This window comes from Benincasa hispida, chromosome 3 (assembly GCF_027475165.1).
Source record: "Benincasa hispida cultivar pf3 chromosome 3, pf3_genome.v1.1, whole genome shotgun sequence".
Lineage (NCBI taxonomy): Eukaryota > Viridiplantae > Streptophyta > Magnoliopsida > Cucurbitales > Cucurbitaceae > Benincasa > Benincasa hispida.
Window position 1 is genome coordinate 62,428,258 of NC_143480.1, and position 72,089 is coordinate 62,500,346.

Below are 72,089 nucleotides of genomic sequence, written 5' to 3' on the forward strand. Positions count from 1 at the left end.
CAGTGCAAAGTGTATATCAAGTGTCTGTATGAGTTGTTCTGTGAGTTGAGTGTTGTTACCTATGAAAATGACATCGTCAACATGGACAAGGAGGTATATGATAGAGCCTTTCGTGCGATAGATGAATAGAGAGGTATCGGATCTTGACTGATAGAATCCCCATTTTGTGAGAACTGAGCTGAGGGCTGTATTTCAGGCACGTGGTGCTTGTTTCAGACCATAGATTGCTTTTTCCAACTTAAAAACATGATTTGGGTAATAAGTACTAACATACCCTGGTGGTTGACTCATATACAATTCCTCAGTTAATCTTCCATTTAAGAATGCATTGTTGAAGTCAAACTACCTCAGCATCCATCCGTGTGACATAGTAACACTGATGACTACTCGGATTGTTGAGGACTTCACTACTGGGCTGAAGGTTTCAAAGAAGTCGACTCCATGATGCTGATGAAAGCCTTTTGCTACTAGTCGGGCCTTATACCGCTATATGGTGCCATCCATGTTTCGCTTAAGTTGAAATATCCATTTGTTCCCAACGATATTTTGAGATGGAGATGGAGGAACTAGTGTCCAGGTCTTATTTCTCATTAGCGTCGTGTATTCTTCATCCATCACCTTTTTCAATTGAGGGGTTGCAAGTGCTGCTGTAATTCTGGTGGGTTCTATTTGAGACCAATCTATGGCTTTGCTCGTTATCCAGGCTTTTGGTTTAAAAATGCCAGCTTTTGCTCGGGTGATCATTGGATGAGTCGGAGCAGGTGGGGGGCAGGTGGGGATGGTGGGTTGTGGTGGGCTGGTAGAGGTTGAGGTAGTAGTAGGATGTTATATGTGTGGCAGAATTGGACTGGTATGTCCTTCTTATGTGGTTTGAGGTAGGGTCTCTGATAGGCTTTGGTGAGATGCATATCGGTGTGAGGTTGTTTGGTTTGTGGAGTTTAAGGTATGGTCTGGATGGTAGGCTGGATTTGCTTGAGGGAGGGATGATGACTGAGGCAGGGTATTGAGTATTGGTTGAAGGCTCGGGATTAATGACTCATTGAGGGGAGTAGGTATGGGAGGGGTTGTCGCCTGGACGATCGTGTTGGACGATAGAATGTCCACAATCGATGGACTCACTGCGATTGTTTTGTCTTTGGCCTTCGCAATCGGTCTACACGATGAAGACTGGGCGATCACTTTGTCTTTTATCTGTGCAATTTTTCTATATGATGGGTGTTGAAAGATCGTGTTGTCTATCGGCTGGACGATCATTCTAAACGACCACATTGTCTGTCGTCTAGGCGATCGTTCTGAACGATGGACGCTGAACGATCGTATTGTCTGTCGTTTGGGCGATCGTTCTGAACGATGGACGCTGAACGATCGTATTGTCTATCATCTGGGCAATCGTTCTAAGTGATCGTGTTGCCTCAGTGATCGTGGTGTCTTTTGTATGGCCTGTCGTCTGGGCGATCGTGCTAACCGATGGTTGTTTAGCGATCGTTTGACCTGTCGTCTGGGCGATCGTGGTGCACGACTGTGTTGCAAATGGAAATTCCCTTTCATTAAACTTAACATGTCTGCTTGTATAAATCTAGCCTGATGGAATGAGGCATCTGTACCCTTTGTAATACGAGCTAGGACCAATATACACACATTTCTCCGAGTGTAATTGGAATTTTTTACTGTGATATGGCCGTATGTATGGGTAGCAGGCACACCCGAATGTCCTAAGATTAAAAAAATCAAGGTTAGAACAAAACATTAAGGTGACAGGTGATTTACCTTGCAATACTGTGGTAGGCATGCCATTAATAAGATAGGCAGCTGTTGAAAATGCCTCCCACCAAAAGGACAGGGGCATGGATGCCTGTGCAAGGAGTGTGAGCCCAATTTCTACGATGTGTCGATACTTGCACTCAGCTCTGCTGTTTTGTGCAGAGGTATAGGGACAAGACTTTCTGATTAAAATGCCTTTGGACTCACAGAGATAGTGTATTTTGTCATACTCTCTCCCATTATCTGATTGTAATATCTTTATTCCAGAATTTAAATTGAGTTTGTATTAGTTGAATGAAATGATGGAATGCTACCAGTGTCTCACTTTTCTGTTTCAGATGGTATAGCCACACATATCTACTGTGATCATCCAAGAATGATATGTAATATCGGTATCCATCAGTAGATTTAATAGGGGTTAGTCTCTACACATCAGTATGTATTAATTTAAACTTATTAGAAGCCAGAGATTGAGAGTTAGGAAATGGTAAGGCACAGGATTTTCCCAATTGACATGAATGACAAAATTCATTTCCTTCATTTGATTTAACTGGCAATTTACATTCTCTAATAATATAATCTAGAGTTTTTACTGATGGATGTCCTAGTCTCCTATGCCAAACAGCTCTTGATTCAATTATATTGATCCTAACTCCTGATAAAATTAAGGCAGTCGACTTGTGATTTTTGTACAGAGCAGATCCTCGGCTCTTGATATTTTCTTGTAGCACTTCAGCCCCTTGTAGTCGGTATAACCCTCTGTCAAGCTCCTCTTTCAGTAGTGTTCTGCTCGTATCCTTGTCCTTAATGACACAACAATTAGTGTGAAATTCAACAACCACAACATTATCATGAGCTAACTTTGATATACTAATCAGATTCTTTGCTATGTTAGGTACACACAGAACATCATTCAATATAAATTCATTCCTTCCATTAGATAAGCAAGATTGACCAGTGTGAGATATGTGTAATTGTTCACCATTATCTACAATGACCAGTTCATTACCTCCATACTCGGTTGGATTGTTGATGTTGTTATAATATGGAGTGACATGGTTGATAGCCCCACCATCAATGTACTAGTTCGGATCTATTAATGTCTTTGGTATGGCTATGAAGGGGTTGGAGGGCTGAGCTGACGTGAACAGGGCAGTAGTATTGCTGTTGAAGCCGACTAACCCATGATTTCCTCTGCCTTGTCCAGCATTTTGGGAGTATTCCTTGTCAAATCGATGATAGCATACCAGGGCTGAATGACCATATTTTCCACAAACTTGACATGTTGGTTTGTTTGAGTTGTTATTTTGACCTCTTCCTCGACCATGACCACATCCTTGTCCATTAAATGGATTATGATTAGTGTTGCTGCCTTTGGAGTTGTTCCCTTGCTGCCGATTTCCATTGAATGAAGGATTGAAGTGTGGCTTCCCTCCATTTGTATTCCTATTAAATACTACATTGACAAATGGTTGTTGTGCAAAGGAACTATGTATTTTGATAGAATTTTGGTGCTCCAACCATTTTTCATAGGACAAAAATTCAGATTGCATATCTAACCAAGAAATACCTGGTTTACCTTGGATGCCTACGACAACAGGGTTGTATTCTTCATCAAGACCAAGGAGAACTTGTGAGATTAGAGCTCTTGTCGACATAGGGCTGCCTGCCTGTGCAAGGTTGTCGGAGTGCATCTTCATCAATTTGAGGTACTCACTCATTTTCTGGCCACCTTTTCGTGTTTGTTGGAGTAGCTATCGTATGCAGTCTTCTTCAACTCGTGACTGAACACCGAATAATTCCTGAATATCTTGCCACAGTTCCTTGGCATTCTCATATCCCATAAGTTGAACCGCTACATCTGGGGTCATGGAATTGTATAGCCATCCCAACAAAAGTTGATCGACAGCAAGCCAAGCCTCATATTGCGGATTGAGTGATCGTTGAACAGATGAACTAACTCGGTCATCGCTTGCCACTTAAGAGCTAGACGTTGCTTCAGAGGTCATTGGGATGAACATCGGCGGGCAGGGTATCTGACCTAAAAGGTGTCCTTCGAGCTTGTAGCTTTAGAGGATTGGCAGTGCAAGAGTCTTCCATAGCATAAAATTCCCGCGTTCGAGTTTCATGGTGGTGAGTTGATTCAAGAGCTGGTTGAGAGGTGGTTTGGTGAATTTTACCAGGCGGAGGAGCTATTTCCGAGGAATGTGGCATCATCCATGAGCTCTGATACCAAGTTGAAGATAAAGAGGTTCTAGGAATTTTCTTCAGTCCTTTGGACTTCATTTTTCTTGTTTTGTATTGTGTATTGAATTGATGAAAGAATACCTACAACCATATTTCCTTTATACAAAGCTTGCCCTAGTTTGATACAATAATAATAATACAAGGAATAAAAATATCACACATGGCACCACATGATAGTTGGAGAGCAACTAATTCTTAACGGAATGGTGACTCACCTCCTTCTTCTTCCACCTTTGCTTTCCCTTTTTCATTTCTAATTTATGCTCTAACAATTAATTTAACTTAATTATATATGATATAATTAATAAAATGTATTTGACATATTATAATATAAAGTTCATTTCAGAGGAAATAAATATTTGAATATGATTAAAATATTAATGATGTGACTTGAATTCATATAATTAAATTAGTAGAAATGAGATTTATATTAGATACCATGCATTAATGAGAGAACTAAAATTATAGGTTATATTGTATTTATTACAATATAAAACTATAGGTTATGTGTTATATATGATATAATATATAGTTATTATATATATATTAATTTAAATTAAAATTAATTAAATTTAAATTTAAATTTATTAAAGGGAGGTAAATAATTTTCCTCCCCTTAATTCTTTCTTGGTTGATCGTGAAGAGTGGGGAAGTTTTTTTGGGAGATATTCGTTTTCACAGAAGAATGGTGAAAGAAAACTGTCATTCTAAGATTTCTTCGATCTCTGTGTAATTTCCCAAAGACTTCTCTTTTCCCTCTAAAAAAATCTTTTCCTCTTCCAAAAATCATAGAGCCCACACCTTTGATGATTCTCAACCCCTACAGAGAATACAGAGGTCTCACTTGTGGTGGTGCCCTTCTTGAATTACTGTAATTTTTGGAAGTTTATTTGTTCGTGACCGGAGACGAGGAAATTTGTGAAGGCTGTGAGTTTTTCAAGGGTAAGCTAACCAATCTGGATTATCCAACTTAAATCGTAACAATTGGATTGAGTTAGATTTTTTATTGGGTTGGGTTGGGGTGGATTGAAATATTTAAAAAATTGTATTTTGGGTCGGTTCTCAGATTCAGAAAAAGTATGACATGTTTGACCTGACCCGACATTTTTTTATCACTTCTCATTCAATTTCGAGATCACTTCTCATGCAATTTCACGTCGTCCACCTCTTTCACCCTCACACTCATAATCACCTGCTTCACTCAATCTCTCACTTTCAATCGGTCTCTCAATCGTCCACGGCTATGACCGTCTTCCTCTCAATCTCTTAGACTCGATGTAGCTTCTTTTCTCTATCAATATTTCCATATCACTTTCATTTCTTCCGCAAAACCCCAATCATCGATCTCTTTTTCTTCCTTTCCTCAACTCTCTCTCTTTAATTCTTTGTTTCCCTTTCCCTTTCAGCACTGAGTAGCCTTCTCCTGTAATATTTGTGAGTGAATTTGATCTTAGATTGAAATTAGCTTTCAATTTGTTTAACTGTTGATTTAGGGGTTTTGGAATAAAATTATCAGTGAGGTTTGAGTTGACTTGGGAGAAATTGATGAATTTGACGATTTGAGTCCCTGTTAAGGTAGAAGGTTATTGGAGGCGAATGAGAGGGAAAGAAGGAAAGAAAAAGCATAACCCGATGACTCAACCCGACCCAACCTAAAAATATTGGGTTGGATTGGGTTGGATTAACTTTTTAAAATAGAACCGATAGGGTTGAATTAAAGTCAACCTGAAATTCGGGTTGGTCCATGAAAAGTTCCCAACCCAATCTAACCTGACCTATCCTAGAAATCAGGGGTTTGATATAATCAATATTATTATATATATGACCCTAGCCAACTATTTTGTGTTATTTATTTCATGAGTACATGCCTAAATAAACAAAACATGTATTGAAATGTTTGCGATATTTTTTCTTTACAAAATATATAAAGTAGGTGAATCGAACTTTGAATTAATTTCTTCATATTTAGAACGTTTCATATATCTAAAGGTTCGTGATCTTTTAGGTATATTTTATTTAGTTTTGATATTTTGCAATTTTCAATTTTACTCTTGATATATTACAACTTCTCGGTTAAATTGAATAGAAAACTATTAAATGGCTTTAACAAAAATTTGACCTTGTTAAATAATAATAATAATAATAATAATAATAATAATAATAATAATAATAAAGAGCAAAACACGGAACAAAAAATTGACGTTAAGTTCAATCTTGCAATTTCAATAAAATTCAGAATTTTGTTTTTTTTTTCCTTTCAATAAATCTTAAATATAATCCTTCAAAATTAGTTGAACAATCTATTTAAAAAATGGTTGATTTATAATATTTGTTTAAGGAAAAAAATCACGTGAATATATTTTTAAATAATTTATAAATGGAACATTAACAAAGATTTTTTATGGAAAAAAAAATAATAATATATTGATTTTAGAGATTAAATTTAAGAAAAAACATAAATTAAGAGAAATATTTTAAAGTACAAAAGTTGAAAACAAAATTAAAAAACGCCTTAGACAAAGCTAATATTTAAGTTCATTAATATGTAAAATCCATAGTATTAAATTTTCGTCAACATCTCGATATTTTCATAGATCTTTTTACATTTTCATAGATTTACATTGACATAAAGAATGAATCAATATTTTTATTATATCGTTAAAAAATCCATAAAACACAAAAAAAAAAAAAAAAAAGTATCAAAATACCATTAATATAAATATAATGTAAATAGTAGATGTGTTAATATATATGAAAATCATAAAATGTTTACTTACTCATTCAGATTAATTTTTTGATTTTTTTTTTAAAACTACATATTAAAATCGATAACTTATCAATATTTTTATTAAAATTTTCATAAAATTAAGACTTTAAAATTTCCGACATCAATATTTTAAATCCTTGGTAACACCTCAACTCTTTAGGATAAAAAGAGAGAGAAAAAATGTAAATGAAATAATTAAAAAAAGAGAAAAAAGAGAAAAAAAAAAAAACTCAGTAGATTGATTGACAGCACATCTTTCCCACTGACTGTCTTATGATTTTTGAAGAAGTAGATTTGACGTTTCACTTGTCTTTTCATTCAGTCATTCATTCATTCACTCTTCTTTTTTCCTTTTGATTTATTGCTTGAATTCTTTTTTGTACTCATCTACTTTTCATATCATCCTTCCACTTTTGATTTCTTATGCTTTTGATTAAGCTACTAAATTTTTGCTAACATCTCTACATTTCTATTATTCATAAACTTCATATTGATAATCTTGTCATTAATAATAAAATGATGGAAAAATTACCCTTTTCATCTTTCAAATTAAAAAAATATCCGCATTACGTTTTGAAAACGCATGGACCAAACACATCTTGTTAGAGATTTGTTGATTGACTCTATATAAGGCAACTTCTGATTGTGTTTGTTGTCACAAATGTAGTTTTAACATTGGTTACAGACAATATTAATTTGTGCAGTATATTTTTTTCTTATCTAAAAATTTTCTGTAGATTTATTTTTCTTGAATTTTCCTTATTTGAGGTATTGTTTATTATTTTTGATTGCGAAGTTTGTTTCCTTTCATGACCTCAGTTTTAAAAGGAGAATAATGGTGTTATTTTTAGGGTTACCACATTTGTTTATGGTCTAAAAATGTTTTTGTTCTTGGTAGTTGATTTGTGCAACATTGAAGTTTTTTATCCATACTCGTTGTATTCGTCCATTGTGCGATTGCATTGATTGAAAATTGCAGTACCTTGAAGATAATTTCTGTCTTAGGACACTACTACAAAAACGGTATTTCTTGACTTTTTTAAATGTCAAGAATGACTTTTCATAACGTTTTTAAAAACGTCGGGAAGGCCAATATCAAGAATGTCAATTTTCTTGACGTTTTAAAAAGTCAAGAAACACAGACACTTGACATGTTTGAAATGTCAAGAATATGAACATTCTTGACAAGGAAACAAACGTCAAGAAATTTTGTTAGCTTGACATTTAAAAAAGGTCAAGAAACACATACACTTGATATGTTTGAAATGTCAAGAATATGGGTATTCTTGACACGGAAAAAAGGTCAAGAAATTTGCTAGTATTTGTTTTTAAAAAAAATCTATAATGTTGACTTTTTACCTATAATTGTTCTTATATTTTGATCCAACAACCACATTTGGTATATATATAACATACATTCATCAATCAAATAAACAATATACAAGCATTAACAAACTTATATATCCAACAAAAAACCACCAATATTTCTTTATAAAAACATAACTTAACATTGTCAATAGTACAACCTAAGGAATATAATTCTAACCGTCAACCCATATGAACACTTCCAAAATAATATAAAGAACATAATTCTAACAATCAACCCAATATGAACAGTTTCAAAAAATACATTTCCAAAACTTCTATCAAAACCATCCATCTACCCACATAATTCCCCCCCCCCCCAACCCAATCCAAAACCATCACACCTATATGAATATGAAGTAAATCCAGAAATTGATCAGCCAGAACAAACACATCCAAAATGATCAACCACGATCACATGTAGCAACCCAAAAGTTCAGCCAATATTATCTGCACCTCGTTTAACTCGATTTGTGAGTACGGGTTCCTTGTATCAATCTATAAACATAAAAGCCAAATATTATAATAGATTATATTTTTCTCTATGCTATTTGAAATGTTGAAATAACTATAACATACCAAATCTCAGATGACAATGCTTCTTTTAGTCACAATATCCCTTAAATACCTCATGACGTAGTATCCACATTCAGTGCCCCCAACTTGTAGAGAACACTACAGGGAAAAAACTAGTAAATAAGAATGAAGTAATCCCTTATGCACTAGATGTCTACTTAATATGATGAATAAGTAGTAATTGTTAAATTATACTTGCCTTTATTGTTCTCCATAAAGTTTGCTTTCGGCTTTTTTTAATATTCTTTTGAGATTAAAACATCGCAATTGCCCTATTTGTCAAGAAATAACCACAAATTCTAAAATAAAGTACACTTTAAAACAAACACTACAAATGAAAAAGGATCTTACTTGTCAGTTATGTATCTTATATCTACCTGTGATGTTGTCCTTATTGAGTCTAGGTAGTACACAATATCATTGTATGCATTTATCGCAAGTAGTGTCCGATGACCACTAGTTAATAAAATATACTTAGTATTTTATTGCTAATGGAAAGTGATAATAAAAAAACATATTTTAACTCACCCAAGATTAAAAGGAGCAAAAACTATTTGGTTTGCTTCTGAGACGATCAGTCTACTACACAAGTTTCGAGTTTTAACTTCCTGAGAGTTATGTCTAGAGGAAATGAGAGATGGATCTACAAAAGTGTATTATGAACTTTCCTTTGATTCAATAAAAGATGAGTGCAAGTACCTACAAAAGATTTATAACATAAATATAGACGACTAAAACTGGAAAAAAACGTCAGAACTAAAGTTTACAAAAATAATAACATTACTTACGCCATGTAGGCTACCAAAGTCATTGTCTTGACTTCATCCACGTCACAAAAGTTAATTATATCCTCTAATAGGACACAACTCTTTCAACTGATGCCAAAAAGTCCAACTCAAAGTTGTAAAGAAATACTAGACTCTTTGGCCATCACCTTTTCAGCATATCTAAGAATGGATTTCAAAGATATCGGAAGAACCGATATTGAGTCACAACTTCTTTTTCCTTAGTCATTTCCATTGAAGATTTCTCCTAATGCAGCAAAATCATAGCCACAAAAGTAAATAAAGCAAAAAATAAATAAATAAATAAATAAACATTTATTAGTGTCACTTACCTTAAAGATTTTCAGAACTTCTGTGTTGCAATTTACATTCACCTTTATCTTGTCTCTTCGTTTCTCTGGGGAATTAATCTCCCCCACCTTAATCTTCTCTTTTTGTTTCTTTTCATATGTAGTCTTCATCTTGTCTTTTTGTTTATCTTGAGATTCGATCTCATCTGCAAAAAATTACATGGAGTAACTTCCATGTTCAGAAAATGCTGTAAAAAATGACATTTGAAGATGGGCTTCTAATTCTCTAACACGTTGACGAAGTGCTTCATTCTCATTTACAATTTCCTTGTTTTCATCCTTCCCATGTTTTGGTTTTCATTTCACTGTATGAAAGTAAGTCGTTAGAGTAACAAAACCACCAACCCCACACACACGCCCGTGCCTTTCTTCAGTACCAAAATCTTGCGTTAAGATATCATTGTGAGAGTGATGTTTGTGGCACAATGGATCTATGTTATTATTTGAGATCTCATCCTAAAAAGAAATGAAATTTAATATAATTAAACTATATGTCATATACTTCGTGTAAATTTAATAATTGTCTTACTATTCGATTGACGACTTCTTGAACATCTTCATTATGGTATTCTCCTTTCTAATTTACTCGAGCCTTTCTTCCACAGGTTAGCTCGGTCAAAATCAATTTCATTTGGAGATACTTTCTTCTACATTCAAATGAAGAAAAAAATTAAATACTGTGATAAATTTAGGAATCATGAGAACATATACTAAATCCTTACCATCTCCTCAACAAGGTTAGCATAACATTTCCTTGAAATTCGATGATTGTACTTATTCTTAGATCGACATTCTTGTTGCAAGTGCCTTTTTTCCTATACAAATGTAATGATTATTAGTAAGAATGACATACAAATATAAAATTAAATTAATAATCTATTTGAAACTTTACACACAATCTCGATCTTAGAAACTCTTCCCAATGACTTTGATCAATAAATGAATACTTTTCTTGTGGATTTATTAAAAGTTGAGGTTCATCTTTAAATGACATAATGTATTTTGTTGTTAACCAATTCTTAAATTGAAGAAAAGCTATGCCTGCAGTTTTTTTAATGTTCTTCCTAGATCTTGTATCAATTACAAAGGTGGCCTAAACATTGAAAAGTTAGTGAAAATATTACATATACATCTACAATATTATCAAGATAAAAAGTTGAATATATATACCTTAACTGTACTATATATCTTATCTTTCAACTCAGTTGGTACACGTTTCCAGGATGTATATGTAATATATACACGAAAATGCATAGAGGACCCAATAAAAGACTTTAACTTAGCTCCAATTTCACCAATGGGTACGCCATCTTCATTGTATTCTACAATCTTCTCTTCTCCCACACTCCTAATACGTGTTAAATCAAACATAATAATAGCTCCCCGTTCTCTTTTCTTTTGATTGGTGGTTTCATTTGAGCTAACAACTACTATTTCTTTGTCACCAAGCTCTAAATCTTCATCCCCCACTGTACTATGCTCCATGTGATGTATAAATAAAAAATTGGTCATCAAATTTAAGAAACAATTAGCATTGTATACATATTAAGCAAACAAAAAATCAAATGTGATTGATAAAATTTTTAAATTAAAAAAAATTATCGTATTACACAATATAGAACCTAACCATAAAATGTTATGTAGGTATCCATGTGCCTTCACAATTCGATCGTACATATGTTGACAGTTCTCATCCAAGTCATTATGTACATCAACATTCGACATATCATTGGGTATTCCTTGATAGTGTAATATTGTATCTCCAAGTTCGTCGTCATTATATCTATCTTCAAAGTCTCTTTGCGGTGGGGTAAGCATAATTGACCATCTAACATCACTTGGATCCTCAACATAAAATACTTGTCTTGCTTGGGTTGCTAGTATAAAAGAATCAGACTTGTGACATATTTTATTTAAATCAACTAAGATAAAACCGAGCTCATCAATTTTGATACCACTTGTATTCAACCCATCACATCTAAACACAGCAACATTAAACATATGATAATTTAGTTCCCATATCTCTTGTATCACTCTATAAAAAGACATATCTCCAATGATGGGATTTTTATCTGTTGAACTAGAAACTTGCATCATTTCTGCAACTAAACTAACTCTACTATTTTGTACAGTTCGATCCTTATCACAAGATTTTGTGTGATAGTGATATCCATTAATTACATAACAGCCATGCATAATCACAAAAGGATGAAGACCATAAACAATCCACCTGAAGTTATCTGAAACTTCAGTATTTCCCATTTCAAGCTCAGTTGTAACCTACCATGAGAATTTCCATTCCAAATCAAGAATTAAAAAGTGTATGTAAAATAATAGGTTGAAAATTTTACCTCTTCTTATAGCCAAGATATAAAAGTCCGATTATGTTCCTCTTGAATCCATTTCTAATTTTTGGACATATTTCGATTTGCAATTACAAAGCCATCATATGTTTTCTTTGAAGTGAACATTGAAACATTGCATAGTTAGATTCATATCATAAAACTAAATGAAAAAATAAAACCAAAACCATTGAAAAAACTTAGATTCATATCATAAAACTAAATGAAAAAATAAAACCAAAATCATTGAAAAAACTTACTCTGAATATGGTTGCACATCAATTGTATTTTCCAAAACATACCAATGAGCTTGATATAAAAGTTCTTGTTCAGGTTTGAAAGAAACTCCTTTGGACAATGATCTACCAATATTTGAATTTCTAAATAGTCTTGTGAATTATGAATGTCAATCCCAATATGATCTACTCCAGATAGGAAATCAGACCAAAATTCAATGGTTTCTTCTACTATATAACTTTCAGCAATATAACCTTCTGAACAATATCTATTTCTCACCGAGTTTTTAATGACTTTCATGAATCTTTCAAAGGGATACATCCATTGTAGATATGTAGGCCCCCAAAGTTTGACTTACCTAACTATGTGTACTGTGAGATGCACCATAATTGTGAATAATGAAGGAGGAAAATACTTCTCTAATAAACATAGTATAAACACAATATCTTCTTCCAACTTTTCTAATTGTTGCACATCTAAGACCCTTGTTGCATACCGAATTGAAAAATATACACAACCGAGTTATGGCATACCGAACATGTTTTGGTAGCACTGATCTATCGCAATAGGAAATAATTGTAAGAGCACATGACAATCGTGAGATTTTAAACTATTAAGCTTTAAATCTATCATCGACACAAGGTTTTTAACATTGGAAGAGTAAGCTTCAGGAACCTTTATTCATGACAATGTCTTTAAAACACAACGTTTTTCTTCCTTTGTAGGAGTATAACACGTAGGAGGACTGGAGATTTTTTTGTCACCGCTAACAGGTGCAAGCACTGGAATTTTTAAATGAACTAAATCATGTCTAGCATTTAATCTATCCTTACTTTTCCCTAGAATATCAAGAAGTGTACCTAAGATATTCATGCAAACATTTTTTTCCATGTGCAACACATCTAAACAATGTCTGATATGAAGAACTTTCCAGTATGGCAACTGAAAAAAAGAAGACAACCTGTTCCAACAAATCTTTGAACTTCTTTTTGTGGTTTGTTTTTTTATTGTTCTTCTTTCTTTTAGGAAATTCAAGATCTTTGATTTTTAAATATATAGCCTCCCCAGATAGTGGTTCTGGAATTGTAACTTAATGACTTTTTTTTTGTACTGGTACGGATGATTTCGTGCTAGAAATCTTCAATGTCCAAGGTATGCCATTTTTTCCCCATATTTCAATCTTATAGAATACGTATTGTCTCCACAAATTGGACATACCTTATACCCTTTCACACAACATCCACTTAGGTTACCATATGCAGGAAAATCATTGATTGTCCACAACAAAACTGACCATAAGCTGAATAGTTCTTCTCGATAAGCATCATAACATTCAACACCACTTTCCCATAAAATTTTTAAATCTTCAATTAGTGGTGCTAAGTATGTGCTAGTGTCGTCCCCTGGTTGTTTTGGACTCGAAATCAACATTAATAGCATCATGTACTTTCTTTTCATACATAACCATGGTGGAAGATTATAAATAACCATCATTACAGACCAACAACTATATTTAGCACTCATTTCACCATGTAGATTTACTCCATCAGCTGACAATGCTAAATGAATATTTCTAGGTTCAAAACCGAAGTCTGACCATTTAGAGTCTACTAATTTTCAAGCTAGAGAGTCTGTTGGATGTCATAACTTACCATTTACAATTCTTTCATCAACGTGTCAAGTCAAGTTTTTAGCATAATCAATACTTCTAAAAAGCCTTTTGAATCGTGGAATTGGTAGAAAGTACCATATCACTTTTGAAGGTATTTGTTTTTTTCCCTTCATTTGTATCCTTCTCGTTTTTCCACCTTGATTCACCACATTTACGATATTTAATTGCATCTGCATATTCTTTTCTATACAAACAACAATCATTAGGGCGTGCATGAATCTTCTCATATTCCATTTCTAATACACCTAAAGTTTTCTTTTCTTCATACATTGAATTTGGGAGCTCATTGCTACAAAATTTCCTTTAAGGTTTTGAGTGAAGGATCACGTTTACAAGAGATCCATGAGCGGAAGCGTATCGTCCAAATTACATTTCGATTGAAAACACAAATTTACAACAAACATACAGATTATGCATCTTAATAAAAATCACAGCATGCTTTTGAACTAAAAAAAAGTTCAAGTGATTATATCTTTGAAGAACACTTCTTCATGTAAATCCCTCGAACTGTCAAAAACTCCTCGAACAATCATGAACTCCTCAAACAGCAACAAGACTTGAACCAAAAGGGAAGACACTACCACTTGGTATCCTCTGTATTCTTAGGGAGTGAACCTAGGAGTGGTGGACTCTGACTATTTTGGTTAGGAGGGAGTTTGTGAGTTTGGAGGAGGAAGACGATTGAAGAAGAACACACTCTATCGTATAGCCAAGTTCTTCAAATCGTGTAGTCTTAAAGTCTATCATATAGGCTTTGTGTGTTTGTTGTGCAGATTCTTCAGGAAAAAAATAAAATTTTATTTTATTTATCGCATTAGCACAAAAACCACTTAACCACCCACTAAGGTGGTTAGAGAAAAAAAGATTAATTATCCAACATAATTAATAATATAAATAAATATGATAAACTAACTTATCAATATTTTATTTATAATCTATAGTTTTAATATTGTATTATATACAATATAAACTATAGTTCTTTTTCTCTATTTTATGGCATTTAATATAAATCATGTTTATATTAAATTTACGAATCGTGAGGTACGAGCATTTTTCATTTCCCGTCAAAATACGTAGCGTTGCAATGCTACTTTTTAACGTTGTAACGCTGCCCTGTATATTCTACAATTCTTGAAGTTTTTAAAACGTCAAGAATACATTAATTGAACTTGACATTTTTGAAACGTGAAGTACTGTATTTTCCTGGAAAAATGCACAACTCCCGCTTTTGAAAATCAATTCTTGATGTTTTTTTTTCTTTAAAATCACCTATTTATTGACATTTTTTTTCATAAAAAAGTCAAGTATTTAAAATTATAAATGTCAAGAAAGGTGATTTTTCTTGTAGTGAGAAGAGCTTATGGAGAGTTTGAATCCCAGCAAAAGTGAGTGATCGCTTTGCTTTGGTTATTTTAAAATAAAATATACATCAATACGTAGTAAGTTAAGCATGAAATTAGATGAAAGAAGAAAAATACTTTTGAAGAACACTCCTTCAAATCTTTTCCTGGTATTCATTCTTCTCTACATCCGTTCTCTCACAAACAGTGATACCTCCAAAATGTCTTTTCTGCAAATCTCTTGACATGGACCAGTTTGTGGGAACCTCCTTTCAAAAAAGAAAAAGAAAATTTTGTGTCGTGGAGAAGAAATTTATCAAGAAAACCTTTTTCTCTCTTGAAGCTTGAGAGAGAGATCAATTTGATGCATTAGTTTTTTCTACAAAAACTAACTTGTCAATAGGAAAACTTCCCACCTTCTTTTAATGAGAAGTATGATGGATTTTTCAGAAAAAAATAAAACCACCTACTCCATTTAAAAATAAATTTAATTCAATTTAATTAATTATTAATTATAATAATCAATAACTAATTTAAATTAATTAAATAATTAATTAATTTAGAAAATTAAACATCTAGTACTTAATTAAATATTTGAATCTTATTAAAATATATCTCAAGCTCTCTCATAGCCTATAGTTTTTAATATAAATCTTATTCATATTGATTATTATTTTAATCTCATTCAAATACAAAAAATCTTCTTTTATGACATATAGTTTAATTTTGAATCTTAATAAAAATTAACTTTATATCATAATGCATCTATATACATTATATTAATTGTATCATATATACAATTAATATTATTCACTTAATAAAATCGAAGAATTCAAATTCTTTCAAAACTATTGGTCATTATTTACTGGTTTGAACTAGTAGGGGGATCTAATAAACCTATAGATTAGAAGCTTCAACGATCCGACGTTAATTAATTAAACTCTTTAATTAAATTAACCAACATTCATTAACTATGGGTCACTCCACTAAAAACTCATAGTTGCACTATTCGCATTGTAGAATATGTTTCATCCATGGATTTAACCATTACTAGTAAGTTGAACATTCACGAGCAGTTAATAATGACAGCTAGGTCAAATTATCGTTTTATCCCTATAATTACTTCTAACTTCTTAAGTACCATTAATCCCTCTAATGAACAATTTGTTTAAGGTCCTACCTAAACTAAGTCTCTCTTAGGCCAATGAAAGGGTGGGTACCCTTTATTCAAGACCCGAAATCAGCACTTAAGAGAACTACTCCTCTACTTACCCTAAGGAGGAATTCAATCTTGTATAGCAATGTTCCTAGCACTACTTTGTACCATCAAAATCAAAAGACTGCCCTCATAAACAGGAGTCCTTAACTCACTTAGAATTGAGATTGAGTTATATGATTATCCTATGAAATATTAATCTCTTCAATTAATGACATTACAATGAGATATTAAGAGCCTATTTTGGCCCAAGAGTGGAGTGGGCTGGAATGGGCTAGCCCACTCCATGTTTGCAGCTCTAACTATTTTTAGTTGGAGCTGCAATATTATCTTCAAAATTAACCCCAGGGAACATTGTTCCCAGTGCCACAATTTCTGTCATTTCATTATTTGCATCATCTCCTCTCTTCTCCATCGTTTCTTCTGTCTCATTTCTTGTTCGATCGAACGAAATGCTCAAATCAATGATGTTCTTCCTTCTCTCTTTACATCTCCGTCTTTAGATCTATTTTCTTGTTTCTTCATCTTCGTCAGTTTCATCACCATCGAAACCAAATCTGGATCCTTAGATCTATAGATCTACATTTATGGTGGTACTCTTTTTGCATATTTTTCTCTAGACCCTTCAAAGATCCATAGATCTACAAATTTGGATTTGTATCTCTTCCCCTTGCTGCTCCAAATGATCTCTCTCTCTCGTGCTCCAAATCTTTGATTCCCTTTTCTGCTTTATTCAATCTTCTCACTCTGTCGAAACAAGCCCTAATTTGTTTGGTTGAGGGACGATTGTGCTTGGTGGGGTTGGAGGTTATCATTTGGAGAGTGGTAGGGTGTGAAGGACGAGTTCTAGAGCTTGGTAGGGAGAAGGTCGAGGGTAATCTTCTTTTTCCCTTTCCTAGTCGATGATGAGGTCTTTTTTTTTTTTTTTTTTTTTCAATTTTAGCTCAAAATTTTGTAAATTATACTCTATGTTTGTCCACTGTTGTCCATTATTTCGTTTCATGTTCATTATTTTGCTTTGAAATTATGCTCTGAATTCCGTTTCATGTTCATTGTTTTGCTATTACCGTCTCTATTTGTTCATTATTTATCCATTTTTTAAATTATAAAAAATGGAGAAATATGTGTTTTGGGCTACTGGGTATACTTGGGTTGATTTATAGGGTATTTGATTGATTTTGGTAATTTTAATTAGGTTATTTGATGAATTTGATGAATTTGATTAGGTTATTTTCCATGTATTTTCTATAGTGTATTTGATGAGTTTTGATTATTTGATTAGGTTATTTTCATTATAATGAAGAAGGAAGGATTTTCTTTGTGTAGTTCCATTGTTTGTCCATTTTGGTTACTATCCGTCAATTGTTTGTTACTTTTTGCCTCTGTTTGTCCATTGATTGGCCATTTCCATAAATTTTGGTATCTGTTTGTCCATTGTTTATTCATTTCAATCTCTATTTGTCCATTGCTTGTCCATTTTATAATTTTTGGCCACTATTTGACCATTGTTTGTTGTATATTAATTGATAGTGGTTGTTAGGTATTATTTACGGTATTCATCATTAACATATCCCCTATTTTTAGGATGGTTTATTGTATATTGATTGGCAGTAGTTTTTAGGTAATGTTTATTGTATTCACCATTGTCATATCCCATTTTTTAGGATGATTTATTGTATATTTATTGATAGTGATTGTTAGTTACTGTTTATTGGATAGGTTTTTGTCAAAATCATTGATGTTCATTTATATATGAATCTCACTTAAAAAATTTCATGAGCCAATAGTTCACACAACTATATATATGTGTCTCACTTCACTTCAACTTTAGGCCAAACACATTTCATCTACTTGTATAATGCAATTGGTATGTCATTTCTCTTTTTTTCAAATATTTTCTTATCATGTGTTTTATTTCAAAATACCATGAACTTCTTTGCATATTTTGGTTTCTATTGTCTATATTGTTCTTCTCTAATTTTCAGTTCTTCTTCCTTGAATGAAATAATTTACCATTAGTTGTCTATGATTTAAGATCAATTGTTGGTCGTTCTATCTGCATTGTTGATTTCTCATTTACCATTATTCATGATACTATTTGAAATTCAAGTTTCAATGAATGAATTTTATAACTCTGAGACTGAATCCTATTCTTTTTTTTCTTTTTTTTTTTTTGCACTTTATAACTATGGTCTCACTTGCCTTCAACTATAAGAACAAACAAATTCTATCTACTTCATAAATGCAAATGGTATGTCTTCTCCCTCTTTATCCAACATTTTTTTTTTTATCATGAGTGTTGACTAGTGCCTCCCTGTTATAACTTCTTTCGTCTAGTACTAATGTTCTTTATTGTAAATTGTTTTAGGATTGGTCTTGTTAGGAATCAGCCGCATCAAACACTGTTTACCAACTTTCTCTTGCTAAGGAGATAACTATTTGTCATTATTATGGTTTATGTAATTCTTTTCGTGGTTTAGATTACATATTTTTCTTTATCTTACTTATATTTGTTGCTAATCATTACTTTTTGTGTGCTATTTTCATGGTGGACTATTAGCATACTCGAGCATTGTGTGAGGTTTGTTAACATGAATCTATAGTAATTTGGATGAATATTTATATATTCTTAATTATAGTCATTTGTATTATGAAAATAGTAATATATGTTTATTTCGTATTTATAACTATTTGGAGAAATTTATAGCTGCTTGAATGAATTTATAGTTGGATGACTATTTGATAAATCTTGTTTATGTTAAGATAAATAACATTACTTATACTTGTTGCTATGTTTGGATGATTGACAATAATAATATTTTTTTCAAAAAAGTAAATATAAAAAATCAAATTGTTGTATTATTTACTAAAAAGGATAACATGAAAAAAAGAAGATTAAAAAAATATTAATATGAAAAAAAAAGAAAAAAAATTTCTAAGGACAAAAATAAGTTTTTTAAGTAAAAAAAAAAACACTGTTGTTAACATGAAAAAAAAAAGAGAAAAATAGGATAACTAATGTTGTTTAATTCACTTGTAGAATAACATGAAAAAAAGAAGATAAAAAACAATTTTTCTTAAAAAAAAAGAGTCCCAATCAGTGTAAAAAAGCAGTTTACTATGGACAAAAATCAGTTTTTTAAGTCTAAAAAAAAACAATATTGTTAACATGAAAAAAAAAAGATTAAGATGAAGAAAAGATAAAAAAAACTACCAATATTGTTTAATTCGCTTATAGAACAACATAAAAAATAGAAGATAAAAAAAAAACTTTTTTAAGAAAATAGTCCCAATCAATAGTGTAAAAAAAAAAAAAAAAAAGCATGCTATGGACAAAAAACAAACTTAAAAATCAGTTTTTTAAGTATAAAAAAAAACTTGAAAAATAATTGGCTGGACTCAAAGAGAACATAAAAACAGAGACTTGAAAAACAATTTGTTTCATATGGCATTAAAAAAGAACATAAAAAAAAATTCTTTAAGAAAAGAGTCCTAATCAATAATAGTGTATCAAAAAAAAAAAGTTTTCTATGGAATAAAAGAAACATGAAAAATTAGTTTTTCAAGTCTATAAAAAAAAATCAAAAAATCAGTTTGCTAAACTCAAAAGAATATAAAAACATGCCTTTTAAAACACAATGTTGTTTAATATGGCATTAAAAAAGAATATAAAAAAAATCAGTTTTTTAAGAAGAGAGTCCCGATCAATAGTGTAATAAAAAAAATAGTTTGATGTGGAATTAAAAAAAAAAACTTAAAAAGTCAATTTTGTAAATCTCATTTGTTTACTATGGAATAGAAAAATAATTAAAAAATTAGTTTGATGGACTTAAATTAGAACATAAAAACTGAGACTTAAAAAAACAATATTGTTTAATATGACATTAAAAAAGAATACAAAAAGTCAATTCGCTGGATTTGTTTTACAAAATATAGTACCAATTGATCGTGTATTTATTTTTAAAATAACGTTAAAAAAGAACATAAAAATAGATTTTGTAATTATTTTGATGATTAAAATTTTTCATTCAGAACCAGTTCCAACTTTTTGAGTACATAATGAACCTAACAGAATTAGTTACGATAATAATAACATTCACAACTTCACAATGGCAATTACTTTTAATACTAGAGTTACTACTAAATGACCATAGGAGGATAGAAAACACATCACACGACAATAGACATCGTATTATACAATTAGCATCCTTTCCACTCATTCATCAGTCTGACTTATGTTGTCATCAAAGTATAAGAATGGATAGAAGATGTTTGCCACTCTATGTTATTTACTTAAGACAACTGGCGGATTAATTAGAACTGAAGTTATAGATATAGAGGAGATAATTGCCATGTTCTTACATATCTTAGCCTACGACGTTAAGAATCGAATAGTTCAAAGAGAATTTGTACGGTCTGGCGAGACTATTTCTAGGCATTTCAACCCCGTTTTATTAGCGGCGTTACGATTACACAATCTATTGTAATAAAAACCTTTGCCGATCACAAACTCGTGTACAGATCAGAGATGAAAATGGTTTAAAATACATTTCAACTACACCAACATTAGTTCGACGTGACTTATTTGTTAGGTGAGCACATGCGCATGAATATTTTTTATTTTTGTTCCACCACAGAATTGTTTGGGTGCGTTAGATGGCACGTACATCAAGGTAAATGTCAGTACAATTGATTGTCCAAGGTATAGGACAAGGAAGGGTGAAATTGCAACAAATGTACTACGTGTTGCAGTATAAATGGCAATTTCCATATTCGTCTTATCAGGTGAGAAGAATTTGCAGCTGATTCTTGAGTCCTTAGAGATGCAATTATTGGGTTTGATTCCCTAAATCTCTTAGGGACCTATAATTTGTAAATGTTATGTACAAACTCATTGTTTATTTAATAAGATATATGATATTTTATTCCAATTGTTGTTGCATTAATCACAAACCAATAAACTAAGTTCCATGGTTATCTCATAACTTAAACATGTATGTAGAGACATACAGAAGAATCATATTTTAAGTGATAATCTAAATGGTCTGTAGTAGATGGATAAGACTAGATACCTTATTCTGGGGACAATATGAGTATGACCTACTTTGTAGATGTTACAATTATTGTAAAGTGATATAAGTGATCTGATCCTGATCATTCATGTTGAGACGTGTGAGCGGAGATATTTTATACAAAGGAGTTTGTATAAGACTTGATCACAAAATGATTAGTCTCATTATATAACACCATTCTTAATAGAGACTTTCATTTCATTAGGATGACCATAGGTAACACGACCTGAATCCTGTGTGAGTTGTGAACTCCTACCTATGAAGGTGATCCTTTGATTTGTATGGGTGAGAGTGGTCAGATCGCCGACTCAATATGTCTACCGTTTTGGAGATTCGTCTGATTGAGGAGTTGGGAACACAGCTACACAAGACAGGTTGGGGAAAGTAGATAAATTACTCTTTTAAAGGTTGATTTTAGGGCTTGAACACAATGGCGCTCCTAGTCTGAGAGGGTTAGTTATAGTGAGACTATGATTTATTGTTCATTAGAGAAATCAGTGGTACTTAGAAGTTAGATATAACTACAGGGACAAAATGGTAAATTGGTTCAGCTGTACTTACGAGCAATTTGTCATGGTTCGTCGTACTGTGGATTGATTATATCCAATGGCCAAAAAAATATATTTGTAGTACGAAGAGTGCAGTTATCGATCTTTAGTTGAGTGTCTGACAATTAACGGATGGTGAATAATTTAATTAAAGAGTTTAATTAATTATTCACGAACCGTTGGAACTTCAAGCTACAGATCTATGAGAACCCCTCGGTAGATCATCAGATTTTATGAGAATCAATTTTTGGATTAATTTGAATTGTTCAAATTAATTGAGGGAATTAATTATATATGATATAATTAAGTTTATGTAATTGTATATGATATAATTACTATAATATATTTGATATATTATAATATAAAAGATTTATGAGAGGAATTAAATGTTTGAATATGATTCAAATGTTAATTATATGAATTAGATTCATAAAATTAAAATTTAATGTAAATATGATTTATATTAAATACCATAAGAGAAAGAAAAGAAACTATAAGTTATATATTGTATATGATACAATATTAAATTATATGTTATATGTTATATATGATATAATATATGATTGCATAATACATAATAGATTGGTTATTATATATATTTGTTATAATTTTAATTGTGAATTAAAATTATTTATTAATTATTTTATTATTAAATAAAATTTAAATTATTTAAATTTAAATTAATTAAGGAGAGGGAGTGACAACTCCCTCCCAATCTTTTTCTTTCCACCACTCACGTAAGAAGTGGGTGGAGGTCTCTCTTTCTTAAACCTGTTAAAGAAAGTAAAAACGATAGAAAGAAAGTTGCTCTTTGTAAGTTTTTTTTTTTTTTTTTTAGTTCTTTGCTTTCCCATGGTTTTTCTCTCAAATCCCTCATTCTCCCTCAATTTCAAAACACTCTAGAGCCCATACCTCCTAGATTCTCACTAGAGAATACTGAGGACTCCGTCTTGGTAGTGTTCGAGGGATTCGTTTGAAGAATGTCTTCAAGGGTAAGTTTTCCTAAACCTTTTTGGTTTATTTTTTTGGCATGTTGTATGATTTATATTTTTCCAAATGCATGTCTTGTAAATTGTTTTCTTTTAAAAAAGGATTAGAAATTGAGATGATTTGTTTTTGCTACGGTCCCCTTCATAGGGGTTCCTTCAGTAATATCACGACCTAACAGATTGAAGGTTCCGAAGGGTAACTAGTTACACATACTATCTGTCCCTACTCACTGGATTTCTAATATAAGATTTGAAACGATTGGACGTTTAACATGATATTATTATCTATATGATGTCGGGTACCCAAATGTAGAGGTTTATTTTTTTGGCTCCATATATAAGTGAAAGATATCATCTTTCAGAGTGGCGTGGAGGAGGTAATGCACCAACAACTCCATGAGAATTTGAGAGAACGTTTGGGTTGTTGAAAGGTAGATGAGAAATCTTGATAGGAAAATCACAAATCCAATGTTGAACCATCAGGACGTGGAGCCTTTTGCATAATCCCAACAATAGGGAGATGACTAACAATGAACTGACCTAGGATTTGGATGAGGTGGATTCAAACTTTGCTACAACTGGGGAGGGGAAATGAGATCAATTACATTGAGATTTTAAATGAATGGAAATAATAGAGGGATAAAATGGCACAAAGATGTTTACCGAATGGGAGTTGCGTAATGTGTAGTGCCTTTATGCTTCTTTAATCAATTAAAACACTTATTTTCTTTGTTCTGTGTTGTGAAATGACTTCATTCAGATGTCTCTTAATATCATTATGTTTACTATATTTTGTACTTCACTTTACCCATTAATTATGTTCCATATTTTTGTTTATTATTTAATTGTATTAAAATGTGTACGTGTATACACTTGAATGTCAAGTTCCTCAAGAGCCTTAAAACACACTTGGACTAAAGAGGAAGAAGCGAAGCTGGTCGAGTGCTTGGTGGCGTTGGTCACATTTGGTGGATGGAGATCAGACAATGGGACATTTCGACCTGGGTACTTGGCAGAGTACAACGTATGATAGCTGAAAAGTTGTCCGACTGTAATATCTAAGGATCATTGACTATAGATTATCGAGTCAAATCCCTAAAGAAAACTTACCAAGCGATCGCAAAAACGAGAGGACTGACTTGTAGTGGATTTGGCTGGAATAATGAATTTCAATGTATCACTACAGAGTGGGAGTTATTCGATGGATGGATGAATGTGCAATTTTATCTAAATTGATTTATGAATATTGATAACCTCGTCATAACATCGAATTTACCCTTCATGTAGAGTTATCCTACAGCAAAAGGGCTTCTACATAAGTCGTTCCCATACTATGATGATATGGCCTACGTCTTCAGAAAGGATCGAGCTATAAGAGGATTGTCAAAGCCCTTTGCGGAGGTTGGGTTTTAATGTGCCAAACCATATGAATGATGGTGTTCCTATTCATGAATCACAGGATTCAAACATCCCCACGATGTTTAGTCGGGGAATGGACATGTCATAGGATGACATGCATGGAACATGCACTGGTCGAAGCACTGAAGGGGAAATGCTTCGAGAGGAAGTAAGAGGAAGAAAAGTGGGAATCAATCTGAAACGGCAGAGATTGTTAGAAATGTGATGGAGTTCGCACATGACCAATTGAAAGTGATTGCAAAATGGCCGAAAAAGAAGCGTACAACTGAGGTTGAACTGTGTGCAGAAGTCGTAAACCAACTCCAAGATATTCCAGAATTGTATAACCAACAGAGGGTGAAGCTTATGCAAATTATATTCCATAGTGTGCAAGATATAGAGAGCTTCTTATCCGTTTCCAAAACCCTGAAGTTGGACTATTGTAACCTCATCCTTCAAGAGAATGTTTGATCAACCCGTGTTTTAGGTTGCTTTTCGATAGAGAACAATGATTACTTTGTTTCAATTATGCATTTAAGTTTATAGTAGATTTGGTATAAAATCTTCCTGGTCATCTTTTAATCATGCAATCATGAGTTAGTTATTTTGTTTTACATTTTTTATACCTCCAGAAAAGAGAGCTTTATATATGAAACACATGAATTGCATCCGAATGTAATGTATTTTTTTTTTTTGCCATGTTAACCAAGGTACCTTCCAAAATGACAAAAAAATGGCGGTTAGCTTTTAACATAAATTAAAATCAAATTAATTTTGTATAAATTGGTGGAACATATATTTTTAATTATATTTTCAAAATATGATATTTCATATGCATAATTATATAAAAGACGATAGTAGAAAAAGTTACACACGGTCTAAAATAATCTACATTCAAATTACAAAATGTTATAATTTAGACTATAATAACATGTACTCCAAACACAGACTATTATAACACAGACTACAATACTTTGCACCCTAAACACTAACTATTATAAACCAGACTATAATAGTCGGCACCCTAAACACAGTTTATTATAACCCTAGACTATAATAACTTACTCTGCGCTACAAATACCTCCTAAGTATTCACGGCTCAGTCTTATACAAACTCATTGTATAGAATACCACCACTCGCATGTCTTTATATGAACGATTTTGATCAAACCGTTTGTAATACTTACAATATTTGTAACAATTACAAAGTAAGTTGTATCCATAATGTTACCAAGATAAGACATCCAATCTTAATCCATATAATATAAACCTTTTAGGTTATTACTTGAAAAATGATCCAACTGCATGTCCACTACATACTGTTCAAGTCTCATGAAATAATGTTAGATTTTCGTATAATGAATAACTAACTATTGCATATATAAAATAATTAATTTATATCAAATAACTAATTAACTACAAGGCTTTAGGATATAAATCCCAACAATCTCTCAATTTCACTAAAGTCGATAAGCCAGCGAGTGAGACATGTATCCTAAGGCATACTCTATACCCAACATGTTCTCCCACTTGTCCTAGTGCATAAGTGACATGTCTCGTAGGTCCTAGACATACACTTTAGCCTAGAAAGTTTTTATTTATTTATTTATATATCAAAATATATATCATAAAACCATATTGGTCACTACCATATGCTTTCTCTCAAATTGCCTTTACCCTTAGTGTTTCCTAATATTATCTCATAAAGTGTGATAGACTAATTCATATCTGAAACAACTTTCATATTTTTAAGGATATGCTATGGCTATGCAAATTATTGCTTCACAAGGAAAATAATTGCCTAGTATACCATACTAGACCAACAAGGATAAATCTTAACATGGATTTCTTTAAATCCCTGTAATCTCCGGTGTGTACACAAATATCTCATTATCCATAGATATTTTGAGAAATTTTAATTTTTATACTCAATGGTCATACCATTAATTTTACCAATATAACTAAACAATTGTATTTTAATGTTAATTTAGTCTCATTTATTAACTGTCTCCAACATAAAGAAGATAATTGATCATATATCATCAACACTTGAGGTGTCTGAAGAACCTTTTCCTCAGATTTTATCAACTTCACTTTAGGACGATACACTATCATTCTATTTGAAGTTATTGCATCGAACATTCACAGACAATTTTTATAAATGTAAGATATTTGAGACAAGTTTAACATTATGTCCTTAAAAAATCTATTTGAACATCTAATATACAATACCATTTCAAATCATTCATTTGAAATTGGTTAGGTAGCCAAACTTTTATAGTGAAATTTTACTTCATTCATAATGAATAATAAGACATCAATATAGCCCACCTAGCATTTAACAATAACTTCCTTGTCAGTTCAAGAACATTATTATTTATTCAAAGTCATGGATTATAATACTTTTATCAAACCCTTTATATCCAAGGATTCTAATTGTGTAATTCATTTCTGAAATGAATATGTACAATTCGCAAATCTTTTACAATTCATTCTTTGAAATTTTTTCTGAATTATGTAGAAGCAAAGAACTTCTTTTCATAAAAAGGAATTAATTCATTTTTACATATCTCATATGCAACAATGAATCAAATAATTCATAAGGACTCTATTAAAGCAACAAGTGAGAAAATTGATTTAAAGTCTAATTTCTCTCACGATGGTTTTCACCATTTTCCAAGAATCTTACTTTGAAGATATGTATCTTCATATTCTACACTTTTAAGTCTACTTTGTAGATCAATTCATATCATATGAATTTTACCCTCATCAAGAAAATCCACAAATCCACATTGAGATGAAGTACATAGATTTTATCTCATGATTCATGACTTTGACATATTACCTTCTTGTCAATACTCTTCAATTCTATCTAATATGACAACTTTGACTTCCATTAAGTCATTGTAAAGGTTGAGTTATTTCATAACTCTCCCACTACTTTTAAGGTAAATAAGTCTTCATCTTGTCATATAACATGACAATATTTACTTCAAGTAAGTTTTTGTAAAGGTTGATGAAGGAACGATGAAGTTCCGTAGCGGAAGCGGGATCGTTCTTAATTTTCATTTTTCACAAAATCCCAATTTATAGAATAGAAAATTATGCATTATACAATAAAATACAATATGCTTAAAAGGAAGGAATTATAGAAAAGAGCAACTTACTCTTGAAGTCAAAAGGTCTTCATGTAATTCCTTCTCTTGTCATCAACTCTTCGAAACTCGTACAAAAATAAAGCAATTCAAATGACCACCACCATAAGAGAACCTCCTGTATTCTCTGTTACGGTTTGAGAATTCGTAGGAGATGTGGGCTATACTATGTTATTTGGGAGGAGGGAAAAGATTTTGAGAGGGGAGAAAAAGAAAATTTTTCTTATGTGTTTTCTTTTTCAAAAACCCAAAGGGAATCACCTAGACACTCAGAGTTAAGGGGAAGAAGATGAGTGATTCGATAACTGAACAACCCTTTCTCCTACACGTTTGATTGAGAGAGAGGATTAAGGGGAGGGACTTTAAGTCCCTCTCTTTAATTTTAAAATTAAATTAAATTAAAATAAAATCAATTTAATTAGTAGTATATATATATATATACTAACTAACTTATTATATGTATATATAACTATATGTTATATCAAATATAACACATAATCTATAGTTTTCATATTGTATCAAATACAATATAACCTATAGTTTTATTTCTCTCAATCATTTGTGGTATTTAATATAAATCACATTTATACTAAATTTAATTATATGAATCTCATTCATATAATTAGTATTTGAATCACATTCAAATACTTAATTCCTCTTAAAATAAACTTTATATTATAATGTATCAAATACAATATATTAATTATATCACATATAATTAATTTCCTCAATTAATGTGAACAATTCAAATTAATCCAAAATTAATTATCAATAATCTCTGTTGAGCTAAAAAGGGGACCTTATGAACTTGTAGATTGAAGCTCCAATATTACTTGGATAATTAATTAAACTATTTAATTAAATTACTCAACATCCATTAACTATCGGTCACTCCATTAAAGGTCGACAGTTGCACTCATCGCACTACAGATACATTTATGTGTTATTGAATATAACCAGTTAACAATACGATGACCTTTCACAAATTGCTTGAAAGTACAACTGGGTTAAAATTACCATTTTGTCCCTGTAGTTACATCTAACTCCTTAACTACCACTGATTCTTTTAATGAACAATAAGTCATAGTCAACCTATGATCAAAATCCCTCTCGGGCCAAGAGAGGATGTGACCACATTGTTCAAGCCCCAAAATCAACCCTTAAAGGAGCAATTTATCTACTTACCCCGACATTAGGGAAAGTGTGAATTTCGTCTTGTGTTGCTCTATTCCCAGCTCCCTAATTAGACGAATCCCCGAATGGTAGGTATATTGAATCGATAATCTGGTCATCCTCACCCATATAAATCAAAGGACCACCTTCATAGGCAAAAGTTCACAACTCACTCAGGATTCAGATCATGTCACCTATGGTCATCCTAGTGAAATGTAAGTCTCTATTATTAACGGTGTTATATAATGAGACTAATCATTTCTTGCTCCGGTCTATTACAAACTCTTTGTATAGGATACCCCACTCACATGTCTACACATAAATGATCAGGATCATATCATTTGTAGCACTTTACTATAGTTGTAACATCTACATAGCGAGCCGTATCCGTAGTGTCACAAGGATAAGGTACCCAACCTTATCCATCTACTACAGACCGTTTAGATTATCATTTAAACATGATCCACCTGTATGTCTCTACATACATTTTTAAATTACATAAAATAACCTAGAATATTTGTTTATTGGATTGAGTGTATACTCATAAAATAACAATTATTTTATTAATAAAAATTTGTTTATACAAAGTTTACAAACTACGAGAATATAAGAGAGATTTACGACACCAATCCCAACAGTTGAGTCATCTCATAACTCTCTCACTATAACGGAGACTTATCTGGTTGACAATTAGAATTCGTTTGACTCCCAAATGTAATTAAATGGTTAATAACACTTGTTAATAATCATGTGGTTTTACTTAGAATCAATTCATCAACACTATTTAACAACTTTATAGATTTTGTAGCCTTTTGTTAATCATTTTAATAAAACAGTTTTTTTGTCACACAAATACATTACTTTATTAGAAACTGAGTAAAAGACCATTTTATAAATCCTGAATGACAACTTACATTTAGGCATATCTTTGAATATTTATGTACATATTGGGTTTGTCAATACAAATATATTAAAGTACCCAAATCATGAAATGTGGTAAACTAGTTTTACAACACTTATATAATCCAAAATTGTTTCTCAAATAGTTTTCGAAGAAATAATATTCAAAATGCAATTTCTTTTACATGTCCTAACCAGAGCTTAACAATAGCGTGTAACTTTTAAATGACCAAGTTTAACAAGGTCAAATTTCTCATATTACTTGTTAATTTCATCCAAAATTGTATCTAATGCTTGAGTAGGGATTCAATCACATCTTTTCAATTAGGCGCAGTACAATAGACTCATGTACAAACTATTTTAATCTAATCATAATGTCTTGATAGGCATACCTAATTGATTTAAACTTTAGTATAATTTCTTTTGAACATTTCAAAGAGAATGAGACTTAATTAGCATTAGATGAAAATATTTATGAAGGAACTCTTAAACAAGAGTACCCATGAGCAAAAGTAGATCTTTTCGATTTCATTGTGACAGAATTACCAAACATATATTCTAACAAACAGATATGCATTGCAACACTAATTACTGTCATGCTTTACCAATTAAAATACAAAAGACCGAATAAACGTACCAGTTGAAGACAATCTTCAACCAAACTCAGTCCAGCGGAAGCGAACTCCTCTATGCTTCTTATGATCAAGCAAACAACTGCCTACTAGCACTACGGTCGTCTACACGATCAGCAGCACACAAACCAACAGCAACCGAGGATGACACCACCACTCAAAGCCCTCAGTATTCTCGGAGTGAGAATCCAAAGGGTGGACTTTGATGGAATTGGTAGAGGAAAAGATGATCGTGTAGTACGAACAAGCAAGTGGGAGATAGTAGAAGACTATCGTATAGTCGAATGCTTGTCATTTAGAAAAAGTTACACGATCGTGTAGGTTTGGCCAAGAAATCGTCTATCAATTGGTAAGCGATCGTTTAGGTCTGCGTGCTAAGCGCTCGTCTAGAAAAAGTAAGCGATCATTTAGAAATCGTGGGCGACGTTTATTGTGCGAGTGTGCGATCGTTTAAAAAGATGGGTACTATCGTATAGGCTCTCAATGCTATGCGATCGTATAGGTTCACACCTTGAGCAATTTTTCTGCGTGTCTGCAAAAATGAAAACAATATTCATTTTATTCTTCAGTTACAAGAATTGAATTCGAACTTCTCACTTTCGCACGATTCTGGAGAAATACTAGGCCAATTATCTCATAACCGCCTAATTAATTTATTAATTAATATAATCATATTATATTCTTAACCTATAGTTTGATATCATATATCTACTATAGTATTTTTCTCCTTTACTTGATATAACTCTACTACAGAAATTGGATTACTTGACCTTTTTCCAGTGTGGGTATACTTCAAACTTATAAAAGCGTCAACTATTCGAGTGTCAAGTATAGTGTGATAACTTGATTCCGAAAAAATGTCAAGTAATATATTTCTTGATACAATTTTCGTGTCAAGTAAGATAATATACTTCACATTGGTGGTATGTCAAGTTTATTCAAGTATCAAGTATAATGTGATATTCTTTGACCTTTTTTATGTGTCAAGTATATGTCTTTTTGCTTTCAAATTAAATGCCCCAATCGATATTCTCATTTTAACCTTGTATTCCAACAATATAATTACATCAAATAAATAAACATAACACATTTAAGATTTATCAACTCAATATATTCACTAAAAATCCATATGTTCGACTATGAACACTCACAAATTACAACAGTATTTCTCTTTCATATGTACATGCACAAAATAAAATCTCAACTATTGCTTTTGTATACAAAACTTAACTTTCAACAAACACAAAAGTGACAAATTGTTTAATAAATAACCTCTCAACAAAGTACATTATTTAATCTATACATTGAGCTTTGAAGTCTAAAGATCAAGAACTAAGGGTCAGGCAAGTCATGTTTAAGGGCGATAACATCAAATTTCAAAATATATAAATAAGTGTTAAAATATAACAACGTAATCCAACCTACGAAAAGTTCAATAATAATGGTTACAAAACGCAAATTCCAAAAGAGTTTGAAGGCCTTAATATCTATCAAAACGTCCAAACATTGCTAACTTTTTTGGATAGTGGCTTCAATCCCTTGAAATCTTTAAATTGAACATCAAAAATTGAAAATAACTCAATTATTAGACCAATACTTCAATGGGTAACAAAGAACTATTAATACTAATCTCCAAACTTATCAAAACCTTGCCAAGATCGGTCTCAAACCTATTGGAGAGCAACTCAACTCCTTCCAACACTTCAATCTAACACCAAAAAAGTGACAGGTATTATTAAGTTAATGTCAAAACTTATTTTCACAAATTTTCATGTAAAGCCACCAACACCAACCAAAATATTGTGGGCAACATTGAAATAAACTCAATATCCAATAGCAAACAAGTTATACCTCATATACTTACCAAAAATCTTACCAAAATCAATATCAACCTGTTGGACAGCACATTAATGTTCTTCGAATCTTGAATCTAAAGCCAAATCACAAAGAGCATCAATCAATTTAGGTAAAAAACTTATGGGTATTCAAAAATTTCCAAGAAATCTACTAAAGTAATTAAAACTCACAAAAATTTCCAAAACCTTACCCAAAAATACAAGATTCTAGTGAAATGGAGTATAGATCTGACGAGATAGAGTGAAACCCATACTTGAACAAATCTGTTACAAAGCTAGACCTCAACGAAGACATGGATGACCTCGACGATGATAGCGTATTTGGCTAGACAAACTTGATTGAAGAGACAGAAATGGTTGGGGGCGTTTGGCTATAGATCTGGGCGCGATTGAAGCGACGGAAGTAGTTGAGGGCATTCGGCTACAAATCTGGGCAGGGCTGAAGACTCGTGAACGACGTGCACAACTAGCCAGCTGGAGTGGCTGAGTAGACAACGAGGGAGCTGAGCAGACAATGAGGGAGAGGGCTAGTGCGACTGAGTAGATGACGGAATGAAAAACTCAATAACAGCGGCGCGAACGGAGGCGAGGAGAGAATGTAGGCTGATGACAGCTAGGGCTCTCGGGCACACGGACGAAGAAAAAAATTGGGGGGAAGGGGAAGGTCGTGAGTGAGATGGTGAAGAAGGATAGAAAGAGTTTTAAATTTGAGAGAGGGAAATGAAAATGGGAGGAAATATTATTTTATTTGATAATTTTGATAGGAGGGAAACCAAATTTGAGAGAAAAATAAAAATGGGAGAGAGAGGGAAACAAAAAATAAAGTCTCTACACGATCGCTGAGTAAAGTAAAGGAAGAGAGAAAGAGTTTTTAATTTAAGAGGGAAATGAAAAATAAAGTCTCTACACGATCGTTGAGTAAAAAATAAAGACTCTACATGATCGCTTAGCTCTGCTACACGATCGCTGAGTAACACTAGACGATCGCCCACAAACAACCCGCGATTGCTTACCCAGAACTACACGATCACTTACAAAATATTACACGATCACTTACCAGTTTCTATACGATCGCCTACCAAAAGCTACACGATTGTTAAGCTCTGCTACACGATTGTTGAGTAACACTAGACGATCGCCCACAAATAACATGCGATCGCTTACCCGGAACTACACGATCACTTACAAAACATTACACGATCGCTTACTAGTTTCTATTCGATCGCCTACCAAAAGCTACACGATTGTTGAGCTCTGCTACACGATCGCTGAGTAACACTAGACAATCGCCCACAAAAATGCCGCGATCGCTTATCCAAAACTACACGATCGCTTACTAGTTTCTATACGATCGCCTACAAAATGCTACATGTTCACTGAGCTCTGCTACACGATCGCTGAGTAACACTAGACGATCGCCCACAAACACCCTAGGATCGCTTACCTGGAACTACACGATCGCTTACCAGTTTCTATATGATCGCCTACCAAATGCTACACGATCGCGCCCACAAACACCCCCGCGATTGCTTACTCGGAACTCACAATTGCTTACAAAAAATTACACGATCGTTTACCAGTTTCTATACAATCGCCTACCAAATGCTATATGATCACCTACCAAATGCTACACGATCGGTGAGCTCTACTACACGATCGCTTAGCTCAGCTACACGATCTCTTAGTAGAAGTAGACGATGAGTGGCACATAATTGGAGGCCTATCAAATATCAGAAATATTCCGTCAATCTCCATTTTTTAAACCCTTTTACTTGACACGAAAAAAATGTTAAGTAAGAGCTTCTTATACTTGACTCGTGAAACGTGTCAAGTAAGACCTTATATTACTTGACACGAAAATCGTGTCAAGTAAAGGTTCGCGTGAAAATATCCGAAATTTTCCGTCAATCTCCACTTTTTTAACCCTTTTACTTGACATGAAAAAAATGTCAAGTAAGAGCTTCTTATACTTGACACGTGAAACGTGTCAAGTAAGACCTTATATTATTTGACACGAAAATGTGTCAAGTAAAGGTTCGCGTGAAAAAATCCGAAATATTTCGTCAATCTCCGCTTTTTTAACCATTTTACTTGATATTTTTTTTTGTCCAAAATCATATTATTGACGTTTTTTCCATAGAAACGTCAAGTAATTAAAAACTACAAGTGTCAAGTAATGTAGATTTTGTAGTAGTGTAAATCATATTTATATCCAATTTCCTAAAAAATAATCTATCTCATACATTTAGTCAATCATATCATATATAATTAACCAGTTCAATTATATCATATATAATCGAACTCCCTCTTGTCAATTAACATTTCAAACAAAAACTTATTCTCAACTTTATCCAAGCTACTAAGAGGACCTTATGGACCTATGGCTCGAAACTCTAACGGTGCGTGAATAGCTGACTAAACTCTTTAGCCACGAGATCAACCATGAGATCAACCAATCATGATTACGATGACCCTTCATAGATGCTCGTAAGTACAGCTGGGCCAATTTACTGTTTTACCCCTGTAGTTACATCTCACTCCTTAAATACCACTGATCCCTCTAATAAACAATACAACATAGTCCAACTATATGTGAACATCTTTTGGGCCAAGAGAAGGTGTGTGGTGCCACATCGTTCAAGCCCTGGAATCAGCCATTAATGGAGCTATCTATCTACTTACCCTTACTTTGAGGAAGGAGTGAATTCCATCTTGTGTAGCTAAGTTTCCAGCTCCCAAATCAGACGAATCCCCAAAGTGGTAGGTTTGAGTCGGCGACCTAGCCATTCGCACCCATGCAAATCAAAGGACCGCCCTCAGTGGCAGGAGTTCCCAACTCACTCAGGATCGAGGTCATGTTACCTATGGTCATCCTAGTGAAGTGAAGTCTCCGTCATGAACGATGTTATATAACGAGACGTTAACACTTTTTGGTCAGGTCTTATACAAACTCTTTGTATAGGACGCCCCCACTCGCATGTCCCCTACACGAATCATCAGGATCAGACCATCTGTGACAAGTTACAACACTTGCAACTATTCCACAAAGCAGATCGCATTCGTAGCATTGTCAGGATAAGGTTTCCCTCCTATATCCATATACTATAGACCATTTTGGTTATCACTTAAGACATGATCCACTTGTATGTCACCACATACATGCTTAAGTTACATATAGACAACTAGGGATTTTAGGTTTATTGGTTTGTGGTAAAGCAAATAAAACATTCAACTGAACAAAATCAAGAAGTGAAGTAAAATATCATATATTATACTTCACAAGTGTTCCTACAAACTGTTTACAAATTACAGGATACGAGACTTTAGGGTATCAACCCCAACAATTTATATAAAAACATTCATCACACATTGTTGACACATTTATGATGTTAAAATGACTCTTACATTCTTCAGACCACTCAGGTTAGAATATGTAAGCTTAACAAGTTTTTTGGTTATTTAACTTTATCTAATAAGGTTCAATGACTCTGTTGCATGAAAGACAAGATCTTTACACAGGTAAGGTAGCTTAACTCTAACCTTTAGAGAATTGCTTGTAATAGTCATTAAATTAATCATAATCAACTTAAAATGCCAAAGGAAAGTATATTTAAGGAGAAAAGAATTTATCTTTTTGTTATGGATTCATAAATCCTTAATCTCTCAGTAAAATAGTTAGACTTGTTAACTTTTAACACACAAATTTTACTTCTTTAAGGCTGAACATATTTTCAAACAACGTTCGAAAATATGCATTATTACTAAAAACACTTATACTTTATGAATTATGTAGTAATAAATTTAGGAAAAGTTAAATTTTTTATATGGTCATAAAAACACTATTTTCAGCATAAATAAGTAATGACATTATAATGTCTCCCATTATTTTAACTGAGATGAGCTTCCTAGTACTAACTTATAGAAGCTACTCTACATAAATATATATTTTCTAAGAAATACAACTTAATTGTAATGAAGAAATTTTTTGATAGTGAATCCAATTCATCTATCTTGGTACAAATCTTTGTTCTCCACTAAAAACACAATAAATCAAATTTACCTTTCATCTTATATTCTTCCATTTTAAAGTATTTCTAAAATTTCCCATAGTATGATTTCTTGGATTAATTTGGAAATAATTTTCTTATTAGCTTCAGTCACAAAAGTTATATTTTCTTGGACTATCATAATACTTAATCTTGATAGTATTTAGATAATGATCTAAATTAAACTTATATTGACTTCAACATCCAATGTTGTTGTCTGATCCTTTATCCTCTATGTTTAACATCTAATATGTCTACTAGAAGATAAATTTAAGTTTTCTCATTTTATGATTCATCAATCATATAATGAATTGGCAACAGTATATAGAGAACGTTTCCCATTCAAAGAAAACTTTAAAAAAGTACATTGTCATTGAGTGTCAATGCCATTCTTCATGTAGCATTTTTTAAAATTTATTTGACTCATATTGGTAATCAAAGATTAAAATGCATGAGAGAAATCTTTATTGATAATATGTAATCAATTATCCTTCGTCACAGAAATTAAAAGAGAACCCTATCGATTTAATATGAATCCTATTCATATTAATTAATTATTTTTATTACTATAATACTCCAGTGATTAAAATAGACATTACTGGATGGTGGTCAATTATTCCTTCACTGGATTGAGATATTCTTAATCAATCATTATACCAGAATAATTCTTATTCATATAACGATTAATTATCATTTATCCCGTTAAAAAATCATAACTTGCTTAATGATTATTTGTAAATGTGTCCCTTCATTTTAGATCTTATAGTTATGCAATAAACCTGCCAAAGGGAAGGATAATAATGATGTAAAAACTATAGTGACCCTATCCAATATTGACTCCATGCAAACACCTTCTAAAGGGAGGTCGTGCCCAAGGCGAGACGAAGCCGAGCATGAAGCCTCACATTGTCCACCATTGAAGGAGACCATAGGATATGTTGACACATGTCCTTCTCCCACTTACTATAAACACTTTCTTCATTCACCTTGGTATTGACCTATATAAATATCTTTCGAAGGAGGTTGCGCCCAAGGCGACACAAGGCTAAATATGAATCTCATGCTGTGAATTTATACGAAGAGCTTAAGAGAAAATAACATATCATATACATTTTTTTCCCACTAAGTATTTTAGAATTGAGGTTTCAATACTTGGTAAATTAGGCTAAAACATTATCTAAGTGAATATTCTTTTCCAATATAACATGTATATTAGATAGTTTTATTGCAGTATTTTAATCTATTAAAGATTTTAATAAATTAAAATATTATTGCATGTTTAATAAAATATTGACTAATTCAACTTCCAGATCAGTTACCAGATAGGGGTGTTCCTAACAATCAGCTTAAATACCCCTATCCGCCAGAACATTCCTAGATAGGGTTTCCTTATAGGCAATATTTTATTATTAATTTTTTATTTTCTAATTTTAATCTATTAAAACAAAATAAAATATTTATTTAAAATTAAATTTTCCCATGTTCATGAAAGAAAACTACCGTGATCTTTCCATTACACATAAACGATGGGGATGGCAGTTAGAAGATTTTAATGATGCACAAAAAATTTTAATAGAAGAAATATGCATAGAAACCTCTCGGGTCTGCACTTCGAAATCTTTCTTTCACCTCTATTTTGGCGTTTATCACAGCAAACACTTCACAACGAATGACTCAAACTTATAGACTCGAATTATAGAAAAAATACCCATAACACGGACCCTTACATTGATCAAATCAAAGTAACAAAGTTGTAAATCTTGTGTATCAATACGTGTAAAAATCTATTATGCAAAATAAACCTGCAACTCATATACACAGTAAAATGTACCCAACATTCAATTCTGTATAAAATTAAAAATAAAATCACAAGTACGATTTGACTTGATACCAATTGATGTGATCGAATCTCACAGTAGAAGCGAGTGATCATTTTTTTTTTCAATTTTATTTTAAAATTACAACACAGAAAAGAAGAAACATATATTATTCTTCTCTGTAACTAATCTTTTACGTACTAGGACACCTCCAAATTGTCTTCCTTGCTATGCTCTTGGCAAGGAGCGATTTGTGGCAATCTTCTTTTGAAAAGGAAAGGGAATTTTGTGCTGTGGAGAGGAATTTGACAGAGAAAATTTTTTCTCCTTTGAATCTTGAGAGAGGGATCAATTTGATGCATTAGTTTTTCTCTACAACAAATAACTTGTTAAGAGAAAAACTTCCCACCTTCTTTTAATGAGAAGTGAGAGGGATTTTAAAAAAAAAATGAAACCACCGACTTTCATTAAATTAAATTGAATAAAGTTAATTTAATTAACTTAATTATTAATTATAATAATTAGTAACCAACTCAAATTAATTAATTAATTTACAAAATTAAATATCTAATATTTAATTAAATATTTAAATCTTATTCATATTAACTTTTAATCTATAGTTTTATTAAGAATCTATTCCATGTTATTTTAATATGAATCTTGTTCATATTAATTATTATTTGAATCTTATTCAAATATATTAAATCTCTTTTTATTACATATAGTATAATTTTGAATCTTATTCAAAATTAAATTTATACTATAATGTATCTATAAATATTGTACTAATTGTATCATATACAATTAATATTATCCCCTTAATAAATTTGAACAATTCAAATTCTTTCAAAGCTATTGGTCCTTGTTTACCTTTATTAAGCTAGCATGGGGACTTAATGGACCTAAATGTTAGAAGATCCAATGATCCAAGGTTAATTAATTAAACTCTTTAACTAAATTAATCAACATTCATTAACTATGGGTTACTTCACTAAAGACCCCTAGTTGCACTATTCAAGCTAAACCATGCTGCATCCATGGATTTAACCATTACTAGTAAGTCGATCTTTCACGAGTAGTTCATAATGACAACTAGGTCAAATTACTATTTACCTTGATATTACCTATAACTTCTTAAGTACCACTATTTCCTCTAATGAACAATTTGCTTATGGTCCTACCATAAACCGAGTCTCTCTCAGGCTACTGAGAGGCTGAGTACCCTTAGTTCAAGACCCAGAATCAACACTTAAGAGAACTACTCCTCTACTTACTCTAAAGGCGAGAAGGAGTGAATTCCATCTTGTGTAGCAATGTTTCTACCTCTCTACTAAGAAAAATACCAAAAATGGTAAGCTTATTGAGTTTGCGTCTTGTGCCACTCTCACCCATATAAATCAAAAGACTACCCTCATCGATAGGAGTTCATAACTCATTTAGGATTGAGATCGAGTTACATGATTATCCTATGAAACATTAATCTCTTGAATTAACGATGTTACAATGAGAGATTAAGTATTTTGGTCTGGTCTTATACAAACTCATTGTATAAGATGCCTTCCCTTGCATGTCTTTATATGAACAATTTGGATCAAATCGTTTGTAACACTTATAAAATTTGTAGCAATTTAAAAGTGGATCATATCCATAGTGTTACCAAGATGCGATACCCAACCTTAAGCCATATAATATAAACCTTTTAGATTATTACTTGAAACATGCTCCAATTGTATGTCCACTACATATTGTTCAGGTCATGAAATAACCATGGTTTTTCATGTAATGAATAGCTAACAATTGCATATATGAAATATTATATCAAATAACTAATAAACTACGAGACTTTAGGGTATAAATCCCAATCGCTCAAGGTATTATTGTTGAGAAGGGATTCTCGATCTTACGGGGAGCCTAAGACTTTATTCTCGAGAAGAAGTTCTCTATCTTAGGGAGAACCTAAGATTTGTCAATGAAGGGAGTTCACTAAGCTAATGGAAGATAATGAAGAGGAGAGAAGTCTCACACACTGTTGGAAGCCGAAGTGTTCAACACTAATATTAACACACTTATGTTGTTGGAGTTTGTGCCAAATATCGGTCCTTTACAAAAACATGTCACTTGCTTAGTGCTAAAAGTGATGGAACATAAAGAACGCATGCACAACGGAAGCAATGAAATCGAAAATATTCTAATTGCACTAAAAACAAGAATAAGCATGCAAAAGGGATAGAAAATACAACCTTTGAAGACTCCACCACAATTTTTCTCTCACAAGCTCGATCTACACCACCAATGATAAATCTCGCTATTCTCTGGTTGAAGAACACGGTTGTGGGACCATTATGTTAGTGAAAATAAGAGAATTTCACTATAGAAAGAAGGAGATTAAAGAGAATAAGGTGGAAGATTTTAGGTCAAAAGTTGAGGAAACATTAGTCTTGCAAAATTATAAAACAAGGCCTTTTGTAGAGAAAATACATGCAAAATCTCATTTTGCATGTCTTCCACCTCAAACTCCATTAACATGTAATCTTTAGGTGTCAAGCTTGGGAAATGAAACTTCAATATCCACTTAATTAGTGGAAAAATCCAATAATTGGATTTTTCCACTAACTAATTTTTTTATTAACAAAATGAAATACAATTTTAAATTTTGGAAATTATTTAATCAAAACAATTTCAATTAAATAAAATATCATATATTAAATTGTTTAAGACACCTAACTTTGATTAATCACATTAATCAAGTTTTAAAAAAAAATACTTTCATGCTAATGATCAAGTATACTCTAGAAAAGAATAATTATTTAATTGTAAATTATATCTCATATAAAATAAAATTTTTCCTAAAACCCGAATTTGAACATTTCAAATTCTTACTTCACCTAGTTCTTCAATTTTGTCCATATTGAGCTAGCAAGAAGACCCGATGGACGTACAGATCTTGGGCTCTAACGATTCGAGACTAATCGGTCAAACTGTTTAACTTAGTTAATCAACATTCGTTAACTAACAAGACTGTCCACCATAGCTTGTAGTTGCACTCCCCTCACTGTAGATATATTATGTGTCCATTTGATATAACCATCATCAATAAGTTGATCCTTCGCAAGTTGTTCGTAACCTCAGCTAGGTCTAATACCGAAATACCCCTGAGTTACATATTTTCTCCTTAAGTACCACTATCCCTCTAATGAACAATTGATTTAGGATCATAATCACTAAATCCATTCCTTCTCAGGCTAATGAGGGGATGGGGCCCCTACTTCAAGACCCGGGATTTTTCCTTTAAGAAATAACCTTTCTACTATTCCTAAAATGGGTAGGAGTGAATTCTATCTTGCAAATTCTATGTCTTTAGCCATCTACCTGATTTTATCCCTGAAATGGGAGACATATTGAGCAGCGACGCTGGGCTTACCCTCACCTATGCAGATCAAGAGACAATCACGAATAAACAAAAGTTTATATACAACTCAAGGTTTAAATCAAGTTATCTAGGTCATGAAGAAGTGAAATTAATCAGTATTTACAGTAATCGATGTTAATACGTAACAATGATTATTTTGTGGTCTGTCTTACACGTTCTCATCGTGTAGAAACCCCCGCTCACATGTCTCTACATGAACGAACTGATCATATCATTTTGACACTTTACAACATTTGTAACAATAAGTGGGCCATATTCGATAGTATCTCCAGAAATAGGTACCCAACCTAATCCAAGTATTATAAACGGTTTAGGCTATTTTACTCAAACTTGATCAAGTTTATGTCTCCATATAAAGTCCATGTATTCATGACAATAGCCAAGGGTTCGTAGTTTATTGGATTTAGAGTTATTAAACAATCAACAACCATTGTCTGAATAAATTTGATATATGTTTACTGTTTACAAAACTAAGAGCTTTAGGATATACAACCCAACAAACTCCCACTTAGATTAAAACTCTTAGTGGGTTACAACAAAATTGAGTGCTAAGAGAGAAAACTAAATACAATAAACTAAGGCATCTCATGGCTTTGATCCACTGATCTCGATCAACATCATCCATTGTCTGTTTATATGTAAATGGATCCTCTAAGCCATCATCAGATATGTTGACTACGGTTTCAGTTAAACCCATATAGCGGTCAGGCTGTCTTACAACCCTCCCAATACGTCGAGGCTCTCTCAACTCTTGAGTAAGATGTGATGGACCTGTCACACCCCGCCCCAGACCACCCTCCGAGCCTGAGAAAGGGCGTGACTGGCAACAGTTATCAACCCTTTCGTTGATACTTACTGCCTAATAACTCTTGCAGAAATAACTCTGATACCAATGTATAAATTGAATAATCAATTGATTAAGTAGGACTATTTCATTACAATAATGTGATGTTCTTACAACTCCAGGACTTAAATACAAGTTTACAACAACAACCAACTGTAAAACCCTCCGGAAGTGTAACTGTGGCATGTGGCAGACCTTGACCTTAGCAGTACCCTGGAACTCCTCACCTTTCGCTACGGGGGAGGGGGTATAAGAAAACATTTGGAAGAGTGTGAGCTATTAAGCCCAGTGAGTAGTTCTTTTAGAATAATAATCACTTTGCAAAGATATTTTTGGGAAATCAATCACATAATCACAATTCCAGTATAATTTATGCATGATCATATATACATCCATTCAATTATCAACCTCCAGTTCCATGCTATACATGGCATGCTCATATCATGGATACATTATTAATCATAAAAACTTTTTATGAAAACTTTCCTATAACCCACTTCTCCCGCCGATGTGTGCATCAACAATTCTTTTCCCACTAGTCATGCTTAGGTACTTGACTATATTTCCCGCTGGTCATCACCGACTATTATTTCCCGCCGACCGAGGCCTACTATATTTTTCCACCAAGCACCTTTTATTAAGCATGCTAACTTTTGTAATCTGGGTATAATCTCAGTTTCCATAGAAATTTCACAAACAATATCATGGCAACAACATAATATCATAAGAATGCATTTGGCACTTACATATGCATTTATCCACATATCAATGCATAAAACTAAGTAAACACTCACCTTGATTGCGTAGGAGCTTTTCTAGTAGTTCCCTTTTCTTCCTCGGGCTCCCTTTTCATTCCCTAAAATTTGAGCTCAGAACTCCTCGTGGTTTGGCCGGAATCATAAAATCTTCAAGACTGGCCCAAGCTGATTCGACACCCTGACCCTTCTTTCTTCTTCTGAGTTTCCAGCTCGATCCCTTTGAGCTTTTCCTCCGACAGTCCTACCCTGAAAACTAGACTTTCAGAGCTTTCAGGTGGCTTTGAAATCACTCCAAACGCACGAGTAAATTAGGAGAACTCCTCGTCTCAAGTTGATGCGTCCTTTTTAGACCTCACTGTCCAATGCGTCCTCTATGACTAATGCATGGATTCGGCTCCAACGCAAGACTTGCTCAACTCTCCCACTCTTTTTACGGTATTTATGAATTTTATCTAAAAATGAAGTCTTTTGTCCATATTTATAGGCGTTCAAACCTTCACCAAAGTTGACACCACCTACTTGGCTGCAGTCCAAGTGTCTCCTTCTCACCCCATCAATGCAATGTTGTGATCAATGCAAGCTAAGTGTCTTCCTCCCACGTTGCCAATGCATGAGCTTCCAATCTGATGCAACCACCTCAAATTCTTAAGGCTTAAGGCTTTCCTCCCAAGAAGACACGTGGTTTTATGACGTTTTCTAGGTGATCTCATCCTTTCTATGCGTCCAACTCTTGGATGTTCAACGCATAGTCCACTACTCAACGCCTAGCATCCAACGCATCCAACACATCCATCATCCAACCTAATGCGTTGGTCTAACCTCCAAGGCATGCGTCACTCCCACTTTAACTTCTCCCTTCGCCCAAATAATCTCTCAAGATCTTATAGCCAACGCATGGCAATGCCTAGTCCAACACTTAGTCAATTTTTCATCAATTTAAGCTTAATTCAAAACTACTCAAGGAAAATCTATTCAACACTTAGAAATTTTCCTTCACTTCAACATAGGATTTAACTTTCTCCTAGTTAATCCCTTAACCACCTGCTTAAGTAGGAAAAATGGAAATTTGGATTTCACAGGACCAGACATCCTTGATCTATCTACAATTCATGTTTATGATCAAGGCTGATCAACAACTTTTGTTGATTCGTTTGTAGCATTATTCGAAATCTCTTCCAATACTACTTTACTGTGGGGTTTACGATCTCGAATGTGGTCTTCCTCTAGGAATGTGGCATTTGTCGATACAATTACCTTATCATCCTGAGGATCATAAAAATAACCACCTCTCGTTCCTTTACGGTAACCTACAAATATGCATAATTTTGAATGATGTTACATTTTCTTAGGACTTTGCACCAACATGTGTGCCGGGCAACCCCAAATCCACAAATGACGTAAACTAGCTTTACGTCCTGCCCATAACTCATAAGGTATTTCTGAAACACTCTTAGAGGGAACGCTATTCAAAATGTAAGCTGCAATCTCTACTGCATACCCCCAGAATGAGTTAGGAAATTGAGCATAACTTATCATAGACCGAACCATGTCTAACAAGGTTCTATTTTCCCATTCAGATACACCATTCTGCTAAGGCATTTTCAATGCAGAAAGTTGTGACTGAATCTTTTGTTCTATCATATAGTTCTGGAATTTCAAGTCCAAATACTCCCCACCTCAATCTGATCGAAGTGTCTTAATAAATTTACCTAATTGGTTCTCAACCTCGGTCTTAACTTCCTTAAACTTTTCAAGAGCTTCAGACTTAAAAAGAATTAGGTAAATGTAACCGTACTTTGAATAATCATCGATAAAGCTAATGAAATATTCATAACCTCTCTATGCTTTAACACTCATCGATCCACAGAGGTTCGAATGCACGAGCTCTAAGGTCTCTTTGGCTCGACGAGCTTTATCCAGAAAAAGATATTTTTGTCATTTTTCCATCAGCACGTGACTCACATGGTGGTAAAAGAGACATCTTCTAACTTGTTTAGAAGTCCACTTTTAGCCAGTCTCTCAGTCCTATTGAGATTAATGTGGCCAAGTCTCAAGTGCCAAAGATAGGTACTCTGAGATATGCGTTGCCTTTTTCTTTGAGTTTCAGCTGTTTTAAACATTTTTGTGTTATATACAACTTCAACTTTAAATTGTTTTAACTTACATAAGTTGCTTTCTAAGTTTGTAGAATAGATTTGTATTTGTAATGAACGCTTCATTAAGACAAAAATTTACTTTGTGCAAATCTTCCAACAAACACAAAATAGATATCAAAATTCTTTTACAAGAAGGTACATAAAGAACATTTTCTAAATATAGATATTTATTTTAAAAAGTTAACTTAACAGCTCCCACTTCTTTTACTGAGATACGCTCCCCTGATCCAACCCAGAGAGTAATCTCATCTTCTTCAAGTTGCCTCGAGGAACTAGTTTCCTGAGAAGAAAAACAAACATGATTAGTGGCCCCTGAATCCAATATCCAGGTAGAATCTTCATTCTCCACTATACATGTTTCAATAACTAGTAAATCTAATTTACCTTGTCTTTCTTTTTTAGCTTTCTTCTCGGTAAGATATTTAGGGCAATTTCTTTTCCAATGCCCATTTTCGTTGCAATGAAAACACTTTCCTTCGGCAACATCCTTTTTGCCTTTTTGTGCAGCTGGAGTCTTCCCCTTCCTAGTTTTCTTCTTTTTCTTTTAAATACCTCTATTCATGGAGAAAGAAGGGTTAGCTTTACTCTCAGAAGATGATTCTTTCTGGGGTTTCCTCTTTTAGATGGAAGCAACATTTGCTTCTGTCTTTGAACCTTTATTTTTCAATAAAGATTCGTAAATCTAGAGTTCGTTGAGAAGGGTCGCCAAATTATACTCTATCTTACTCATCATGGCATTCGTTTCGAATTGAAAAAAGCTTTTCGGAAGAGACTGCATGATGAATCTCTTGCGTTTTAGGTTTTATGTCCTAAAACTCATGGTTTGTAAACAATAGAACTTATTCTGAAAATTCAATAAAGTTTTTATTTAATATATTGTTTTTTTTTTGGAAATCCAATAAACCTACGTCCCTGGAATATTACATGAGTACTTGAACTTTATGTGGAGACATACAAGTGGATCAGGTTCGAGTAAATAGTCAAAATGATCTATAGTATATGAATAAGGTTGGGTGCCTTATTCTGGTAACACTATTGGATGTGGTCTACTCTGTAGTTGTTACAAAGAGTTGTAAAATACTACAAACGAAGTCATCCTGATTCGTTCATGTTGGGATATGAGGAGTGAGGGTGTCCTGTGCAAATGAGTTTTGTGCAAGATTGGACCACGAAATCAGTCACTCTTACTTTATAATGTCGTTTACTATTTAAGACTGACTATTTCAAAGCGATGACCTAGGTAACTTGACCTTAATTCTGAGCTAACTATGAACTCCTATTTGTTCGAGATTATCCTTTGATCTGCAAACGGTGAGGGTAGACCAACTATCTCTGCTCAATAAACTTACAATTTTGGGGATAAGACCGGATGAATAGTTGGGAACAAAGGGTGCAAGACGGAATTCACTCCTACCCGATTAGGGTTAGTAGAGAGGTTGTTTCCTTCAAGTGCTGATTCTAGGTTTTGAACAAGAGGCCTCACCCTCTCATTGGCCTGACAAGGATTCGATTTGTTGATTGGATCACAAATCAATTGTTCATCAGGGGATCAGTGGGACTTAAGGAACAAGAGGCAATTTCGAGGGTAAAACAGAGATTCGACCTAGCCGTTATTACGAGCAACCTGTGAAGGGTTAACATACTAATCATGGTTATATCGAGTGGACATAATATATCTACAGTGAGGGGCGTTCAACTATGGGCTTTAGTGGAATCACTCATTATTAACGAATGGGGGTTAGATCGGTCTAACGAGTTTAGCCGATTAATCTCGAGGTTCCCTACTAGCTCATAAATGGATTAGCTCTAGAATAGCGTGATAAGTTAATTTGAAGTATTCAAATTAGAATTAAGTGAAATTGGAAAAATAATATTTAAATATGATTTAAATATTTGAAGATGGAATTGTGTAAAAATTAATTAGAATTATTTAAATCGTTTAAATAATTATTTATTAATTTTACTAAGAAAATTAATTTATGACAATTATTTTGTAAAATTAATAATATTTTCAATTTTATCATAAATCAATTTTGATAAAATTGAAAAAGAAAGAGAAAAATCACAAAGTTGGAAAAATAGGATTTTTCATTGTCTTATTCCAAGTAGCTCACTAACAACCCACTTTTTCAAATTTCATTAACTTTAAGCATGAGCTGCATCTCATGCAACAAATCTCTTTGCATGAATGTTTGCAATATATTGAAGAGATTGGAGTGTTTTGAAGGTAATGCAACTGATCATTTTTTCTCTAAAATTCGTGGGAGAAGAAGCTGTTCTTCTACTGGGTTGTTGCTTTGAGTATTCTCCAAACTCCCTTATTTCCAACTTATTTTGAGTCCCACTACTCAATCTAGAGCACCAAGAGGATAGTAGAGAAGATCTTGAGGTGATCTACGACAGGATTCAGAGGAGATTCGTAGCATGTTTAAAGCTTAAAGGAAGTTCTTCAAAGGTATGTACCATTTACTTCTATTGAAGCATGTTTTCTTTTCTGTCAAAATTAATGATTTAGAGTGATTATGGATCCTGGTAACTTCCACTGCGCATTGATACCTTCCAACAACTGGTATCAGAGCATCTTATAAGCATTCAATTCGATTTAATTTTGGTTTGGTGGGTGTTTTATATGAGAAATATGAACTGTTGTACTAATATGGTTCTTTGAGTTTTGGCTTTTAATTTTTCTTTGATTTCTCATTTGAATTTGTAATTGGTTCTTGCTTGATGAGCTTATATGTGTTCCCAAGAGTCTGTAATTTATTTGGAGTCATTAGAGTTGAAATTAAGTTGTAATTCGAAGAAATAAGCGAATAGGCCGAGTTGTAGATTCTAGAAAATCAGCCTCTGTTCATATCGTCCTTGAGCTTCAGTAGCTAAACAAGCATTTAGCCTAATGCGTTAGACAATGTGAAGAAAAGCTAAACGATCGTGTAGCTTCGAGCATTGATCGTTGAGGTGTTGTGCGCTAGACGATCGTTTACCTGTGGGAGCTAAGCGATGCGTTTTATTGCAATACGCTGGCACTGCACGATCGTGTAGCTTCGGGTGGGAGTTAAGCGATGCGGTGATGAGCTATATGATAATGCTGAGTGATTACTTATCATGATCGTTTCCTTTAATTGGGAGGTGAATGATGCATTGGGATGCTAAGTGATAGCACTACGTGATCGTTTACCTCTATGCGACAGCTAAGCGATGCGTCGAGATTCTAAGCGATAACACTACTCGATCGCTTACCTATGTGCGGCAGTTGGGTGATACGTTGATTGCTATACGATAGCACTAAGCGATCGTTTACTGATAACTTGTAGAAATACAAATTATTTATATTTTTTTATTTAGATATTGCGGCTAAAAGAAAGAAAAGTTGTGTTGATAGTATAGAAATTGGCTAAGAAATGCGAAAATTATAAAATTTTGTAAATACACCCACTAACACCATTGCCATGGTAGAATAAAATGTTTCAGTTTCTGTTTTACAGGAAATCAGTCACCACATGCGTTCATGGCTCAAAGATAAGATAAACAACGCATCTACGTCGCATTGCACCCATTAATCAAGAACGAAGAAATGATCAACACAATGACAGTGCATGCGACAATCGATCAAGGGCTTTAGCGATCAATGCAATTTCAACCGCATACGGTAATAAAAAACAACACCGCATGCGGCGATAGATCGAAGAGGTGAAGAGCAACGCATTTGCAGAAGTTTCTGACAAGTGTGTAGCTTTCAGTTGTGCATTTCTGATGGGTTGATTGCGTAATAGAAGGAATTTCTCATTCAGCCATTTCATGAACTACCATAACCATATAGTGGGGACCACAAATGCAGAGAGCCAAGCCTCGCCTATAAATAGCTTCTTTGAATTCCCTGAAAAATATACATGAATACATAGAGACGTGCATATACTGATTAAGAGAGAGAGGTTGGCCTGAAGTGACTATCCAGAGTAGATCCGGGAGAACCACAAGACAAGGCCGACAGGTGAGTCTCCGAGCAGAGAATTCTTTCAATTCCCATAGTTGAAGCTCTGTGCGAAGGTCAATTTTTCTGGGAGAGCAAGCCTGAGAGGGAAGCTTTCCTCTCCACCACTTCCACATGCCCGCGAGCACAATCTCCATTCGGGATCTGTGTCAAGATGTTGACACTCTTTCTATATTTTTTTTTCTAATCTCTATTTCATCATCTGTCTTCATCTTCTCTAATCTTTCATTCACAACATGTATCAAACGCTTAATTTTAGAATTAAATGTTATGATAGTCACCATTGTCATCTCTCTGTCTCTTTCCGTACATCCATAATCCATTTTCTCCATGATGTGTTCTTAATCCCTTAGGTGAATAGCAAGAATTAAGCGAGTGAGTTAATCTGGGTTAAGGAAATAATTATGTTTAGCTAAAGCATGCTCAATGGAATCTTCACCTGTGAGAGCAGAAGTGAAGATGTTATTCCGCCTAACGAGAGTAGGTTGGAAGAATGCAATAAATAAAGCAAGAAATATTTCCAGAGATAGAAACAACCTTGCGTTCATCACTCTCATCCTTGTTTCACCATAGAGATATGAGGACGCGGCCGATCATCGAGAGGTGTACGCCAAGAGAATGTGAAACCTTAGTTGCATCTTTAATACAATTGACAAACTTGCGATTTTTTACTATTTACTCTTTCTCTTTCTGCTTCGTTCATAAGACTTGTCATCACATACATCGATTCTTTGTACAACTTCATATTCTTGTATAAACCACCATTCTTTATTCATTGTTAAAAATCAGTCGCATGTATCACATAAGTAATTCATTAACGAAAAAAATCCCCGTGTTCAACCTCGGATCATTCTGAGAAACTTGCGTTGGAATTATACTTGGTTTCAGCGCAAGGAAACTTGTGACACGCATTACTTTATCGCGTACTACGAGCAATTCATTAACAACGCATATACTTAGATGTAGTATTGCATAAAATTGTCTTTATCGCAAGGCACCTGAGCATATTATATATCATCACAGTGCATGCATATTAATAAAGGAAATTCATCAAAATATAGTCAACAAGTTTATGGCGCTGTTGCCGGGGACATGGACTTGTTCATTCATTCACATTCATATTTGTCCACATGCTTAAATATATAAAAATATTGTGACACTTACCTCGTGCGAATGCTAAACGATCAATTGCAGGCGTTAGACGATGGCGCTAAGCGATCATGTAGTAAATTGTCTGTGCTAAACGATGGAGTTGCATGATAGTGTTAGACACTGAGCAATCATGTAGCTTCTTCTGGCATTAGACGATGACACTATGCGATAGAAGGCAAACACTATGTTGCGAAATCGACAATTAAAGAACATAAAAAGGAATATAGAGTAGGGGATATCAACCCACAGATATACGTGGTTCACTAACAATGTGTTAGCTACGTCCACTGGCAGAGGGAGAACAATATTATTTCGAAAGAATGTTTTCAGAATTACATCAAGAACGGTGCCTCTAGGTTAGAGAGTTTATATATCGCACTACTCTAAACCCTAGGTTGTTCGAAGCGCCAGCAAACAGATTCAAGGCATTTCAACAAATCTTCACCTTGACTTGAATTCTCTCCCAGATAACAGATGTACCAAATGCAACATAAATCAATATCGCCAGATGTACCTAGACTTCTCCCTCATGCCTTAATGTGTCCCACAAAGGGGACCACTAACAATTCAAAACATCAACATGTCCAAACAATGTTGGAACTTGCCTTGTGGAACTGGTTTGGTGAACATATCACCAGTACCAATTTTCATCACTTTAACTCTCTGCTCACCTCTTAAGAGGTGATATCTTACATCTATGTGCTTAGTTCTCTCATGATGAACTTGATCCTTGGCTAGGAATATTACTCAAACTATCACAATATACAGTAGCTTGGTCATGATGCAAACCAAGATCACCAACTAACCCCCTCAGCTATATTCCCTCTTTAGTAGCTTATGTCAAGGCCATGTACTCTGCTTCAGTAGTAGACAAAGTAACTGTAGGTTGTAAGGTTGCCTTCCAACTAACAACAGAACCACCCAGAGTGAACACATAATCAGTCATAGACCTTCTACTGTCAACATCTCTAGCATAGTTAGAATCAGAATAACCAGTCACCAAACACTTTGTGCAACTCCCATAAACAAGACCAACATCAGATGTACCTCTAAGGTAACGAAAAATCCTCTTAACGGCTTGCCAATGCTCCTTCCCAGGTTGGCCCATGAACCTGCTGACAACCCTAACAACATGGGCAAGATTAGGCCTAGTACAGACCATAGCATACATCAAACTTCACACTGAATTAGCATAAGGAACTCGAGACATGTACTCCTTCTCAGTTTCAGACTGTGGTGAAAACTCAGATGACAAACAAGCATTTACAACACTAGGAGTATCTATAGGCTTAGCTGATGACATACCAAACCTGGACAATATTTTTTGAATATATCCTTTTTGTGACAAGAAGAGCTTATTCTTACCTCTATCCCTATAAATCTCCATACCTAGAATTTTCTGAGCAGCACCAAAATCCTTCATATCAAAATCAGCATTGAGAAGATTCTTCAATTTCAGAATATCAGACTTGGACTTTGTAGCTATGAGCATATCATCTATCAAAATCAGCTTTGTTCTGATATACACAACAATCATATGGACTCCTGTTATAGCCAAGTCTGATCATATAGCTGTCAAATCATTTGTACCACTGCTTTGGAGACTGCTTTAACCCATACAAAGATTTCTTCAACTTGCAAACATAATCTTCTTTACCTGGACACTGGAACCCATTTGGTTGGGTCATATAAATCTCTTCCTCCAACTCTCCATGTAAGAAAGCTATCTTTACATCTAGTTGTTCAAGTTCCAAATTCTGATGTGCTACTATAGCTAGTAACACCCTGATAGAAGTATGTCTGACTACCGGTGAGAAGATCTGATTATAATCAACTTCTTTCCTTTGTGTGAACCCTTTAGCAACAATTCGAGCTTTATATTTAATGCCCTCTGAAGGTCACATTCCCTCCTTTCTCTTGAAGACCCATTTACAAGTGATAATTTTTCTCTCCTTTGGTCGTTTAACTAATTCCCAAGTCTGATTTTTGTCAAGAGATTCCATCTCATCCCCCATAGCAGTAAGCCATTTAGTAGACTCACCACATGACACAGCTTCTCTATAGGTGGATGGCTCATGAGGATCCACCTCTTCAGCAACTTGCAATGCAAAAGTAAACATATCTTCAAAACCATACCTCACAGAAGGTCCAACACTAACTCTTCTAGTTCTATCACAAGCTATACTCGATTGATCTACTCGTGATCTAGAATTCTCAGGAAAATCAACTTCTGACGTTCTAGGCACATTAATTTCTGGTTGCACATCAGTTTCTGTAGTAACGTGTTGATCTTCTCCACCTTGATGTTGCAATTCATTCACAGCTGAAGTGAATTGCATCTCCACCTGTTTATCAACACTACTACTTTCTCCCACATCAGTAGACGTCACAAAAGGCTTTACAGTAAAGTTAAGCATGGAATTTTCATCAAATATCACAGTCCTACTAAGTATGATTCTATTCTTAGAAGGTGACCAGACTCTATATCCCTTAACTTCAACCCTAAAACCCACAAATATACCCTTTTTAGCTCTTGGTTCTAATTTACGCTCATTAACATGATAGTATACAGTACAACCAAAAAATTTTAATAAAAAATAATCTACAGGCTTACCAGACCACACCTCGTAAGGTTTTTTACAATCAATGGCTGTGCGAGGTCTACGACTGATCAGATAACATGATGTATTCACTGCTTCTGCCTAAAACTTTCTAGCCAACCTACATTTGAGAGCATGCATCTTTCTCTCTCCAACAAGATCTGATTCATACATTCTACAACCCTATTTTGCCGTGGAGTATTCCTAACAGTATGATGGCGAATAATCCCTTCAGCTTTACAGAGCACATTAAATTCAGATCCCTAGAATTCCAGACCATTATCAGTTTGTAGCCTTTTGATCTTCTTCCCAGTTTGATTTTCAATCAATATCTTCCACTGCTTGAAATTCTTGAAGGCTTGACTTTTATGTTTCATCATAAACACCCAAGTCATTCTTGAGTAATCATCAATTATAGACAAAAAATACCTACTGCCTCCAATAGATTCAACTTTGGAAGGTCCCCAACAGTCTGAATGAATATAATCAAGTGTCCCTTTTGTACGATGATCACCTCTTGGAAACTTGCTGCGATGAAGCTTCCTAAATACACAATGTTCACAAAATTTAAAATCATGCACCTTATGCCCACAAAGAAGATCTCTTTTTGATAGAATTTGCATCCCTTTTTAGTTCATACGACCAAGTCTCATATGCCATAACTTAGTCATATCATCCTTGTGAATGACCGACGATGCAACAGCAGCATAACTTGTTATTGTGGAACCTAATAGAAAATACAGTGTTCCATGCTTTATGCCTTTCAGAACTACCTTAGAATCCTTATAGACATACATTGCTCCACCTTTACCTTCAAAACTGTAACCCTTGCTATTGAGTACACTAAAGGATATCAAACTCTTCTTCATTAGTGGAACATGCCTAACCTCCTTTAAACTGTAGAAGGCACCATTATGTGTTCGTATTTTGACTGAGCCGATTCCAATTATCTTGCACACAACACCATTAGCCATGCTAACATTCCCTCCATCTATTTATTGATAGATTGAGAACCACTCTCTATTTGGGCACATATGATAAGATGCCCCAGAATCAAGAACCCACACATCATCAGAATGTGACTGTTCATTCACAACTAAAGCTAGATCTCTTTTAGAATCGATCTCGACTTCTTCAAAATCAATCTCAACTCGTGCAACAGAGGCGGATGCTTCCCTTTTGTCGCTCTTTTCCTTCTTTTCCTGATTCCTTTTTAGCTTAGGACATTCGGTTTTCCAATGCCCATATCCTTATTGCATTCAACTTAATCCTTGGAAGGGCTTGATTGCATGAGGCCGGATCCTCCACATACCATCAATGTTGAAAGTTTCCGTTTAGAGGTTCTTAAGGTCTCTGCCAATCGGCATTGACCGCAGATTGCGAGTTCGTGCCATCTATAGAAGTAGGAGGTCAGTTCGTGCCACTAGATTCGATGCCTTTTCTTTACAGTAGTTATAAATATCATTTGATCTAGAACCCTTTGACTTTGAAGACCTTTTATTCTTATTCGACTTCTGCTTACCAGAATTCCTATGTCCCTTGCTTCCTGTAGCAGTTAACCTAGATGCCTGACTTTCTGTAACTGAACTTCCTGCATTCTGACGGTCCTCTCTCATAAGCAACGTGGACTTTGTATCTTCTAAGGTCAGAGTTTCTTTCCCTCCAATATACGAGTCAACAAAAGTCTCATAAGATGGCAACAAAGATGTCAACAGAATTAGGGTAGCATTCTCATCATCAACCTTAACCTCTACATTGAGTAGATCTAATAAAATTTTATTTAATTGATCAAGATGGTTTCGTAGAGATGTACCTTCCTACATACGTAGATGATACAAATGTTTCTTCAGAAATAACTTCTTGGTTAATGATTTCGTCATGTAAAGACTCTCCAACTTCAACCAAAGACCAGCGGCAGTTTCTTCATCTGCACCTCAATGATGATGTCATCAGCCAAACATAGCATGATCGTTGAATGAGCCTTCTTCTTAAGAGTCTGCCACTCTTCGTCATCCATGATAGCCTTCTTTGATCTGCCATAAACCAAAACTGTTCCTCCCGATAAATTTGTCGATCTTTACGTTCACGCCAGACATCTTCAATTTTCGAACAAATGCGAAAATTCGAAAAAACCCTAACAAGGCTCTAATACCAGTTTGTTGCGAAATCGACAATTAAAGAACACAAAAAGCAACGTAGAGTAGAGGAGATCAACACACAGATATACGTGTTTCACTAATAGTGTGTTAGCTACATCCACAGGCAGAGGGAGAACAATATTATTTCGAGAGAATGTTTTCAGAATTACATCAAGAACGGCGCCTCTAGGTTAGAAAGTTTATATAGCGAGACCCCCGTACTAGGTTGTTCAAAGCACCAGCAAACAGATTCAAGGCATTTCAATACACTACACGATCGTGTAGTTCAATCAGGAGCTATGTGATAGTTGCTAAACGATCAAGCAAATATTAAACGATCAAGTAAAATGCAAGACGATGGTCATAATTGCTAAACGATGAGACTTAGCGAGATGTTGAGCAAGAGTAAGAATTTTCGGTTCAACCGGTTCTCTTGTGGTCTGGTCCGGTTTAGCCTTCAATGGTTTTTGGCTGGTACGGTTCAGACAGTTGGAGTCTGGTTCAAGTCCAGTTCAAGCTACTTGAGTTCGTTTTAGAGCAGTTGGGGTGGTCTGGAAGCGATTTTTGTAATCATTAGGGTTTTGTTTGCTTGTTTATGACAAAACTAAAACCATATCAGTTAGTATTTAATTATTTATGCATGTGATGTATGTTATAATTAAATAAATCTTGTATGTTCATACAATATGCCATGTAGATTTAAAATCCAATCATAGAAAGCATGTTACATGCATTGAAAGTGTGTTATAAAATGTTATAATATATAGTATGCATGTTAAAGTTTCTTTTATTTAATATAATAGTTATATTAGATATTGAATGCCTTTGTTGTTTGTCGTGGATGTTTAGCATGTCTAAAATTTTGTAAGCTATTATAAAATTGGGTTAGACGTTTAAAATCCATAACAAAGAACAGTTGCATGCTCACTTATGTTAACCACTTGTTTTAATAGTTAAAATAGGTCGTTAAACTTGTAGAACTAGGGTTACAAACTCAATCGGTTTATAATTCTGTCGAAGGTTGGGGGTACTTAAGTTGACGGTCTACGAAACACCTTCTACCCTGGGGATTATAGCCAATTATTGAGCGTAGGTAACCGATTTTATGAGCATTCGTGAGTGGCGTGAGGTAATAAAAATGGTTTATCACTTAGACATCGTAGGTTTAAAATCCATTTATAAGTGTTATACTTGGATAAACCACCTAGACTTATGGTTGTTTTTATTAGTCGAAAAGAACTTAAGTATAAATTTTCCCAAATATTTAGAACACTTCAGTGGGAGAATAAAAGTTACTACCTTTCACATCCTCAAGAGTTCACACCGTGATATCCATTCTCGGCTTCTTGTCGATTTTACCTCGACTGTTCCATACGGAAAGTGTTTGCATGGGTCAATAACAAGGTGAATAGGGGAAGTCGTTCATAGTAAGTGGGTGAAGCAAATGTGTCAACATTGTCCTACCGTCTCCTCTATTAGTTTGAACTGTGAGATTCCTATGTTGCGCATGCTGTCATTTTTATATGGCACTACCTAGTCGTTAACCGCGACGATCCCTACGGAGGGTTGTAACATAGGATTCGGAACAACCCAGGCTTCGGTAAAATGAATAGGGTCTTATAGTTCTGTCTTGGGTATTGTCTTCTATTTCGGAAGCATATTCATACTGTTCTGTAAGCTCTGAAAATGGCAGGTCTACACTTACAAGACTTACTAAGTGTTAGTAATGATCTTGACCGAAAACGACAACTAAATGACTATCGGAGTATGAGTTATTCTGGAGATAGTATTTGGTCAAGAATTGTCTTACTTTTGTGAAGGAATTCTTGACTGCCCCACGGTAGCATTTGTTCTAAATCACTTAAATATCATTGCAAAAATAATGATTATGGGTACATTATCACTTTGCTAAAACTTCATTGGATTTAAAAACAATTCACTTATAGAATTTGTTTATAATTTTAGAATGACGAGTTCAATTATACAATTCTTGGCTTTAGAAAAACTGATCGGGGATAACTATGTCACATGGAAATCGAATTTGAACACAATACTTACGATAGACGATTTGAGATTTATCTTAACAGAGGAATGTCCTCCCATTCCTAGCTCTAATTCCAACCAAATTGTTTGGGAAGCATTTGATAGATGGATCCGGGCGAATGATAAAGCTCGTGCTTATATTCTTGCCAGCCTTTCTAACGTTTTAGTGAAAAAACACGAGGATATGAGTACTGCCAAAGAGATTATGGAATCTTTGAGAGGGATGTATGGACAACCATCTTTCATCCTGAGGCATGATGCTATCAAATACGTTTGCAATAGTCGTATGAAAGAGGAGACCAATGTTCGTGAACATGTCCTGGACATGATGGTCCACTTTAATGTGGCTAAAGTAAATAGAGCTATGATGGGTGAGAGAAGCCAAGGTAGTTTTATTCTAGAATCTCTTCCGAAGAGTTTTCTACAATTTTGTACCAATACTTTGATGAATAAAATTGAATACAACTTCACAACTCTACTGAATGAGCTATAGGCTTTCCAGACCATGTTGAGAACTAAGGGTCTAGAACCAAAAGTAAATGTTGCTTCTGTTGAGAAAAGAGGAATGTCCACTAAGCCTAATGTTGCCTCCTCTTCGTAGAGTAAGAGTATTCCAGCGAAGAAAGACAAAGGGAAAGGGAAGAAGAAGTCTGTTGGCAAGAAAAGCAAGAAAACTGCTGTAGAGAAAGGGAAATGTTTCCACTACAATGAATAAGTTGTTGCTGAATTACCTGCTTTTGTAAATCTTGTAATGAACATATTGTACATATTTTTGTTTTGAATGAAATGTTCATTTTCAGAAAATATGTTTGTTCTACCTCATAGCAACTTTTGTTAAGAATCAAATTGTTAAAAGCCATTTGCAAATATTCAGATATTAAATGGCTAAGATCAAAGTATAATAAGTTTAAAGATTTCTAGATTAGACTATTAACAAGAGTTGTTAAGATAAGTCAGACGCATCTTCATCAAAGACTTGAGAGTACCTTAATGTAGTGAGAAAAAAGTGTGTTTCCTGGCAATTATTGAGAATTAGATGCATTCCCCATATATTTTAATAAGAAGCCTATTTGTACACTAATATGTTTACATTGATTCTCAGCTAAAGTGTTTGAGAATCATCTAGTGAGACTAGAAATACCAGAGGTTAATAACCTAGGGCAAGTGGGAGAAATATCGGGTATGAGATACTGAATGGTAAAATCATGGGTATGGGATGCCCTAGTTTATTGTATTTCTCTATAAAACTTAGAAACTCAGTCTTATATATCGGATATATAAGTTACCATTGGAGTTTTAGTCCAAGTGAGAGTTTTTTGGGTTTTATGTCCTAAAACTCATGGTTTGTAAACAATAGAACTTATTCTAAAAATTCAATATAGTTGTTATTAAATATATTGTTTTTTTTAGCAATCCAATAAACCTAAGTCCCTTGACTATTACATGAGTACTTGAACTTTATATGGAGACATACAAGTGGATCAGGTTCGAGTTCTATAGTATATGAATAAAGTTGGGTGTTTTATTCTGGTAACACTATTGGATGCGGCCTACTCTGTAGTTGTTACAAAGAGTTGTAAAGTGCTACAAACGAAGTGATCCTGATTCGTTCATGTTGGGACATGAAGAGTGGGGGTGTCCTGCGCAAATGAGTTTTGTGCAAGATCGGACCACGAAACCAGTCACTCTTACTTTATAACGCCATTTACTGTTTAAGATTGACTATTTCAAAGCGATGACCTAGGTAACTTAATCCTGAGCTAACTATGAACTCCTGTTTGTTCAGGATTATCCTTTGATCTACAAACAGTGAGAGTAGACCTTAATCATGAGCTTACCATTTTAGGGATAAGACTGGAAGAATAGCAGGGAACAAAGGGTGCAATACGGAATTCACTCCTACCCGATTAGGGTTAGTAGAGAGGTTGTTCCCTTCAAGTGCTGATTTTGGGTCTTGAACAAGAGGCCTCACTCATTGGCCTGAGAGGGATTCAATTTGTTGATTGGATAACAAATCAATTGTTCATTAGGGGATCGGTGGGACTTAAGGAACAAGAGACAATTTCGGGGGTAAAATAGAGATTTGACCCAATCGTTATTACGTGCAACCTGTGAAGGGTTAACTTACTAACCATGGTTATATCAAGTGGACATAATATATCTACAGTGAGGGGAGTTCAACTATGGGCTTTAGTGGAATCACGCATTAGTTAACGAATGGGGTTTAGATCGGCCTAATGTGTTTAGCCGATTAATCTTGGATCGTCGGAGCCCATGATTTGTAGTTTCACGAGGTCCCCCTACTAGCTCATAAATGAATTAGCTCTAGAATATCGTGATAAATTAATTTGAAGTGTTCAAATTAGAATTAAGTGAAATTGGAGAAGTAATATTTAAATATGATTTAAATATTTGAAGATGGAATTGTGTAAAAATTAATTTAATATTTGATATTAAATTAATTAGAATTATTTAAATGGTTTAAATAATTATTTATTAATTTTATTAAGAAAAATAATTTATGAAATTAATTTTGTAAAATTAATAATATTTTCAATTTTATTAAATAAAATTGATTTATGAAATCAATTTTGATAAAATTGAAAAAGAAGAGAAAATCACAAAGTTTGAAAAATAGAATTTTCCATCGTCTTATTCCAAGTAGCTCACTAACAACCCACTTCTTCAACTTTCATTAACTCGAAGCATGAGTTGCACTCATGTAGAAAATCTCTTTATCTAAATGTCTGCAATTTATTAAAGAGATTGAAGTGCTTTGAAGGTAATGCAACTGATCAATTTTTCTGAAAATTCGTGAGAGAAGAAGTTGTTCTTTTGTTGGGTTGCTGCTATGAGTATTCTCCAAATTCCCTTAATTCCAACTTATTTTGAGTCCCACTACTCAATCTAGAGCACCAAAAGGATAGTAAGGAAGATCTTGAGCTGGTCTACAACAAGATTCAGAGGAGATTTGTCGCTGGTTTAAAGCTTAAAGGAAGTTCTTTAAAGGTATGTCATGAAACCCATTTATTTATGTTGAAGCATGATTTTCTTTTCTGCCAAAATTAATGAATTAGAGTGCTTATGGATCTTGGTAACTTCCATTGCGCATTGGTACCTTCCAACTAAATCCAACTTGACTCTTCTCATTCATGACAGATGTAGACGGTTGTCCAAATAGGCCCTACAAAGAGTCCATGATCTCTCTTGCAGTAGCTAGTCTCTTGTGTTTCTTAGACAGTACATCAAATATACTAGCTAAAATATAAACCCGAGCCTTCTCATTAGCTTTGACCCATTTTTCAATTGCATCCCAAACTGTTCGGTTTTTATTGGGACCAGGGGATGGAGGACACTCCTCCATTAAAACGAATCGAAGATCATCTATTACTAGTATCATGTTAATATTCGATTTCCAAGTATCGTAATTATCGTCGTTAAGTTTTTTCAGAAGCTAGCAGCTGTATAATGGAAGTTGACATTGCTGAAAAAGTAAACAAATTATTAGAGGATTGATTTTAACTCTTTTTATCCAATTTATTTAGCAAAAATAATGTACCCATTCTCATTATTATTTTGCTATGATACTTCAGTAAGTCATCATAGCCCCCACCGAAGAGCAGTTGACTACTTCTTCACTAAATCAAGACATTGTTGACTAAATACTAATACCAGAATAACTCTTATCCTCATAGTACTTAGTTATCGTTTATTTGGTCAAGAACTTTACTAACACTTAGTAAGTCTTGTAAGTGTATACTCACCACTTTCGAATTATAGAGATTGGAATCAAACAAGCCCTCAAAGGAGAAACAATTGTTTAAGAACGGACCTAAGCAACCCTATCCATTTATGGAGTTCACAGTGTTCTGAATCCTATGTTACAAATGTCGGGGTTAATGCCCTAAATCTCGTAGGGTTCTGTAGATTGCGTTAACATGCCCTTTCTTCGCTCCCGTGTTATTAATTGCAATGCCTTGAATGAAACTCATCATCGCAGTCATCTGGCTCTGCAGAGATGCGATGGCTCGTTGTTTGCGTCATTATCTTTTATGCTGAACCTTCGATCGCTCTCTCTCCAGTCCTCATGATTTTTAGAGATGCGATCGAGAATACTCTTGGCCTTCTCATATGTTTTGTCTAGCATACCATAGTGGCTGCCGCATTGGCAATGGTCTGCGAAGAGGGATTTAATCCATGATAAAAGATCTCCATTTGTAGGTAATCTGGTAATCCGTTGTGTGGACAGTCTCTTATCAGCTTCTTAAACCCCGCCCAGGCATCGCTGAGCGATTCATCAGATTCTTATTCAAAATTTGTTATTAATTTCCTTCTCTTAGCATTCTCAATTGGTGGGAAATACTTCTACATTAATTTTTCCACCATCTGTTCCTACGAAGTGATCTCTCCAGGCTCGAGGGAATACGCCCATTTTCTTGCCTGATCACACAGAGAAAATGGAAACAAAGTTAGTCGAACTTCTTCGGCAGAGATGTTCGGGAACACAAAATTATTGCAGATATCTATAAAGCTGTGGAGGTGGGCGTGCGGGTCTTCGCCATGCCGTCCTCCGAATTGTCCTGCAGTCTAGATCATCTGCAACATCACCAGCGTCATTTCGAATATGCTTCCATCGAGGGCAGGCATCATGATTCCTGGAGAGAAATCATAGAGGTTTAGCGATGCATAGTCCTTAATGGGTCTATTACGATCGTTTGCCAGCAGGATTGGATTCACTATGACATTGTTTTCGTTTGGTGCTCCGTTTTCAGGCTACTCCACCATCTCTTCTTTATCTAACTGTTGTTGGTGGTGGTCTCTTAATCTTCGTCTGAACGTCCTCTCAATCTCCAGATCATAATTTCCCAGAGATTGAGAGTCTGCAAAGAAATAAAAAAAAAATTATCGTTAGCACACTATTTTGCCAAAGTCCCTGGCAATAGCACCAAAAACTTGATGCGTTATTTTATGATGTGGAATTATGGATGAATGCGATGATGAAAATGCATTGAGCACTCAAGTTTTCTTAGTGGAATCCAAGTGTAAACCCCATAGAGTTCCTAGTAAGTCCAGGGTCGAACTCAGGATTTGGGAAAACAGGTTGCGGTGGTAATTTTCAGAAACTTTGCGATAACCGGTAACTCAAATAGTTGTTTGGTTTTGTTGATTGCGGTAATCAAAAAATAAACAAATGCGGCAGATTTAAGGAAAGTTTAGTTTTGTGATAGATGCACTGAGTATGCAGATGAACGGGTTGAGCAGGTCTTTAGCTAGCATTACTTGGTAATGCATCAGACTATGCGATCATGCTACAACCATGCACAACAAGTCATTTTCCAATACAAATACAGTGCTCCTAAGTCTAGAATGCATGTGTTGAATGCAAAAGTGTCCATAGAACTTATTCCTAAGTCTCTACTCTTTTCCTATGCGATGATGGAAGATGCACAAAGGCAAGGTGACCGCACACAATCATATCCTATCTTTAGGATGCATGTGATGCGTTAATAGCAAACAATGCTTATTTCTAAGCTCCTACCACTCGATTATGCATTCTAATCTAACTCTTTTGAGCCTAGATTCTAACCTGACACTCCCAAGCCTAGATCCTGTCCTTAGACTACCCTCCCGAGTATCTCTAATAGACGAATGAAGCATACATAATACAAGATAATCGCATAGAATGAAGATCCTCAGTTATGCTAGCTAACTGCTTCTCAACCCATTCAACAGATTTAGCTACTCATGCGTAAATGACAGAGAGTGAACAGATATAGAGAAGTAAATTCCATTCCTATAAACGAGTTTGAATACAAAATAACAACGGAAGATAAAGGTAGAGAGCCTGGTAGAAATCCCGTACTGATCGAGGCTTTTACACTGGCAATCTCTATTCAGTTCAAAAGATATTCCTACTTACGGAGGAGCTAGCCCTCTTTCTGAACTTGAAGCTTTATGCGCTCTCCCAAGCTTACCGGAATGATCTATCGGCAAAACTTCCTTCTCTCACTTCCGCATTAGAATAAAAGAAAATCTAAGAACAAGGCTAAACTATCTAAGGAAAAATCCTCTAACTCTCCGAGCTCCTTTTCTGAAGGATGCCTTCGGTATTTATAGAGCTTTCAGGGTGAAAGGCGTCTTTAGTTCCCTGACTGATGCGCCAAATATTTGTCACCGAAAAGCTAAATGTACTTCTTATCATTAGCGGCTATCAACTTACTTCGGATTCAACCGTCATCAGTTTTATGTCCCATCGTGATTAATTATGCCTTTCACCCAGATGCGTCCACCAAGTTGCGTCGACTCTATGCGGCAATCCTTTTTGAGTAGATGTTTGCGAACTCAAATCACCACAAAGCCTTGCGGTAATGTACGTTCGACCAATTATTTTCGGTGATCGCTCTTTCCACTTTGCGTCAATGTATATTCAGGCATAAAAATAAAAAATCAACTGTTCCTATGCGATGAACGCATGCAACCACAATGTTATAAACTTAATGCTTTTTGGACGCAATCTAATCATATTTAAGAATTTAGCACTATGATAATGTGTATTTCTGCTATTTATCAGATATCGTGATTAAAGAGTTTAGTTAGTTATTCACGTACCGTTGGAGCTTCAAGCTACAGGTCCATAAGGTCCCCTTGGTAGCTCAATGGATTCAAGTTGAGAATAAATTTTTGGGTTAGTTTGAAGTGTTCAAATTAACAAGAGGGTATTTGATTATATATTAGATAATTAAATTGGTTCAATTATATGTGATATAATTGATTTGATGTATTAGATACATTAATTGGGTTAGTTATGGAACGGGCATAATCCTAGAAAACTGGAACCACGTTTGAGGTCGTACCTATTTGTAGGCTACCACAAAGGTATACAAGAGGGTTACTTAGGATCCTAAGGAAATCATAAACACTACGTTCATTGAGGAGGATCACATGAAGGAGCACAGTCCACGTAGTAAAATCGTGTTGCGTGAACTTTCTATTGAAACTACTGAAACTTAAACAAGAATTGTTGAAGGGCCTCCTACATCAACAAGAGTTGTTGATGGAAGTTCATCTAGTTGGTCAAATCTACCTCAAGAGATGAGGGAACCTCGATGTAGTAGGAAGGTCGTGAACCTACATGTTCACTATATGGATTTCACTGAAATCCTGGCTATGGTAGCTGATGGTGACGTTGAAGATCCATTGTTTTATAAGAAGGCAATGGAGGATGTTGATCGGGATGAATGGATCAAAGTATTGGATCTCGAGATGGAGTCTATGTACTTCAACTCAGTATGGGATCTTGGATATCAACTTGATGGGGTTAAACCTATTGGTTACAAATGGATCTACAAGAGAAAACGGGGTGCTGATGGGAAGGTGCAAACCTTCAAGACTAGACATGTGGCAAAGGGTTATACCTAGGTGGAGGGAGTTGCTATGATGAGACTTTTTCACCTTTGACATGCTTAAGTCTATCTGCATCCTCTTGTCCATTGCCTCATATTATGACTATGAGATATTGCAAATGGATGTCAAGACTGCCTTTCTGAATGGTAATCTTGAGGAGACCATTTATATGATGTAGCCCAAGGGATTCATAGCCCAAGGTCAAGAGTAAAAGGTTTGCAAACTAAATTGGTCCATTTATGGGCTGAAACAGGCATTTCGATCTTGGAACATAAGGTTTGATACTGCAATTAAATCTTATGGCTTTGACCAAAACATTGACGAACCTTGTGTCTACAAGAAAATCATCAACAGTTTAGTAATTTTCCTAGTGTTGTATGTAGATGATATCCTACTCATTGGGAATGATGTAGGTTTACTAACTTCAGTTAAGAACTGGCTAGCGACCTAATTCCAAATGAAATATTTGGGAGAGGCTCAGTTTGTTCTTGGTATTCAGATCTTTCGGGATTAAAAGAACAAAGTGCTAGCGCTGTCTCAGGCATTGTACATTGACAAATGTTGATCAAGTACTCGATGCAGAACTCCAAAAGGGGCCTACTGTTACGTTGTGAGAATAGTCAGTAGATATCAGTCTGATCTAGGACAGTGTCACTAGACTACCGTTAAGAACATCCTTAAGTATCTACGAAGAACGAGGGACTACAAGCTCATTTATGAATCTAGGGATTTAATCCTTACTAGATACACGGACACTAATTGTTAGACTGATAAAGATTCTCGGTAATCCACTTCAGGATCAATGTTCACTCTTAACAAAGGGGTTGTAGTATGGTGAAGCACTAAGCAGGGGTGCATCGCTGACTCCACGATGGAGGTCGAGTATGTAGCAACTTGTGAAGCTGCTAAAGAGGTCATTTGGCTAGTTCCTAACTGATATGGAAGTTGTTCCGAACATGTCTAGGCCCATCACCCTTTATTGTGATAATAGTGGTGCTGTGGCGAACTCTAGGGAGACTAGGAGTCAAAAGCGTGGCAAACATATAGAGCGGAAGTACCATCTCGTCCAGGAGATTGTGTATCAAGGGGACGTGATAGTCACGAAGATAGCTTCGGAGCACAACGTTGCTGACTCGTTTATGAAGGATCTCAAAGCTAGAGTTTTTTAGAGTCACCTACAGAGCATGGGTCTATGGGACCGTCCGCGGCTGGACTAGGGCAAGTGGGAGATTTTGTATCGGGCCTTAGTGCCCTAGTTTACTGTTTTGTACTTATTTTTATCTTGTACACCCACTCGCTTTAGGACAAATGGGAGATTGTTGGGGTTGATGCCCTAAATTTCGTAGGGTCATGTAGTTTGTAAACACTTGTATAAACAAACATTTGTGATGTAATAGTATGAGATATATTCTTCACTGTTGTCTATCAAATATGAGATATTTTAGTTGCATTAACCACAAACCAATAAACTAGGATCTCTGGTTATCATTGTAACTTAAGCATGTTTGTAGTATATGGATATAACCTTAATGGTCTGTAGTATATGGATAAAGGAGGGAAACCTTATCCTGGTAACACTACGGATACGATCTGCTTTGTAGATGTTACAAGTGTTGTAAAGTGCTACAGATGGTCTGATCCTGATCATTCATGTGGAGACATGCAAGCGGGGGTATCCTATACAAAGGAGTTTGTATAAGACCGGACTACGAAATGTTTAGTCTCGTTATCTAACGCTGCTCATGACAGAGACTTTCATTTCACTAAGATGACCATAGGTAACATGACCTTAATGTTGAGTGAGTTGGGAACTCTTGCCTATGAGGGCAGTCCCTTAATTTGCATGGGTGCGAGTGGCCAGATTGCCCACTCAAACCTACCACTTTAGGGATTCGTCTGATTGGGGAGCTGGGAACTCAGCTACACAAGATAGAATTCACTCCTTCCCCGAAGCAATGGTAAGTAGATAGATTGCTCCCTTAAAGGCCGATTCTGGGGCTTGAAGAATGGACGCCACACATGTTCTCATGGCCCGAGAAGTGTTCACTCATAGTAGGACTATGATGTATTGTTCATTAGAGGAATTAGTGGTACTTAAGGAGTTAGATGTAACTACAGGGGCAACACCGTAAATTGGCCAGTTGTACTTATGAGCGATCTGTGAAGGGTATCGTATGTTGATTGGTTGTGTCCAATGTAAAGAGAAATATATATGTAGTGCGAATAGTGTAGATGTTGGTCTTTAGTGGAGTACCCGACAGTAAACAGATGGTGGATATCGTGATTAAAGAGTTTAGTTAGTTATTCACGTACAGTTGGAGCTTCAAGCTATAGGTCCATAAGGTCCCCTTAGTAGCTCAATGGATTCAAGTTGAGAATCAGTTTTTGGGTTAGTTTGAAGTGTTAAAATTAACAAGAGGGAATTTGATTATATATGATATAATTAAATTGGTTCAATTATATGTGATCTAATTGATTTGATGTATTAGATACATTAATTGGAGGAATTGATATAAATATGATTTATTTTAAATAAATGAGAAAAGAACTATGGTTTAAATATTACATATGTTGTGATATTAAAACTATAGGTTATAAATATAATATGATAAGTTAGTTATTCTATTTATTTATAATAAAAACCATTATGAGATAATTGTTTAGTTGGTTATTGATTTTCTCCATTAGCCGTGAAAGTGAGAGGTTATTTTCGGTTTTAATAACTGAAGAATAAAATGAAAAATGTTTTCATTTTATGAAAAATCGCTTCATTATTGATCTACAAATCGATCGCTCACGAGAGACTATACGATAGACCTTACGAGAGACTAAACGATCAAGCAAGCGATTGCTAGATGATTGAGTACCAACTATGTATACGATAGACTAAATCTTTCTCCCACTTACTCAATCCATTAGATCGGTCGTATACTTCCTTCTTCGCTGTACCAAATTCACACAAAGCCCACATCTCCTAGATTCTCACTCCGAGAATACCAAGGTTGTCGAGTGGTAGTGTCGAGGGTTGCTGTTCAAGGATCAGACAGTTTGTGATTGTCATGAGAGTGAGAGATTGCTTGACAATTACTCACGAGAGCGAGAGAATTCTAGAAGAAGAGTTCTTCAAAGGTATATCTCTCAATTCCTTTTGTTTTAATAAGAAAGTATGCTGTAATTTTATGTATAATGCATAACTATTCTTGTATGTTTGTGAATGCATTTATTCTTTGACAATGGGCTTGGAAAGATCTTGCTTCCGCTCACTGGTTCTCTTGTATAAGAGATCCTTCAAAAACCCTCCGAAGGGATAGCCATTGCTAAACGACTAGCAAAAGGTCACATAAAGCCAACCAACAGGCGCAACATAGGAATCTCATGATGACCTAATGGAAGAGACTGTATGATGTGTTGACACACACTCTTCACCCACTTACTATGAACTACTTACCCTATTCACCTTGTTATTGACCCATGCAAACATTTTCCGAAGGGAGGTTATCGCTAATAAAAACTCAAAACCGAGCAGGGATCTCACGGTGTAAACTCTTAGGGACGTGAGAGCTAGAAATAATATATCTTATATACTATTAATCTCCCACTGAAGTATTCTATTTTATAAAAGATTGGGTATTTACTTGGTTTTTAACCGGCTAATATTTAACAACCTAAGTTTACGTGATTTTTTCCTAGTATAACTCTTATACCGGGATTAACCTATGATGTCTAGGTGATAAACCAATTTTATTATCTTACACCACTCATGCATGCTCATAAAACTAGGGTTATTGACTAAGATGCCAGTTTGATCTTCAGGTAGGAGGTGTTTTGTAAACCGTCAACTTAAGTACCCCCAACCTTAGACAAGATCTCCCCAGTTAAGTAAAGAACATTTGTTTTACAAGTAATCGACCTATTCTAACTTTTAAAAAGGCGATTGAATTGCACCGGTTAACCCTAGGTGACCATGCATCTTATCTTTGTTATAGATTTTAAAAGCCTATGTTATTTTATAACAATTATAAGATAAATTATAACATTTATAACCCTAGAACATTCATCTATAACATTCTTCCTTAAGCAAACATGCTTTAATATAACACTTATATTAAAACCTAGCATGCATACTATATACATTATAACACTTATAACATATAACAAATGCATGCCACAAGCTTATCCAACGGTGGAGTTTTTTAAAAACTATATGGCATACTTTATGCACACATAATCAAACAATATTATACATCCCATGCATAATAAGTAAACAACACTAAGGGGGATCGGTTTTGGCATTAGAACTAAACAAACAACTAAATTATTACATAATTCAGCAAGCAGCTCCCTCGAATCAACTTCAAACACTTTGAACCAAATCGAACCGGCCAAAAACCGGCTTGAAAAATCCAAAAACTAGGTTGAGCCAGTCAAATCGACTCAACCATTTCAACTAGTCAGTCCAGACTGACTGGTCAATACATGCAACAACTGCTCAACGGACAGAGCATGAAGGTCGACACCAGGTCGCGAAGCGGGCCCCCAAGCGGTTCGGGTCGACGAGACAGCTGGTGCACGAGGACTGTTGATGGAACCGGGTCGGACGGGTCACTATCGGGTCGAACACGAGTCTGAACGAGGCGCGTGTACAGAAACTCAACAAACCGGATCGAATGGGCACTGTGGGACGGGTCTTCGGGTCTGGACTGGGTAGGAGAAACTTCTGGGTCTGTGAGCTTTTCTTCACCAAAAGGAAGTTGTCCTCTATCCCGGAACCGAGCAATTACAGCCTAATAAGGACTCTAAAGACTCTAGAAAATTTACAGACCCTTTGCAACACATTAAAGCTTATATACATGTGTGTAACTACAAATTTTAACAAGAAATTAAAAGAAAACTAATTCCAAAACCGTAATGTATCCACTTTAGTCAACCAAACATTCATCACATGAATTAACACCCACCAAAATGCAATAGAACGTAAAGCATGCTCTGATACCATTTGATGGAACATAAAGAATGCATGCACAACGGAAGCAATGAAATCGAAAACATTCTAATTGCAATAAAAAAAAGAATAAGCATGCAAAAGGGATAGAAAATACAACCTTTGAAGACTTGACCACAATCTTCCACTCCCGTGCTCGATCAACACCACCAACGGTAAATCCCACTAGTCTCCGGTTGAAGAACACGGTTGTGAGACCGTTATTTTAGTGAAAATAAGGGAATTTCACTATAGAAAGAAGGAGAGTAAAGAGAAATGAGGTGGAATCTTTTAGGTCAAAAGTTGAGGAAGCATCAGTCTTGCAAAATTAAAAAACAAAGCCTTTTGTAGAGAAAACAATTGGATTTTTCCACTAAATAATTTTTTTTATTAAAAATTTGAAATACAATTTTCAAATTTTAGAAATTATTTAATCAAAAGAATTTCAATTAAATAAAATAATTCAATTTAATATCATATATTAAATTGTTTAAGACACCTAGCTTTGATTAATCACATTAATCAAGTTTAAAAAATACTTCCATGCTAATGATCAAGTATACTCTAAAAAATAATTAAGTAATAAATTAATTATTTAATTGTAAATTATATCTCATATAAAATACAATTTTCCCTAACACCTGAATTTGAACATTTTAAATTCTTACTTCACCTAGTTCTTCAATTTTGTCCGCACTGAGCTAGCAAGAAGACTCGATGGACCTACAGATCATGGGCTCCAATGATCCGAGACTAACCGGTCAAACTCTTTAACCTAGTTAATCAACATTCGTTAACTAACAAGATTGTCCACTATAGCCTATAGTTGAACTCCTCTCATTGTAGATATTATGTGTCCATTTGATATAACTGTCATCAATAAGTTGATCCTTCATAGGTTGTTTGTAACCTCAGCTAGGTCAACCCCTGAGTTACATCTTTTCTACTTAAGTACCACTGTCCCTCTAATGAACAATTGATTTAGGATCATAATCACTAAATCCATTCCCTCTCACGCCAACGAGAGGATGGGGCCCCTTGTTCAAGACCTGGGATTAGCCTTTAAGGGAACAACCTTTCTACTATCCCTAAAATGGGTAGGAGTGAATTCCATCTTGCAAATTCTATGTCCCCAGCCATCTACCCTGTCTTATCCCTGAAATGGAAGGCATATTGAGCATCGACGTTGGGCTTACCCTCACCTATGCAGATCAAGGGACAATCGTGAATAAACAGAAGTTCATAGACAACTCAGGGTTTAGATCAAGTTATCTAGGTCATCAAGAAGTGAAATTAATCAGTGTTTACTGTAATCGGTGTTAGTACCTAACAGTGATTATTTCGTGGTCTGTCTTACACAATCTCATCGTGTAGAACACCCTCTGAAAGCTCATAGAAATACAAGCTATTGTAGCCTTTTACTTAGAATTATGAAAGCTAATAAGCAGAATATGCATTGATAATACTAAGAATTCATGTGAAAAGTGAGCTTGCATCAATCAACACAAAAAATTCTCACTAACCCTATACCATGCATTATTCCGCGTCAAAGTGTCCATTTTTGCAGATATTACAGGAATTGATCACATGCGTCAGTCCCAGACCACCGCAAGGTTGACCGCATGAGTGGATTGTCATGAACATTAGTTCGCCGCATGGAATGTTGCGTCCACAGAGTGATAATCGTGATAAAAGACTGCTCGCAAGGTAGATGGAATGCATTGGCAATTCAGGAGAAATAAGCTTGAACGAATAGCTTGGGAGTATCAACAAGATAACATGATGTTGAAATTGCCCATACCGCGACAGAGGTAGCAGGGAGGCAGAACGCAATCATGAACGTTGTCGTTGTTTAAGCTCTATAAATAGCACATTGGACCTTCACTTCAAAGCATCCGAGCTTCTTCCTTAAGGCAGATGTTCGCGACCACAGTTGAGAGCATGAGCAAGATTTTCTTTGAGGATTCTTCACCTCCACAAGCCATTCCGAGTGACAACCAGAGTTTTCGCGAGAGATAGAACTCGATAGAGACTTATCCACCATCCATCCATGGCACCACCAGTAGCCTTCACGCATTTCGGATGAAAAGCAAGAGATTGTTTTCATCTAGCCTTCCATTTCTTCTCTTGTCTCTGTATTGTATTACATTTTGGCTTCAGACATTAATACATTTTGTAATCAATACATATCTTAATTCCTTCAACGCCATCTTTTTCATCTTCTTCATCTTTTTCATCGTTTACCTTCATCGTTTAGTTATCCAAGGCGATCGCATACTCAATTGTGTAGCCTAGAGATAGGACGCATGTAGCAGCCCACCGATAGGTGTGCGTTGTGTGAGTACAGT

General features: G+C 34.5%; 5 pseudogenes; 1 reads left to right on the forward strand and 4 right to left on the reverse strand.

Moving 5' to 3' along the window:
• Positions 1-8,554: 8,554 nt before the first annotated feature.
• LOC150037444 (uncharacterized) lies at positions 8,555-9,962 on the reverse strand (annotated as a pseudogene).
• A 45-nt stretch (positions 9,963-10,007) lies between these two features.
• Positions 10,008-11,336, reverse strand: LOC150037445 (uncharacterized; annotated as a pseudogene).
• A 151-nt stretch (positions 11,337-11,487) lies between these two features.
• On the reverse strand, positions 11,488-12,817 carry LOC150037446 (uncharacterized; annotated as a pseudogene).
• An 11,327-nt stretch (positions 12,818-24,144) lies between these two features.
• On the forward strand, positions 24,145-25,136 carry LOC150037447 (uncharacterized; annotated as a pseudogene).
• Positions 25,137-51,410: 26,274 nt separating this feature from the next.
• Positions 51,411-51,737, reverse strand: LOC150037448 (secreted RxLR effector protein 161 pseudogene; annotated as a pseudogene).
• Positions 51,738-72,089: the final 20,352 nt, after the last annotated feature.